A 68300-nucleotide genomic window follows, 5' to 3' on the forward strand; every position below is an offset into this window, starting at 1 on the left:
TAATACCCAAAATTTGGTGATGTTGGTTTCCTTTAAAAAAAGAAATTTTTTTAATTTTCATTGGGAAAATTTTTTTAAATAGCAGAAAATAACTAGCATAGCCCTTTAAATATTTTTATCACCGTATGGTTGATACTTACCTTTAAACCGGTTGTACACCATAAAATTTTAAGATGAAGACTTTTAAATAGAAAAAACTTTCTGTAGGGTTTTCCCCTTTTTAAAACGAAATATTTTAATTTATGTTTTAAACTTTTTAAAACAATCCCAAAAAAGGAAACCAGAAATGTTTTATAAAATATCACGTATAGGTTTATACTTACCGAAAAAAGGTTGATTCTGCCGTATAGGGGGGATTTGCCTTAAAACTCTAAATGAAACTTTAGTGGAAAATTTGCGCTTTTTGTCTTCAGTTTTAACTAAAATATCTTACTTATGTGGGAAAAAAGGTTTAAAAACCCATAGTAAAAAAAAAAAACAAAATACAGTTTTTATAGCAATTCCCGTATAGGTTGAAAACCTACCGTTTTGGGGTTAAATTTTCTTCCGTATAGGTTTGTACGCGTTTTAAACCTTCGGGGAAATTCCTTTTTAAAATAAAATTTGGCTGTTTGACATAAGTAAAAACTTAATATTTTATCTTATCAGAAAAAACAATTAATACTTGCCCCCAAAAAATATTTAGTCAGTATTCCCATCTGCCGTACGGGTTGTTTTACCTACCTTTAAGGGTTGAACGCCATAAAACTTTTCAAAATAAAAATTTTTTAGCTAAATTTGCCTCTTTGATTTTATTTAAAAATTTAAAATATAAAATTTTTTAGTCCCAAAAATGTTGGGGAACATGCCCAAAAAAAAACTAGTATGTCTCTGTAGAAATCTACCGTATGGTTGATAATCCCTTTAAAAGGGTTGTTAGCCCCAAAAAAACGTCAAGAAAACTTTAAATCCCCAAAATTTTTCCGTTTTGTTTGTTTTTTCTTTTCAACGGGAAATTTTTTAAACTTACGTTGAAAAACCCAATCTCGTAAAAGGCAGAAAAAAAAAATTAGTTTTTTATAGCATTTTTCCAGATGGGGTTGATCCCTTTCCGAAAAATTTGATATCGGGCCGATAGTTTGAAAAGCCAAAACCGTAAAGATAAAGACTTTATTTTTTAAAATTTTGGCGCTGTTATCTTCGTTTTAGGAAAATATCTTACTTTTTTAAACCAAAACTTTTTGTAAACATGTAAGAAAAAAAAAATGGGGTGGTTTTAATGGTAAAAAAAACCCGGATGGGTTTGGTTTCCCTACCGAAAGGGTTTTGTGTCTACCGTATGGGGATCACCCTAAACACGTCCGATGAAACTTCAGGGAAAAATTTTGCGCTTTTTTGCCTTTTTTTAAAAACTAAACCTATCTTTTTTCATTTGGGGAAAAGGGTTTTAAAAATAGTAGAAAAAATAAAAAAACGGGTCTTTTTTGGGGAAATCCCTACCTTTAAAAAGGTTGTATTTTCCGTAAAAGGTGATACGCGTTTTTACTCTAAGGATGCATTTTATGCGTTTTTTGCGCTGTTTGTGCCTTAATTAAAACTTAATTTTTTTTAAAATTAGCAGCAAAAAACTTAAACATTGCAAAAAAAAATAGAAATTTTTACGGTCATTTATTCCCCTATCCCGTACGGGTTTTGATACCTACCGATGGGTTTTGATCCCAAAAAAAGGGTTAGAAAAGATTTTATTATTTGAATTTGCGCACTTTATTTTTCATTTTTGGGATTTAAATATATAATTTATGTACCCAAACGTTGTGACTGAAAAAAAATTTAGTACGGGCCCTATCTACCGTATGGTTAAATACCTCCTTTATAGGTTGATAAGCCAAAACCGTCAAAAAAGATTTTAAAGTGGAAAATTTTTGCGCTGTTTGTCTTCTTTTAAGTGAAATATTTTACTTATGCACCTAAACTTTTGTAAACAGTAAAAAAATTACTATGGGGTTTTTAGGGGCATACCCCCCCGTATGGGTTTTGTGCCTACTGAAAAGGGTTTGGGAGTTTTCCCGTATGGGTTTTGAAAAGCCATAGCACGTCCGATGAAGAATTTGGGGAAAAAATTTGCGCTTTTTTGGCCCTTCAGTTTAACTAACAAATTTTATTTATTTAAAAAAAACTTTTTTTTTTTAAAAATAGCAAAAAAAAAATAACTAGTACCTTTATAAAAAGGGCAAAATCTACCGTTGGGTTTGAATCTTCCGTAAGGTTGATATGAAAATTTACGTTAGAGGATGTTTTTTATTGTAAAATTTGCGCTGGGTTTAAAGGGAATAACTTTTTTTTTTTTTAAATTAGCACCCAAAACATAGAAGAAAAAAAACCTAGGTGGTTTTTAGGGATATCTACCGTTTTAGGTTGATGCTCCCCTTTAAAGGGTTTTGATGTCTCCCGGGATGGCTGAAAACCCCGTAACCGTCCAGATGAAGATTTAGGGGAAAAAATTGCGCGGTTTGTTTACATTTTTGAACTGAAACGTCTTAATTTATGCGGGAAAACTTTTTTAAACATAGCAGAAAAAATAACAACCCCCGTTTTAAGCAAATCTACCGAAATAGGTTTTATCTTCGATAGGTTGAAAATGCGTTTCGTCTAGGGGTTTTATTTTAGGGTAAATTTTTTGGCGCTTTTTGGTCTTAAGAATAATTAAACTTTTTTAATTTTATGCAGAAAAAACATGGGCAGAAAAAAAAAATAGGTGGTCTTTAGGGGAATTCTCCCGTATGGGGTTGATCCCTTTCCGAAAAGGGTTTAAATGTCTCCCGTATGGGTTTGAAAAGCCTAAAAAGGGCCAGATGAAAAATTTAGGGGAAAAAATTTGGCTGTTTCTCTTCATTTTAAACTAAACTACCCTTTAATTCATGTATGAAAAGGGTTTTTAAACATAGCAAAAAAAAAACATCCCTTTAATAAAAGCGTTTTAAACCTTTATAGGTTGATATCCCCCCGTATAGGTTGTATCATTATCCCTTAGAGGACGTATTTTAGGGTAAAATTTTGGGCCTGTTTTCTTAAGAATAATTTTATTTTTTAAAACTTTGCGGAAAAACCACCGCAGAAGAAAAAAAACTAGTGTGGTTTTTTTGGGGCAATATTAACCGTATAGGTTGATGCCTCCCGAAAAGGGGTTAGGGCTACCGTAATATTTTGATAAGTAAACCCGCCCCCAAAAAAGTTTTTTAAATGAAACATTTGGGGCTGTTATTTTCCCATTTTTTTAACTGAACTATTTTAATTTCATGTAAAAAAACTTTTAAACATAGCAAAAAAAAATAACTAGTCCCCCGTTTTTAAAAAGCACATTTTAACCGTATGGTTGATATTTCCGTATGGGTTATACGCGATTTTGCGTCTAGAGGATGAAAATTTTTGGTAAAATTTCCCGCTTTTTGTTTTAAGAATAAATTTTTAATTTTTTTTTTTCAAAACTTTGCTGCAAAACATTTCCAAAAAAAAATAACTTTTGGGGGTCTTTATGGATATCAAACCGGGAAGGTTGTTTTTTTCCCTACGGAAAAGGTTGATGTCTACCGTATGGGGTGATAAGCCGTAACACGCCGATAAGGGAATTAGTGGAAAAATTTGCGCTGTTTTTCTTCAGTTTAACTAAAAACATCTTAATTCAGTGGGAAAACTTTTTAAAACCATAGCAAAAAAAAATTACTAGTACCGAAAATAATCGCAAAAAACCGTATGGGTTTTAAATATTTCCCGTATGGGTTTGTTTTCGTTTTAAAGGGAATCTAGGGGGAAGGTTTTTTATGGTAAAATTTTGCGCTTTTTTGCCCTTAAGAAAAACTTAATTTTTTAACTTATGCAGAAAAACATCGCAAAAAAAATAATAGTGGGTCTTTATGGCATATCAAACCCGTATAGGTTTTTTGCCTACCGAAAAGGTTGATGTCACCGTAAAGGTTGAACCAAATAACACTTTCCAGATAAAAGATTTTTGATAAAACTTTGCGCTTTTTTGTCTCAGTTTAACTGAACTATCTTAATTCATGAAAGGAAAAGTTTTAAACTAGCAGAAAAAAAAAATAGTACCGTATTATAAGCACACCCCCGTATAGGTTGAAAATCTTCCTTATGGGTTGTAGGCTTTATACGTCTGGGGGATCCCAATTTTAGGGTGGAATTTGCGTTTTTGTCTTAAAATAACTTAATTTTTTAACAACCGCAGAAAAACAGGGGCAGAAAAAAAACTAGTGTGTTTTTTTTTTGGATAATCTCCGTATGGGTTGAGCCTCCCAAAAAAGGTTTTAAATGTCTCCCGTGGGGGTTGATAACCCAAAACCGTCCAATGAAGACTTTAGGGGAAAATTTTTGGAGCTTTTTGTTTTTAAATTTAAAACCGAAATATCTTTTTTAAATTGTAGGAAAACGTTTTCAAACATGGAGAAAAAAAAATAAAACAGTTTTTATAGCCACATCTCCCGTATAGCTTGTACCGTTATCTCTGAGGATGCTTTTTTTAAGGGTTTCAAATTTGCGCTTTTTGTCTTAAGAATTATTTAATTCGTAAGTTAGGCAGAAAAACCAATTAAAACTTTTGGCAAAAAAAAAAAATATTACAGTAAGTTTTCCCTTTTCCCCCGGGAAGGGTTTGATATCACCGTTGGGTTTGGGAACCCCAAAAATTCCATATGAAGCTTGGAGGGTTAAAATTTGCGCTTTTTTGGTTTCAGCAAAACCAAAAACTGTTTTAAAAACCAGCAAAAAATTTAAAAATTAGGATAGCAAAAAAAATAACGAATTTGTCCAGCCTGGGGTTTTTTGTATGTCAAATTTAAAAACCCTTTTTTCTTAATTTAAAATGTTTTATGGTCTTCTCAAAATTAAAAAAATTTTGTTTTTTAAAAATGGGAAAAACCGTCTAATTCGAAATTTAAAGGGAAAAATTTGAAAAAATGCAAACCCACGATTTTTATTTTTAAATTTAAAATTTGAGGGCGTTAGTTTTGTGTCTTTTTGGAAAAGGTTTTTTTTAATTTTTATCCAATTAATTAAAATCCCCTTTTGAATGAGGTTGCGAAATTTTTTCCCCTTAAAATTTTTGGGTTTTCACCAAACAAATTTCTGCTGCATATATCATTCAGCCCGAGTTTCGTCATTCAAAAGAAAGGTTTGTTTATTTAATATAAAAAGTCAAAAAAAAAAATTTTGGGTCCCCAACCAAACCGGAGGTTAATGAACATTTTAAAAGGCAATTTACCACTTTACCCCTTTTAAAACAAAATTTTTTTTCCAAAATTTTTTCAAAATTAAAAATGAAAAAAAAAAATCGCACTCATGGGCCCAAAGAAAATTTTAAAATTTTAACCCAATGTGTTTAAAAATATTTCGGAAAATCGGGATTATTTGCACCAAAATGAAAAGCTTAGGGCCCGGGAAATTACCCCCCCAACCCCCCCCCCGCACACCACCCTCTCAACCCAACCCCCCCCAAAGAGACCTGTATTGTTTTATTTCCCAAAAAACCCAACTTTTTTGGGAAAAGGGAAAACAATTTTTTTTTCACAGTTTAGACCCAAAAATGCAGCAGGGGCCATTTTTTAATTAATGATTTAAAAAATGTCCTTTGGGGAACCCCCCCTGAAAACCCGGGAAAAAAGGGGGGCAGGGGCCCCTTTTTACTTTATTTCAAAAATGAAAAGGGGAAAAGACCCTGTGATTTCCTGTTATGATACATTTTTTTAAAAAAAACCCCGGTTACCTTTCTTACATTTTTCATATACTTTTTATAAAAGACCCGGGGCCCCTAGCCCTTTTAGTTGCAAACCCAAGGCTAATAAAATATTTTTTAAAAACCGGGTTCCTAATGATACATTCGTATTCTTAAAACGAAAAAACGGGACATCAAAAAATTTATTGTTTTTTTAAAATATAAACCTCTCCTAATGCAGGCGTTTTAAAGTGAAAAAAAAAATTTTTTGAATTGGCTGTTCGTTCGAATAAAATGAAAAAAGTTTCTAAAAGTTTTGCCCCTGGCTTGGGAAAAAACGGGAAAATTTATTGGATGTCTAAAAGGAATTTGTCGTTTTTTGTTTGCCCGTTTTCAGCGGGGGGCGCCCCAAAACAAATTTGTCGTTTTTATTTTTTTCGTTTTGGGCAGGGGCAAAAACGGGACAAAACAAAAAACTCGAAAAATAATGTTTTTTTGGCCCGTGTTAGGGGGGCCGCCGGGGGCAAAAAACCAAAAACACGAAAACTTACAAAATGAGCTTTTGTCTTTTTTTTTCTTTCGTTCGGCGGGCGAAACGGGGCCCAAATAAAGGGGGGGCCCGGACACGACAAATTTATACCCCCCAACACGAAAACTGGGCCCAGAAAAATTTATGTCCTGTGGCGCCCCTTTAAATTTAAAACTTTGGGATTTTTTCGCGAAAAAATTTTTTCGTTTTTTTCCGCCCGCCCGACAAGCCCAACCCAAAAATTGTCAAAAAATCACCCCCCATATTTTAAAGGGATAAGCGATCTTTTTTTGGGGGCTTTTGAGGACCCCTGTGTGCAACCGAGTTTTTTTAGTGACTTTAATATAAAACACAGCTATATTACAACAAACTCACGGGAAAAGGTTTTGCTTTCACACAGTTTTGTTTAAATTAAATTACATATATTTTTGTTGAATAAAACACCAGAAATCCCCAAAAGGGCCCCATTCTACTCGAAGGAATCAAAAAATTTACGGGGCCCTCACTCCCAAAATTCCCGGGATTGTCCCTATTCCCATGTTTTCCCGGGCAAGACCACCCCTTTATTCAGTTTTCAAAAGCTGTACATTCGCCGTCTGCCCTTTTCTGTCTGTCGCCCGGTCGTCTTTTCGCCCGCCCCGCTTTAAATTTTTGTCTGGCTTTCACAGCAAAGGCTGGCCTGGTTTTTGGGACGAACTTCACAGGGTGTTTTAGAAGCAAGAACGTGTGCAAACCCCGGGACTGATCTTTTCGCGGCCCCAAAAAATTTGGGCCGCAAGAGCTAAAGGTGAAAAAAATTTGGGCCTGGTTTCCCCAGGGTTAAAAATTGCTGCCAGGATTTCGACGAAACTTCACGGAGTGATCAGTCCCAAAACCCTTTTGTACATATCTTGGAACTTTTCCGCAGGGTTCCCCAAAAAATTCCCCCACCGAAACGAAAATAAAAAAAAATATAGGGAAACCCTTTTCCGGACAAACTTTGGGGAATTATAAAAAATAAAAGGATTCGTTCCCCATGAAACAAATACATAAAAAAAAATAAAAAAAAAAGAAGTTTTTGAAGTTTTGACCTTTTTTCGCAGACATAAAATGCATTACTGTTTAAAAAAAATGTTTTCACAGAGTATCTAACCCCAAAACTAAGGGGTCAAATTGGGCCCAAAAATTTTGACTTCACCCCGCTGTTTTTAGAAAACCATAATTAGGGTTTAATTTTTTATCCCCTTTTCCTTTGGGCGTAATGTGCAGCATATTAGAAATATTTTGGCATTGTAGCGTTATTAAAGTAAAATTTACGAAAAATTAAAGTTTTTAAAAATTTTTAAAAAACCAAACAATTGTTCATTGCCGAACATTGATTTTACTTTAAAATAGGGACTTTTCCAAGTTTTAAATTTAAATTTAAATTAAATTTAATTTTTTTATTTTTTTTTTGATTTTTAAATTCATCCCGACAGAATTTGGGAAAATTTCACGACTATTGCAATTTTAACTGGATGTAAAAGATCTGGGGTTTTGGTTAAATGGGAATATTGTTTAGGCAAAAGTGAAACCCAAAGGGTTAAACCAAAGTGATTGAGTCCTCTTGAAGAATTCTACACCCAAAATTGATTTTTTGGGAACCCCAACCCCGGTGAGCAAAACCCCATTGGAAACCCAAACCCCCAGGGGAACGAAAGGGTTTAATATCTAATATCTTTAATTTTATATCATTTTTTAAAATTAAACCAGAGGTTTTTCTGAATCCCTTCACAAAAATAGTAAAAATTTCCCAAATTAAGGGCCTTTATTTTTTTACTTCGCATTTTCTGTTTTTTTAATTTAGTTTTATGAGGGTGATTAGTTTATCTGTCCCGAAAAAAATTGTTTTAAAATTTGAAATAACTTTTTTTCAAAAAAAAATACGCTGTTTTTTGCGGGTGCTTCAACAAGCCTAAACTATTTGCACTTTTTCGTAATTGGGCCTTCTTTGAAAACATATGCCCGCCGTTGAAAATTCGTGGGTTTAAAACAATATGAAAAGACATATGTATCTAAATAAAAAACCCCCTGCAATAAGGGAAACGCATATTTTTTTGTCTTAAAAACGTCGGGCTGAATATTTTTATTTTTTATAGCACTTTTTTTATCTATAAAAAAAACCGTTAAAAAGCGCTGAGGGAGGGGTTTGGTTTTTCCAAGCAGGGGGTGGTATTCTATGTGTTATTACTTAATACAAAGGGAATATGCGCTAACCTATTGTAGCAAAAAAATTTTAAAGGGACTAATTATGAATTTTTTAAATCCATAACAGCATTAAAATTTCCCATAAATGCGCGTGATGCCCCGCGTTTTTTTATAACATGGACGTTTTTTTTCCCTTTTAATTTTTCCTTTTTGGGGGCCGTAATACTTTTTTGCTCACCCAAACGAATATCGCCACATAATAAAAGTTTTTTAACAGCAGGGGGGGGCCGAGTATCTTTCAACACAGGGTTTTTTTTTGTTTAAAAAATCCCCCCCAAACCCCCAAGAACGGCAGTTTAAATTGCTAGCTTTTACGCTTTACAAACTTAGACGTCACGCCCAACCCATAAGGGGGTCGTCAAAAATGAGTGTCACTTTATTTGTATACACAAAAAAGGCATGCGATTTTTTTAAAATTTAAAAAAACAATAAATTTAAATCTTAGGCACGCTTTAAAAACTTTCTAGACATTTTACATACCCATTCCAAAAATAATCCCCGGAACGTATTACTTACATTTTTAAACCGTTGTCAGAATGGGTTACACCCCTTGCGACACCCCGACTTAAAATTTGGGGCTGACATGGGGCATGAAATTTAGTGTTTACATAAAAAACCCCTTTGGGACTAGAAATTACATTTTTAGCAGAACCGGTTTTTCATAACCCCCAAACTTGAATTGGCCACAGGGCTGCGGGTATTTTTCCCAACTTCACATTTTTTTTTTTCCGCGGTGTATAACCTTCCGTATTTTTTCGAAAAATCCAAAAATTTTTCATTTTAAAATAAAACAAAAAAAACAGCTTATAGGGTTTTAAATGCATACCCAATCTTTGGCAAATTTACTATACTATTTTTTAGTTTTCCCGTTGTTAAAATTAAATTTTCCCAAATTTACAGGGGCCCCCCCTTTTCCCGTGAAAAGCATTTTCAAAGGCGCTTGCGAAATTCACCTTGTACTAGTACGGGAAAACAGTGGTTACCAGAGGACGACAGAGTGAGAAAAAGCCCCCAGAACAGAAAGGGACGAAGAGAGATCCAAAATCCCCGGCAAATTTGGGCCTAGTCTTTGCGAATAAAATTTTCTGGTTTTTTAAGTGCCCGGGGTATAAAACTGATACATGCAAAGGGTTTTTCCCGGGGAAAAAACCGTCCCGGGACATTTCCCTTAAATATGAAGAAAACAAAAAAGGACTTTAATTTTGTTATTTGCTGAAATAATAAAAAACTGATTTTCCCTAGGGCCCAGTACCCAGTAAAAAACTCCCGTTGGCCTACTTTTACTTGAACCCCCCTTAATTTTTTTGTAGTTTTATATTCCTATAAAACCTTTGTTTATTTTTCATTTTTATGTTCCTATTCCATTTCATTCTTTCCCCAAAAAATGAAAAAATTTTGCTGTATAAAAAATGGAATAAATTTTTTGAAATAACCGGCGCATGAAAAACAACAGCTGTTTTTAAACAAACCTACGGCTAAATTTTTCCCGAAGGGAACAAAAACCCTTTTAACTGATGAAAAACTGCTCCCAAACTGGGGTGAAGTTGGCAGACAGCAGTGAAAGCATTTAAATGCTGCTTTTTGCCACTTTTTACAGCAGAACTTTTCCCCTACCCCAGTAGTTACACCCGTTAACTGCTCCTCTGCCAGCATTTACAGCATTTAATAAGCTTTTTTACACTGTTTATGGTGTTGCTGCATCAGGTTTTTTGTGAAAAATAAAAACATTCTTTTTTTTTCTTTGAAATATACTCACATCAAAGAAAAACCCCTATATTAGTACTTTCAGTGGCATCTAAATTTTTCCCTTTTTTGTACTGTTATTTAAAAAAAACCAAAATTGAAAAAGGGGGGGTGCGCTCCTCCCCCCCCCCCCCCCCCCAATCCCACACAAAACACACACACACCCATTTCCCTTTTCCTCCGCCATGGAAAAGTAGTTTTAACAATTTTGATGAAATTAAATTTCCCCCTTGTTTGCTCGTTATAAAAAATGAAAGTAAAAAAACGCGCGCTTTTCTTGATTTACATGTATGTTAAATTAGGGTTTTTCGTTTTTGGCCCACGTTTTCTAAAAAAAAATAGTACGGGTTTTTTTAGGCATATTTATTCAAAGAGATATATTTAAGGTTATTTCCCTTTAAAATAGGGAAAAAATTTAAAAAAACCCGTTTCTTGCTGTGGAAACGAAAATTTTCCCGGGTCCGTAAGGCACTAAAATAGGTTTTTGGGGCGCCCTCATCGCCCCTATGTGTGGGGTGTGTGTGTGTTTTTGGTTTTAACTCCCCCTTTTTAACATTTTTCAGTATATAAAAGCCCGGGGGCTGTTTTTACAGTGAGCCCCCATGCCCGCCTCCCGGGGCACGTGGCCTGATATCCCACCCATTAAAATTTTACTGGGCACCCCCCTGACCAACCTAGCACTACCTTTAATGGAGGGGCAAAAGGGGGGAAATGCTAGTACCATTTTTTAAAAGTCTTTGGGTTTACCGGCCAGGGACGAACCCCACCCCACCTCCGCTCTGAGGGACTTTTCCCCAAGGGGGAAATACTATGCATAAAAGAGATTTGGTTTAAAAAGGGAAATTTGGGGGGCGCCCGCTCCGCCCCAGGCCTTTGGTTTTTTCATCGGACCGGGGGGGCCTTGTGAGAGGGTTGGGCCCCCCCAGGCAAAGGGGGGCCCCCTTTTTCCCGGGGGGAAATCCCTTTTTGGGAGAAACCCGGGTCAGGTGGGGGGGGGTTTCCAAGGGTTAAATCTTGTTTTTAGGAAACTCGGGGTGAATGCCGCTTTTAGTGGTTTTTTTTTTAGCAGTAACTACCAGGAAAAAAAATTCGAAAAAATGGGAAAAATCCTCTCGTTTGGGCCCTAACAGGGGCCTTGCTTTTTTCTGTCATAAACATTTTTTCTGCTAGCATAAAGGAGCCCTTTTAAAAAATTTTAACGCTGGAAGTTTCATGTAAAAAAACGGGGAAAAATGGTCTTAAAAAACCCTTTTACTGCGCCAGTAAAAACACAGGGAAAAATCTAAAACCCGCTTTTTAAATTTTCAAATTTTACCTGCGAAGTGAACCCTCCCCCTTCAAAAAAAGGGTCCCCTTTGGAAAAATCTTGACTTTTATTTAATCCTAAAAAAGCGATGTTAAAGATGGTACGTACGGAAAAAAAGCAAAGGTGAAATGGCGATTTTAATATCGGTTTTTAAACCCTCCCAAAAAATCGCGTTTTCACCATTTGTATCATCGTACCATCGCGTTTTCAAACCCTCGTATCATTTGTTCCCTCGCGTTTTTTAAACATTGTACAATTTTTTTTTTTTTTCGCCTCGTCCATAAACGTTTTAAACAAAACGACCTTTGCATTATCCCATCGTACCATCGCGTTTTCACCCTCGGGTCATGGGGTTTTTACCCCTCCTTTCCATGCCCTTTTCACCCTCGTACCATCGCCTTCCGGTGGGCATGCGCAGGGGACCTTTATGTGTCAGTAAATACCGGCTTGGGTCAATTTTTAAATTTTTACAAATTTCATATATACTTCTACATCCTAACAAGAATAAGCTGAGTTTTTAATAAATTCCCGTGATATTACACCCGCTTTTAATTTTCTTTTATGCATACTAAAAACCCAAGGGCGTGGCCTTGAGGTTTTACCCAGTTTTTTAAAGAAATGAGCACTGAACATTTTGTAAAAAATTTGGGAAAAAAAAGCAAATTAAAAGGTAAAATTTTTTCTCCCAAAAAAACCTTGAATACATTTTTATTATTTTTGACAAAATACAAAAAGGGGGGACGGGACTTTGCATTTCCCAAACCGGGGGGGCGATGGTACGATGGTTAAAAAAGCGATGGTACGATGGTGAAACCAGAGGTACGATGTTTTAAAAAGCGATGGCACAATGGTTTAAAACGTTATGGTACGATGATTTAAACCAACCCATGGTACGATGGGTGACAAAAGCGATGGCATGAAAAGGTGCGTGGTTTAAACGCGATGGTAGATGATGGAAAAAAAGCGATATTAATCGACATTTCACCCTCGTACCTCGCACCCTCCCCGATTTAAAACTCGTGCCCTTTGCGTTTTCATCATCGTACCATCGTGGGTTTTTTTCATCGTTCCATCGGGGCCATCGCGTTTTTTGTCATCCCTACAAAATTTTGGGGCATCGCGGGTTTTGAAATTTAAAAAAAAAGTTTACGACGGGGAGAAGGGGCTTTTTAAAACCCTTTAACTGCGTTTTTTTACATAGTTTATAAAGGGGAATTTAAGGGTAAAGGGGCAATTTCCCTTATAGGGGAAAAAAATTTTTCCCACGGGGAAAAATTTCTTTAAACTTTTATACTTTTCTGGAATCAAGTTTAGAACAAAAATTTTTTAAATCATAGGTATCCAGGCTTGATCCTGAATTTTTTTGCCCTTTAAAGTTTAGTTTCAAAGGGGAATAATTCATGTAGAAATAGATTTAAAAACGCTTCAATGACTTTAAACGGTCGGAAAAATGAAAGCGAGAAAGGGAGGTTTTTTCCGGGGCCCATTAAACATCAAGGGAAAATTTAAAAATGATTTTAAAAAACACAATTTAAAATTCTGGCAGTATTTTTGTAGAACACCTGACAAATAATTTTCCTTAAAAGCATTCTAATAAATTGGTTAAAAACCGCTTTTAACGGGTTTAAAATTTCTTTGGCATAGTAGCCGTTAACTGGTGTTGGAAAAACGATCAAAAAGCTGTAAAATAGTGGGGAGTTTAAATGCGAAAAAGGCAATAAACTGCGTAACCCGCTGCAGTACAGCCCTTAAAAATGTTGTAACTGGGTGGCAGTAGGAGGTTAACTGCTGGGAAATGGGGGGCAGTAGGAGCAGTTTTTTCTGCTGCTATGCCAAGGGGTTACAGCGTTTAAAAACTGATTCTGCGGGAATGCTTTTACTGGGAAAATTTACGCCGATCTATATTGTTAATCTTGAAATTTCCCAATTTATGGCCAAACTTTTAACTTATTATCGATATCAAATTTTTCCGGGAAAAAGCCATAAATGGACAAAAATTTTAGTTGACCAATTTTTTAAAAATCATGCCTAAAAAATCAAGAAAATTTTGTAAAAAATGTGGGCCAAAATCTCAAGCTGTATGCAAAACAGGTTTTTAAAAAATGGACTTGTACAAAAAAGGAAACCCATTTCCGAGCCAAAGAGGGCCAAAAAATTCAGCCAATCGGGTTTAAAAAGGGTTTTGCGTTTTTTGCATACATTCAAAACTAAAAAAACAAGGTTTAAAAGTTTCAAAGGGCCCCAGGGAAAAGGAAAAATTTGTCTTTTATGAAACCCCAAAATCAAAAATCCCAAAAATTTCCATAAATTTAGCTAAAAAATTTTTACAGCGATATTATTTTTGCAAAGGTTCCCAAGCTGTTGAAAAATAAATGTTTTCCCAAATTTGAAGTAAATTCTTATATTTTTACAACTTTCAATGAAACATATCTTATTACCAAATTTTTCTTTTTTCATGAAAAAACCTTTCCAAAAGCCCCCCGCCAGGGTGAGTATATAGCCCCATTTTGGTTTTGTCGAGTTTTAAAAACGGTTTTCTATGGTTCCCTATATTTTTTTTATCGTGTTTGGGGAAAATATTAGATTGACAGAATTTAATTTTTAAATGGGTCTGCCGAAACAAAAAAATGGACAAAAGTCCTGATTTTCTTAAAATTTTATTTTAAATTTTTTATCGTTTTTAAGGGCATTTTAAAATCTTTTATCCGACATTCGCATTTAAACTTTTTTTTGACGGAAATGCACTTTTGCCATTTAAAAGGGTTTACGTGGGGCGTACCACTTAGATTGGGTACGCGGGACTGTTTTAAAGTTACGCCTTTTTTTTTTGAAAGGTTTAAAAAAGTTTTGTGGGTTTAATTAAGTTTCAAGCGAATATTTTTGGATTTGTCCAAAAAAGGTTACATAAAGTTTTTTTGGGGGTATCCCAAACCTTTAAAAAAGAAGAAACTAAAAAGAGTTTGGGTATACTCGAATTTTTTTTGCTATTTTAAAAAAAGTTTTTTCCCGCATAAAAATTTTTGACTTTTAAATTTATAAAGATAAAAAAAGCGCAATTTTTAATAGGGAAAATCTTTGTCTGGAATTTTTTTGGTTAAACCCCCTATACGGTGGGATCCCAAACCCATACGGTAGATGGCTATAAAAAAATATAATAGCTACTTTTTTGTATGTATAAACGTTTTGCCAAAAAAATTAAGGGGCATTCCGTCAATTTAAACAAGGCCCATTTAGCCACTTAAATCTTATCCCGACGTGTTATGCATATCCAAAACCCATAGAGAGAAAATCCCCAAAGGTAGGTATCAACCTATATCAGATAGTTACAAAAAATTTACGGTTTTTTTACTAAAGTTTAAAAAGGGGGTTTCCTTTCAGATAAAGATATTTCGTTTAATCGGAAGCCAAAAAAGCATCAGGGTTTTTTATTAATTTTTTCATTTTTACGTTTTGGGGGTTTTCAATTGGGGTTTCAACTATACGGTTTGATATCAACCTTTACGGTAAAACTATCAAACCCTTTCGGTAGATATGCTTTTTAAAAGGGTATAATTGACTTTTTTCTTTTATTTAAAAAAAGTTTTGGGTACATAACTTTAAAAAATTTCAAAATTTAAAAAAACGGGAAAATCGGGAATTTTTGCTTAAAAGTCTTTATCTTTACTTTTTTTGGCGTATCCCAAACCCAACGGGAGGGATCAAACCCATACGGTAGATATTCTACGCAACCCTTCTAGTTTTTTCTTTTGGGGGAATTTACAACGTTTTGGTGGGAAAAAACAGGGTATAAATTTTACGGAAGGTTTAAACCCTTTCGGTAGAATTTGGGATAAAACTAAAATAGGTTTTTTTTTGCTATGTTTTTAAAATTTTACTACTAAATTTAAAATAAATTTTGTTTTAAAAAAAGGCAAACAGCGAAAAATTTGGGTATTTAAGTCTTCCTTTTTAAGTTTTTTATGGGTATCAAACCTAAAGCAGGTTTTCAAACCAAATGGTTTGATAAAGCCCTTAGAGATTTTTTTTCAATGTTTTACAACGTTTTGGGGGCATTAAAAATTTTTATATTTTTTTAAGGCCCTTTTTCCAAAAAAAATTCCTCTGAAGGCTTTATGGCGTATCAAACCCATCCCGGGAATTCAACCCGTTAAAGGAGATAGGGCCAAAAACTGACGTAAAATAAATTTTTTTTTCTTGGGAATGTTTTAAATTTTGGTTTCCGAATAGTTTAAGGGAAAATTTAAATTATTTTTAAGACAAAAAACGAAATTTTTACCTTAAAAACCCTTTCCCCAAAACATTTTAAACGGTATCAAAACCCATACGGGAATGTGTTTTTGATCGCGTATCAAACCCAACGGTAAAATTTGCTAGAATACTGTAATTGTTATTTTTCTGGGTATGTTTGAAACCCTATTCCTACCTGAATTTGATTTAAAATTAACTAAAACAAAAAAGCCCAAAATTTATTCCCCAAAATTCCATCGGGGGTGTTTATGGGTTATCACCCTATAAAAGGGAAATCAAATTTTTACGGACGGGAAACACCTATACGGTAGATATGCATAAAAAAATACACTTTTTTTTTTTTTTCTGCCCATTAAAATGTTTTGCAAAAAATTTAAAAAAAGATATTTCATTAAAAAGAAAGGGAAAAAAGTGAAAGGGTTTGGGGTGGTAGTTTCATCTAAAAGGGTTTTTGGCGTATCAACCTATACGGGGTATCCAAACCCGTACGGGGAGATAGGCAGGTTCCGGGGGAAAATATTTGTTTCTGCCCAAGGGTTTTTAAATTTTTTTGGGTGCAAAGGGTAAGATATTAACTTTAATTAAGGGCAAACAGCGCAAAATTTTACTAAGAAGGAAAACCTTAGACGATAATCGGTATCAACCTATACCCCCCAAAACCGCCGTCCTTTTGGGTTTAACCCCTAACCCGGGAATGTTAAAAACTGTATTGTTATTTTTTTTTTTACTATGTTTTAAAAAAGTTTTTCCTAATGAATTAAGGGTATTTCAGTTAAAAATGAAGACAAACAGCGCAAATTTTTTTCCCTAAAATTTTCCCTCTATCCCTTTTTTAAAAAGCGTACAACCTATTCACGATCTCAACCTTTACGGTACGTTTAACTATTCGGTAGATATCCTTTTACCAGACTAAACTATTTTCTTTTCTGTAGGTTTAAAAAAAGTTTTTGCTCCCTTAATCAGATATTTCTGTTAAACAAAAGGGTTTAGCGAAATTTTTTGCTACTTTAATCCCTTTATCTTGGGGTTTTATACCCCAAAATTTCCTATAAGGGAGGTATCCCCAACCCATACGGGAGATATGGGTACAAGGCTTAATAAATTTTTTTGTTTATGTTCACAACGCCTTGGGGGACATAAAATTTTTAATTTAAATTAAACTAAATCAAAGAGCCAAATTTTTCTAAAAAACCTTTTTAAATTGTTTATGGGTATCAACCCATAGGGGAGATATAAACCCGTGAGGCGTAGGCAATAAATGACCCGTAAATAACAATTTTTTTGTAATTTAATTGTTTTTGGGTTTTTTAATTTAAAAAAAAAAGTTATTTTTAAGACAAAAAGCGCAAAATTTGGCCAAAAAAGAATTTCCCCTTGACGTAAATCGATATCAAAACCTTAAAAACGGGAAAATACCCCCCCCATACGGTAGAAAGTGCATAAAAACGGAACTAGTTATTTTTCCCGATATTTTTTTAAACGTTTTTTCCACATGAATTTAAAAAAATTTTAGTTAAAATGAAGGGCAAAAGCGCAAAATTTTTTTTCCCCTAAAGTCTTCAAATTTGGGCGGGGTTTTTGGCTTTTTCCCAAAAAAAAATAAGGTGACACCAAACCTTTTCGGGAGGTTTCAAACCTTAAAACGGTGAATGCCCCTTAAAGACCAAATAGTTATTTTTTTTGCTTTCGTTTTTCTGCCTAAGTTTAAACAATTTAGTTTTTTAAGACAAAAACGCAAAATTTTACCATAAAATGCCGTCTAGAGCATAAAATTTAATCAAAACCCATACGGAAGATATCAAACCCATAAGGTAATGTGCTTTTAAAAAAAGGAAAAAATTATTTTTCTGATAGTTTTAAAGTTTTTTTAAAATTTAAAAATTTAAAATAGTTCAGTTAAACCCCGAAGAGAAACAGCGCAAATTTTTCAACTAAAAATCTTTAAACTGGAAGTTTTATGACTTTTCAAACCCCTTTCGGGAGACATCAAACCCTTTTCGGTAGCATCAAAACCCATAGGTTTTGAGATGTCATAAAGGGGCCACAAATAGGGTTTTTTTTTTCTGCTATGTTTTGCTGCAAAGTTAAAAATTAAGTTTTTCTTAAGACAAACAGCCAAAATTTTTTTCCATAAAAAAAGCATCCTCAAAACGTATTAAACGCAATTAAACCCATACGGAAGATATCAAATATAAGGTTTGATGTGTATAAAAAAGGAACTAGTTTTTTTTTGCTATGTTTTAAAAGTTTTCCTACACGATTTAAGATATTTTTTATTAAACTGAAGGAAAAACAGCGCAAATGTTTTCCCCAAAGTCTTTTTTCTGGACATGTTAAAGGTTATCAAAAACCCGTACGGTAGAATTTTAACCTTTGCGGGAGGCCAACCTATACGGTGGATTGCCCTAAAACCAAAAAACAAATAGTTATTTTTCTGCCCATTTTTTTGCTGCATAAGTTAAAAAAATTAAGGTTTTTCTTAAGACAAACCCGGGAAATTTTACCATAAAAAAGCTCCCCTAGACGTTTTAATCGCTACAAACCCCTTTCGGTAGATGTGCTATAATACGGAACTATTATTTTTTGCTAGTTTAAAAAGTTTTCCCACATGGGAAATTTAAGGGTATTTAAATTAAACTGAAGGGGCAAACACGCCCAAATTTTTCCCCTAAAGTCTTTAAAATTTGGGCGGGGGTTTGGCTTTCAAACCCAAACGGTAAACCCTCAAACCCTTTGGTAGGCATAACCTATACGGGGAGTATGCCATAAAACCAAACTAGTTATTTTTTTGTTTTTGTTTTGCGCAAAAAAGTTAAGAAATTTAAATTTTCTTAAAAACAAAAAAGCGCAAATTTGCCATAAAAGCATCCTCTAGACGTTTTAAAAAACGCATATCAACCCCAAGGAAGGAAACAACCTATACTTTTTGATTGGGGTATTAAAAAACGGAACTAGGTTTTTTTTTCTGAATGTTTTTTTTAAAAGTTTTCCCACAAAATTAAAATAGTTCAGTTAAACTTAAGACAAACACGCCAAATTTTTCCCCTAAACTTAAACGGGGGTGTTATGGTTTTAACCCCATCCGAACATCCAAACCTTTTCGGTTGGGATAAACCCATACGGTTTGAAAATGCCAACAGATCACACTAAATAATTTTTCTGCTACGTTTTTTTCTAAAATAATTTAAAAAAAATTTAAAAATTCAAACCAAAAAATCGTAAATTTTTACCATTAAAAGGTCCTCTAGCGAATAATAGTATACAAACCCAACCGGGAAAATTTTTCAAACCCTTTTCGGGGAAGGGGCTTTTAAATCGGGAAAAGTTTTTTTTTCTGCTATGTTTAAAAAAAGTTTTTCCATATTTTAAATTTAAAATAGTTTAAATTAAACTGAAGACAAAAAAAGCAATTTTTTCCACTAAAATCTTCATTTGGGGTGTTATGGCTTATCAACCTATACGGAGAAAATCCCAAATTTTCCCGGGAGGGGATTTAACCTATACGGTAGATTTTGCCATAAAAAACCACACTAGGTTTTTTTTTCTGCTTGTTTTTGCGCATAAGTTTTAAAAAATTAAATTTTTCTTGACAAACAGCGGGATTTTTTACCATTAAAAAGCATCCCCTAGACGTATAATCGCATATCAAAACCCATACGGAAAATATCAAACCCATAAGGTAGATTTTGCTATAAATACGGTTTCTAGTTATTTTTTCTGCTATGTTAAAACGTTTTCCACCCTGGGAAATTTAAAATAGTTTGTAAAAAAAAAGGGCCAAAAAGCGAAAAATTTTTTCCCTAAAGTCTTTTTTGGACGGTTTTTATGGCTTATCAAAACCCATACGGAGACTCAACCTTTAGGGAGGCAAAAACCATACGGTTTGGGAAAAACCCCAAATAGTTATTTATTTTTCAGTTTAAAAAACTTTTTGGGGGCATAAAATAAGATATTTTTACTTTAAATGGGGGAAAAAAAAAAAACAAACGCAAAAATTTGCCAAAAAAAGTCCCTTTTTCTTGACGTGTTTTGGGATCCCCAACCCGGGGATTCAAAATTTTACGGAAGGTATCCCAAACCCATACGGTTTGATATTTTAAAGACTACTCTGTTTATTTTTCTGCGGGGGGTAGGGTTTTTTTGGCCCAAAAAAAATTAAAATATTTCAGTTAACGAAAGGCAAAAAAAGAAAGTTTGGCAATGTTTGTCTTATCTTTAGGTTTTATGGCTTTTCAAAAAAATATGGCAGATATCAACTTTTCGGGCGGTAAAACAACCATACGGTTGGGTTGGTTTTAAAAACTACACTATTTTTTTTTCGCTATGTACGAAATGTTTTGCAACATAAATTAAGATATTTTAAATTAAAAGAAAGGAAACCCGCAAAAATTTGGCTTTTTGTTGTCTTCATCTTGAGGTTTTAAAAGGGTATCAACCTATAAGGGAAAGGGTTTAATCTATACGGGAGATATGCCCCGTACTAGATATTTTTTTATGTTTACAACTTTTGGTACAGAAAAATTTAAAATATTTAAGTTAAACTGAAATAAAGGCTCATGTTTTTCCCAATAAGTTTTTACGGGAAGTTTTTATGGGCCCACAAACCCATACGGGAGGAAACAAACCCTTTCCGGGTTGATTGCCACACAGTCTATAAATAGTGATTTTTTTTGAAAAGTTTAAAAAAGGGTTTTTGCATAAAAATTTTGATTTTTGTTTTAAATTTAAACAACAGCGCAGATTTTGGCCCAAAAAGGTCTTTTTATCTTGAGTTTTATTGGACACAAACCCATACGGTAGGTATCAACCTATACGGTTTAAAAATGCTAAAAAAGGGCTTTTTTTAAAAGTTGGGGACTTGACATGCTTAAAAAAGGGTTTTTCTCTATGGGTTTAAGGTTTTTTTGTGGGGAAATCCCGATTGGTTTTTAAAAAATGAAAAGAACTAAAACATTCTCCTTTGGAAAAACCCTAGTTTTAATGCCCAAAAATGATACTTGGGGCATTTTTAAAGGGGGATTTGCGACAAAAATTTTTAACGGTAAAAGTTTAAAATGTTTGAAACATTTTTGAAAATTTAAATTTCCTTTCCCGCTATTTTTTCAAGGGTTTTTTAGGGAAAAAACTTTACCATTTAAAACCCTAATATAAGATTTTTGGGGTCTTTTTAAACCTTTTAAGTCAAAATTTTTTATAAAAATTTTGAAAAATCTGGGGGTTTTTTGACATTTTAAATTATGCTTTAAAAATTTTTCATTGTCGAGTAGAACAGGACATTTTTTCCCCCACTTTTTAAAAAATAAAAAGGATGCATAGGGACGTTTCAACCCCTTTTAAAAAGATAAGGGGTGAACTGACGGGACAACCCCTTGGGATTTGATATTGAAGTCATGTCCTTTTCCAAGTAGTTTAATTTAATGTTTAAAAAAGGCTGATGAGCGAAAATGAAAACGTGAAATTTTTTAATATTACAGCTATTGGACCCTTTAAAGGGAAAATTTTTTTTCAAAAGGTTTTTATAAAAAATATGGTGTGGACATTTTTTTAAAAAATTTAATTCACGCCAAATTCGTTAAAAAAAACTTTTAAGGGAGGAATTGAAGAAATTAATTTTCAAGTTTTCCATTTTTGGGTTTTGCCGGGAAATTAATGAATTTTAAAAACCACCTTTCAGACAGATCCCCTACAAGGGGTCCAATATCTGAGTTTTTCAAATAGTTACTTTTAGTTAATAAATTTGACATTTACTTTAAATTGGATTGTTTTAGCAAAACTATAGGCAAAAAAAATTTTTCCTTTAAAAAACGTAAAAAAGGATCATTATGGGCATTTAAAAATTTTTAAAGGGAGATGCGCTCAACAAAAATTTTCAAGTAAGTTTTTAAAAAGAATAAAACTCAAAAATTAAAAATTTTCATTTTTCCCGTTTAAAAAAAGGCCCTCTGGGGAAAATTTTGAAAAAAGTACCCTACATTTTAAACGTTGTTTGAAAAACCAAAAAAATGGGGGCCCCATACACACCCGCACGAACCCCTTTTTAAATTTTTTATCATCCCCAAAGGGGAGGTCTGTCTCGGATTTTTAAACCCCTTTTGGGCTACTTGTAGTCAAAACATAATTTTTGCCTTTCCTTTCAAATCATTTTAGTCTTTTAAAGGGTGTGGGGTGAATTTGAAGAAAATTTTATTTGATGTTTCCAAAATTTTAGGGCAAAAGTATTTAACAAAAAATAAAAATTTCAATCCCCTACAGTTGCAAAAATTTTTTTTTCTATTATCAAATCCTTTATTAAACCATTAAAAAAATATGTTTTTATTTTTTTTAACAAAATACCCAGAATTTAAAAATGGGCCCAAAATAACCCCCGTCCTCATACGCTATAAGGCGGACTTAATGTTTCCCCCAAAGACATGATGCCCTTTCCAAATTGAAAACTGTTTTTCTTCCCTAAAAAGTTTAAAAAGCGATGAAGAGGCTAAGAAGTTTTCCCCCTTTAACAAATGGGTACAGGCTCCCCTAAGGAGATGGTTTTTTGACAAAAGGGGGGGAGTTACAAATAAAGGGGAAATAAAATACAAGTACCGGCTTTTTTTTGGGTTTTTTATTCGCTTTGTGAAATTTTTTGTAATGTTTAGGGCCTTTGGGTTTAAATGAAACGGTTTTGACAGAAAACCTTTTTTTGTTTTTATTTCATCACCTGTTTATTAGTCCAAATTTAAAAGGATTTTCGGGTTTGACTGCGCTGCCCTTAAAAGGGTGACAACTTAAAATATCCAAAGTAAAATTTAAATCTCCCGATAAGCCAAAATGAAATGGCTGCCCGTATTCATATGCCAAAAAATGAAAAAAAATAAATTTTCAGTGTTTCTCCCTTTCTATAAGGTTTTGAAACCAAAGTTATGCGCGGTCCTGCTTGTAAAAATTTTCTTATGATTATTTAAATTTTAAAGAAAAAGGGGTTAAAGATATGTTTTATTTTTGTACATTTTTGGGTAAAAAGGGGGATATTTTTTCTCCAAAAATTTTTTTTATTTTAAAATCTATGTCCTACCCCTGTCGGGGTTTTTCGTAAAAAAATTTAAATTTAATGAAACAAAATACGGATTCCAAAGAAATCGGAAGGGAAGGGGGGAAGATGTTTATTAAATTTGAAAAAAAAATGATTCTCCGCATTTTGTGGGTTTCAATACGAAACTATAATTGCACGCTCCCCGGCTGGTTAGTAATGGTGCTAAGTTTGTATAAATTTTATTTAAAGGAAACGGGCCGCGCTGATACGATGTCTTACAAACTTATCAGTATTTTTAAAGTTCGTAATTTAAAAAGCGGAGTGACCCACGGTAATATTTAGACCAACAAAATTCAGTGACTTTTGGAGTATGTGTTGTACACAGATATTTTACATCAAACTACTGATTGCTTTCTATATGTTTTCTGACTACAAAAACCTTCATGATTGAACTTCCTCCTTAACCCTTATACTGGACACGATTGATTCTGCGTTTGCGACCAGTGTAGATCATGGTCAGCCTGCACATCCGTGATCATCATGATCTGTACCGTTCGCTGTTCAGTCAGTAACTCAGTATCTTTTTGGTAAACACTCCTTTTAACAGTTAATGGTACTGTCCATTAGAAGGGTAAGGGTTGAATCAAAAATATAATAATTAAATCATGCAGAATTGATTTTCACATGCTCTTTTAATCAATATTCAGTGATGACACGGTGTCGACATGAAAACAGAATTGTTAGGGGGTACTTGTTAAATATTTTCTATTAATCTATACGTAATGATATAACAGCAATTATTGTAACATATGTATATTATTGTTGAAAATCTGACATCAATTAGATCATGGATAGCACCGCCGGGTTTTTCACCTACTGGAAATGGACATCTGTTGATATTACAGAAGATCACAGCGGGTCTTGCTTCCGGTCATACCACTGTCACATGACACTTTCTGTCTCAGCGGGGCACTCCAGATAACGCTGTTGAAGCAGCATACATGAAACACAGACTTTCATTAAATTGAATTAAGAATTATCTGTAAACCGCTAAATCCACCTTGTCCCTCGCCCAATTAATAGCATGTCAGCTTACTTAACATCTCACAATTAGCTTAAATCATGCACTAATTCCAGCAGCAAGCCAAAGGTTCATAATGTCTTTGTTTAAAATGTGGCAGCTACATTTTCCGTTTTGAAAACAAAATAGGTAAATTTCTTGTTAAATTCTTCTGGTACGTTTTCTCTTATATGTTTCAAAGGTTTGAACATTGATCAATAAAGTATAAAGTTTCATTGAATCTGTTGTTTTTGATTACCTCCCTTACTGTAGAAGTCCATGTGCGGTATTACAAGTAGCACAGTTCTAACCATGAAATAATGTATAGAATCTTTTTAGACAGCTAATTCATCTTTATGAAAGTTTAAAGCAATTAACTTTTTTTATTTCCAAAAATGTTATGGGGACTAATTTTTTTGGAGTAAATATCTCTTAGAAAATAACACACAGCATTTTAATATTGTTTTATATTATCTGATGCACTTAGCAATATATATCTGGAGTCTAAATGTTAAAAACTCCGATTTTAATTTTTTAGTTACAGTGTCTAAATTAAGTTATTAACTCCTTGCTTTAAACCATAAAATACACTTCGTCTCCCGCCCCATTAGCATGTCCTCATGCACTAAGCCCAGCATCAAGTTCCAGGACCATACAGTCACCTCACGAGCTTGTAAGAAATTTATTTTTTTGACAGAAACCACTAAGTGAACTTTGACATCTGACCTTCAAAATGAAAATGGCCTATCTAATGGCGATGACCTCTGCATTTGACCTTGAATAAACTGGTTCGAACTGTCTGGATATCATGCTTTACAGATATCACGCACGATTTCCAACTTGATCCCACCTATAAAGGATGAACTCGTAATACAAGTTCCTGGGGGTTCGAGTCCCCGCTCCTCCGACTAAAATTTCTAACATTCTAATATAACATTTAGGTTGGAGTCCCATGTATGTTTGCCCCATACCTGGCACGATTTAGAAACAGCGAAGCTGCTGTGTAGGAACGTCTTCTGTATCTTGCATTATTCTCCAACTAAATTACTAACACTGTTCTGGAAGAACCACCCATACTCATACCTACTGGTGTGAAGTATATATAAACACACACACATGCACACGCACTCATACATTATACGCTACTAAATTCATGCTTACTGGCCGAAACTCTCTGGAAATTGCAGAGTGGTAATCAATACCCCTACTTTAGAACCAAAAACTTACTTTAAGAACATGATAAGGCTTTCATAAGGGGCATGTTCGCGGTCTATACTCTACGTGGCATGTATATGCTTCATTGTGTCTGAAAGGGCGGATGGACCGTAATTAAACTTGAATAACTGAACTGAACACGCACTCATACATACTCAGTTTGAAAGGACACACACAGTATGCATTTGGGATCTTCCTTCACTATCAAAAACTGGGAAGTCACCATATGACGTATTATTACGTTGGTGTGACATTAAACCAGGCAATATTTTTATTTATATATATTTTTTGTGGGGTGGATGGTTAAAATCGCATCAACATAATTAAAAGCTGGAAAGTCATCATATGACGACATTACACCCAGTTATATTTCTATATATTGTCGATTTTAATGTGGCACCAACAATTAAAGGTACTATGGTGACTTTCCAGTTTTAGACAGGGAAGGAAGACCCCAGATACCCCTACGAGCATTATGAGTGGGCACATGGGTAGAACAAACCACCAACAAAACTATCTGCTTGCAACAAAGAGTGTATTACCGGTAATGTTGATGCGTAACAAATACTGGGCAACTGCGAAAACAGATTACTCATGCAAGGGATTACAAAAAGAAGAGAGAAAGCTCGTTTTTATGCTAGATATTGAAGACTGGAATATCTGAGGAAACTAGAGCTATCACTATAGTGATTAGTACCCCTGATGTGGTGATGAAGTAGGACAACAGTTCAAGCTAAGATTTAGTAATAACAGAGAATGGTAAGAGTGAAAGTCCATCAAACCTGGAACAACTATTTAAGTTTGAATTAAATCCATAAGTAAAAGCCATGAGAAATAAGCATTTAAGAAGTTTATCAGAAATTCATAGTAAAAAGGAGACATAATTCATGTGAGCTAGTGCTATGGACCTTGTGTCACATGAAATCGGTAATGATATAATACAACTATTTTTAAATCAAATCCAACTAGAGGTGCTTTTGAGAAAAGCGCTTGTCTCCCACAATTGCCTAATCATCTGAATAGTTGTATATGAGTCAACCATGCACCAAGACCTCAACTGCCTTATCAGATTTACAGTGCTTTAAATATCAAAAACAAGTTTAAAGGGCCATAATTCCGAAGTGCCTGGGCAGATTTGGCTAGATATCGAACTTGCCCGAGAACTTATTGGCAAACACATTTTGTTCAAGTTTGGTGAAGATCAGATGAGGTAAGAGTGCAGACAAGATTTGTGAAAGACGGACACACAGACAGGAGTAAATCAGTATGTCTCCCACACCACTGTGTAGTGGGAGACATAATTAGTAATAACAAAGATAGAGTGAAAATGCAACATTACTTTAACCTGGAAATCTAAGTAAAAAGGGGACATAATTAATACAATAATAGCACCAGAGTTATGGACCTTGTGTCCTATCATTTGGGTGATGATGAGGATCATCTATATTAAGTTTGAATCCATGATTGTAATAACAGAGGTAATATAAATAACAGAAGATAAAGTGCACAAAACTTTAACCAAGCTGTGGATATGAACGCCAAGGCGAGTAGGACAGCTCTCCATATATTTCATACAGTCGAGCTAAAATGAATACAAGTCTAATGAGCATTTTGTAGTTTTGTTTATTTTTTGCTGACAATATATTACATTTAAAAATAATTTAAAACAAATCAACATTCTTGTTAAGACTCATCTCAGCAAACGACCTAAAATTTGTTATCTAAAACTCAAAACCACACAGCATACTTGAAAAAGACTATAGGTGAAAGGAAAAGAATTGCTTGCTAAAATAAAAGATAAAACAGACTCTATATTTCTTTAGAAAAATAAAAAATGCTGATAATACTACGGAAAGTTAAATGTTAATGTACTAGTGACGTGTTAATTATTTCTGACTACTGATAAAATTCTAGGAAGGTAAATTAACATCTTATTTTAATGACAAGATTTCTTTACTGAATAAAGACTGAAAGTTTTGTGTTATTATGTAACAAGTCCCTGTTAGTACCTCGCAATTACTATTAGTCAAAAGAAACCTACACAACAGGCAAATATTTGAGGTTGTCACAGATGTACAAAATAAAATCGCTGTTTGTAGTTCAGATGCCTATCATTATATTACTTGGGTTTGGCCCGCCTGATATAATTCCTTCGCATCTAAACTCCAAACAACAATTTATTTGATGACAAATCTCTTTTTAAAATATATCATTTCTTAAATACCATATTTGCAGTAACTTAGGTGATAGAAAAAATGTACCTTGTCTCAAACAGGTTTCAGTTTGTTTCTAATGCATATGGCATTGTTATATTCAAGTTTTATTACAAGGTTTTATTCTTGGGCTAACCTGTGCAGGTTATATGTAATATCTGGTTATTTCCAACATAAATGATATTGGTATATGCAACAACTGATACAAAATAACAATAACTTTAAAAATGATGACTGCAAAATATCTGAACACATTGGTGATGTATTATTTGAACACACTGGCTTTGAACACATCAATATAAAATTTGAACACAAAGGTAAAGTATTTGAACACACACATTTTGTACAAATCTGTAATATTTCTGAATACATCTTTGTGTTTTTAAACACATAAGTTACAAAGATAAAAGTATATAAGTTTACCATTAATTTACATCACTATATTTCTAGTTATATCTTGAAGGCAACAAACTCTATGAAAACTGACTCCGTATTCATTCAATTTTTACTTGTTATACATAACAATTATTACATTTAAATTTCAAACATAGATCTTTCAAATGTTTTTTGTATGGACGCACTATTTTCTTATTTGATAGAACCAAAAATAAAGTCCATAACAGGTCCAAAACTCAAGACAAAATCAGACATGGAAGTACTGACATGTATACCAAATTTCATTTCAGTTGCATAAAAAACTGTAAGAGTTGAGAACACAATGTTCTGATGTAGTGGTTCAAGAACAGGCCATTACACTCGAGAAAAAATAATTGGAAATGAAAGTCCCAGTAAACATGAGCATGTCATCTCCATGATGATGTAAACCACTTTTATTTCAAATGAACAGAAACTATTCAGATTGTAGTATATAAGGTATAGGGGTAACTGTATAATTTCAAAGCCAAAAAAAAGGGCCATTACTTGAAAGAACAATTCAGGTATGAGAGATGGATGTCCACTTCATGATACCAAGCTTCATTTGAATTAGACAAACTGTTGGGGAGTCTACTACTAAAAGAAAATTTGTCGGTCTGACTGAATGATGGATGGACAGTCCTAACTCTATGCCTCCTTGGTCTTTGACATCAGGAATGTAAACACTTTGTCCTCCAAAAAAGTACTTAGATGCACATTCATTTGAATTTTAAGACTATAATGAAAATGGCATGTTTTTTTCTCTCTACAAAACCAAGAGCAACTTCTTCCATTCACTAAATACACCACTTGAGCAAATTCACTTTTCAATCATATTTTGTAAAAATCCAATTATTTCTAAATACATTTAACTTGAAAATCAGTGACCTTGTCAATTAATTTTCAATAATTCAATACATGGGAAATTATATTACATTCATTTTACCAGCCAACAGGCTTTCAAACAAGGCTTATTCATAAATGTTTAATCATTCATCATCATGAATTCATACAGATCCTCAATGTCTTAATATTAAATCAGTCAATTTCTAAATGACATTTAATTCATCAACGTTTCAACATTAAAATGACTGTACTTAAAAAGTTAAATAAAAAAATATTATTTACAAGAATATTTGTCACCAGTTTAACATAACAGCCAGTAGCTGAATCAATATACAAAAAATAATTTTTTAAATTTTTTTTTCATTTATTATATAGAAAAGCTAGGGAAAAAGATTATGAAACCTTTTAAAACTAATTATATAATTTATCTGCTACATCTGTCCATGTGCAGCAAAACTAAAGGGAAGTAACCATGAGAAATAACAAGAGCTGTCTGTAAGACAGCCAAGCTCGACTATTCGAAATATTGTCACAGAAGCAGGAAATTATTACCCAAAATGTTAAATATCAAAAGAGTTTTAAGTTCGAAAGGGGACATAATTTGACAAAACTACATATCAGAGTTATGGGACTTGATGCTATCAACTAGTTTTATAACCCCCAAGAAACATGTTAGGTTTCAATTCAATATCTGCATTAGTTTTGGAGATAGCAACTTGCATGTAAACTTTAACCAGAATTTTCTAAGTCCAAAAGGGGGCATAATTTGTTCAAAATACATGTTAAGAGTTATGGAACTTGACCTAGTGAGGCTGGTAATTGACCTAGAAAAGGAATAAATAAGATTCAAAGCTATATGCCTTTTGGTAATAGCTGTATGTACTTGCACGCAAAACTTTAACCAGAATTTTCTAAGTCCAAAAGGGGGCATAATTTGCCCAAAATACATGTCAGAGTTATGGGACTTGACCCAGTGAGGTAGGTAATTGATCTAGAAAAAGAAAAAATAAGTTTCAAATCTATATGCCTTTTAGTAATAGCTGTATGTACTTGCACGCAAAACTAACAAGAATTTTCTTAGTCCAAAAGGGGGCATAATTTGGCCAAAATGAAGGTCAGAGTTATGGGACTTTGTGCTATAAACTAGTTTTATAACTCCGAAGACACATGTAAAGTTTCAATTCAATATCTGCATTAGTTTTGGAGATAGTAACTTGCATGTAAAACTTTAACCAGGATTTTCTAAGTCCAAAAGAGGGCATAATTTGCCAAAAATACATGTCAGAGTTATGGGACTTGACCCAGTGAGGTAGGTAATTGATCTAGAAAAAGAAAAAATAAGTTTCAAATCTATATGCCTTTTAGTAATAGCTGTATGTACTTGCACGCAAAACTTTAACCAGAATTTTCCAAGTCCAAAAGGGGGCATAATTTGGCCAAAATGAAGGTCAGAGTTATGAGACTTGGTGCTATCAACGAGTTTTATAACCCCGAAGACACATGTGAAGTTTCAATTCAATATCTGCATTAGTTTTGGAGATAGTAACTTGCATGTAAAACTTTAACCAAAATTTTTTAAGTCCAAAAGGGGGCATAATTTGCTCAAAATACATGTTAGAGTTATGGAACTTGACCCAGTGAGGTTGGTAATTGACCTAGAAAAAGAATAAATAAGTTTCAAAGCTATATTCCTTTAAATGATAGCTGTATGTACTTACATGCAAAAACTTAACCAAGGTGTGACGCCGACGCCAGGGTAAGTAGAATAGCTAGACTATTCTTCGAATAGTCGAGCTAAAAACACATGTTAACACACCTTCTGAATAAATCAATTAACAAAATTTCTGACATGGTATTAAATATTCAAGACAACTATAAAAGAACACCTATTCAATTTGTCTGGCTCTAACAGTAAATACTGTTTCTCAAAGAATCCTTTTAATTATCATTTGTGCTCAACTGGGATAATGATCCAAAGTTGCATTTTACACTCTTTTTTTTTTTTTTCAAGCAAACATCACATTTTGAGATTTCCCATAAAAGTTCCGCAACAACTTTACCATTAGTACACAGCAGTATAAGTATTCTTGAATACAAAATGCGAGTTTACAGGATTTAAAGGAATATTTTACTCTGTCCTACTAGAGTTACAAAACCTTAGTTCAAACAATCATATCAAATCATATTTCTCCTTTGAATGTATTTGCAATTTTCTACATTAAGCAACTGAACTTCGGGTTAATTGTAACTTGTAAATTTCACAGTCCAGTGACAGTGGGATAAAATTCTGAGAACCATGGTGAAAACTAGCCCAATTCCGACTAATCTACACTTAACATTCACTCCTACAACAAAACAATCTACACTCGGTATATTCACGTTTTCAAAATAGAGTTCTCTGTAAGTGTTAACACTAATAGACTTTTATACATGTTCCATATTGCACAAAGTGAGGTTTAATTTAGACCACTAGGACATTTTAATCTATACATTGTTCCTACTACCCATATAGTGTAAAACACAACTTATCTATAATCACTCAACAAACGTCTCGGCCCATTTAGAAAATCAACTCATCTATCTATACAGTCACACAGCAATCATCTACCCTCACCATTTACAAACAAGAATAGTCAAACAATCAAGTCAGCACTGTAAAAACTCATTTGCTCGTGATCCAACGACATTTCTGAACACAATATGTAAAAGTTTCACCTGAACCAACTATAGTCAATACATTTTTAAATCATTCATTTGTGCAAGTACAATAATCTCCTTTTACATAAAGAAAAATTTGTTTTATATGGTATCAGTAAATTCCATGCATGTTAGAATAAAATTAATCAAAGCAAACGAGCAATCGTAAAGGCAGTAGCTTTCTGCATTATAAACCTGCCATACGTTGTTCTAGATACCTTTTACTGGTACACATTCAAGATCTTTTTTGTTTTGCTTGTTTCAATATGACATTATGTAAGAAAATGAACAATGAAATTCTTCAGAACTTGTCATTAAATCCATATCACATTTCGATGAACCATGCAATAAGAAATGTTCCTTTCACAGGTACAAACACAACATAAAAGTTATATAGGTATGCAAATAAATAACTGTTGCATTTAATTCAAAATAAATATGTCTATAATTGAAGATCATATTTACAACAAAAAATGTTACTAAAAAATAATTAAATCTATTTGAACACCTTAGGTGGCTGAGGCCATTTGGGGGCTAGAAAATTACATATTAAATAGAATTCAATAATACATTGTAAAAAAATAAAATATCAGGGCAGTAAAAGCATTAAATGCTCGTAATTTGGCTGTTGGAATACATTGCATAGTTGCATATGAACACAATTTTCACTGACATGCCTATAGTTGGACATCAATCATTAAGAATGTGAAGACTTGGTGATTTCAAACACTGAGACAAAGAAATTGAAAGCCCTTACAAAAGGACAAAATGCACCTTTGAACTGCCACACATATCATAACTGTGCACATAAATAAATAGTTCATAAATAAAACACACTTGTATCTTTGGCGTTCTCCAGTACCGGTACGCTGAACTACTAAACTAAACCGTGATCACAACTTCTAACAACAATATAATGCACTTCCAGTAATGTAGCTATAAAGCCGAACTAACAAATTCATTTTCAACAGTCAGAAGCCCTGAAGTCCATGTAAGCAAATCTGACATGGCATTCCATTCACCTCATAAAATCCTGTGTAAACATTTACTATCCCCTTTTTCAGTGAAGATTACTATGTAAGTAGATGTTCAATGCAAAAAGAAATAGCATCTAAAACATGATGCCACTTGGTCCCGCCTTAAACTGTTCACACATGTCATACCTCAAAAATAAAGTGGTACCACATAATACAAGTAACAGTGTTTCTAATACATGTATAGTAGTAACTGGTCTACTATAATCCCTGTACTCGCAATACTGTCAATAAATATTCATACTAACTTCGTGTACACACGGTCCCTTATAAAGGAACATAAGGCACTTCTGACTACTTGGTCCCATTTAACATCTCTTTAAAAAATAAGGCACTTGGAAAAAATCAGAAACTTTGTGCTGGTCCGATCATATACACGCACACCAAGGTACACTGTTATAGCATGTAATTATTATAACATCTTGTTACAATAACATTCATTGTAGGCACTTTGTAAATAAGGCACTGTCAAGGCAGATGCGGACGTGTCTGAACACTGCTCCGCTACTTTCTTGGTGAAGAGATTGTCCCAGTATAGATGAGGTGAGGACGAGTATATTAAAACATCTAAAACTAGAGCACTATCAGCTGCAAGACACAGGGTTTACAGAGGGTGTTTCTGGTGTGTTTGCTATATGATTTTTCTTGTCGCTCTGTGGTGGGGTTAACTGTGTGATAACTTGTGCCTGGTGGTCTGGTGGACTACCGTGATCCATATATACAACCTCGTCTCTACGCAACTGTGCTTTCTCCTGTTTCAATAAAAATCAATGTCTGATGTTGAAATATTTTAAGACTATATTACAGTAACTTTTGTAAACACTTAAACTGTTTTAAAACAAGTTTTCAATTCTATACTGTACACTATAAATGTAAATATTTACAATACAACTATTTGTAATATTTTACCATGAACCTTTTGCTTATGAGAACTACCCTGCACAACAACACTTGTGGAACAGAACTTAGTTTGACTAATAGCCTGCTCATGCATTGCAATTTTGCCTTTTTTTAAACCTAGATGTTGCATTTCATAATTTAACTTTCTGCAGTTGGCTAAATGTATAAAATGGACTGGTCCATCATTCATTTTGGGCAGTACCATTTATTAATCAAAGGGGCCTTAGGGTTTTTCAATGAAAATTTACTGACTAAATAGCGAGCAGTACAGACCATGATCAGCCTGCACGGACTGATCTTGGTCTGCACTCGTCGCAAAGGCAGAATCACTTGCCACCAGCAGGCTAAAGGTTACTGCATACACATATGTTCCTTCTCTACAGTAATGACGTACATGTAATGAGGCATTCAAAGATATTAGAACCTACCAATAAGTTAAGATCTATGACATGAGTTTGTATGGTATGTGAATCCTCTGACTGTATATTGGGGAAGAATTTCACAGCTATCTGGCCTAGTTCTCGTACAGTCACAGCAAAAGGTGCCATCCACTGAACACAGGGTAAAATATCTTTCCATTCGTAACCTGTAATGTCAAATTCATCATAGTCAGTTACATAAAGAAAAGCTGTCCAGTCCAAATTAAATTTGACTGAATGAAACTGTTAACTAATAAATAAAAAAAACTTGCCTAAAGTCATTCATAATTTTTTAAATCACACTGCACAAATCAAAATACTATATAACTGGCAAATGCTCCTGTCAGAACATCATATACAGGACATGGTATATAAGGTTTGTTATCAACAATTCATTGGAATTTATTTCAACAAAGGCACAATGGTACAATGGACACTTAGTATCATACGATTTGATATCAGTATAACAATACAGGGTGTGTAATTTACAACACTGTGATAATCAAGTCTCGAAAGATTTCCCAAGTTCAAAAATTCTTGTCGAGATGGTTTATACCAGGCTACAATGTTAATTTTTGATATAACCTCAAGTTTGGAAACCATTCATCAATTGCTGCCTTGTCATTGGTCAATTTTAAAGTTGTGATCAGAAACAACCACTCAGATGGCAGGGTTTCAAGACTGGTCTCCAAAACACAATTTTGTTACCTCTTCCAAGCTCATAAGAAGGGTGTTGTAGCAACCAACAAGAGCAAATAATAAAGTGAGAGAACAAACACAACAAAGACCAGAAAATTATCAGTTGCAAACCTGAGACAGAGAGTACCAGCTCCCGTGACGACATATGATACAAAGCTGCTGCAGCTAATACACTGTACTGGAACTGTAAACTTTCTATGTCTAGTATACACAGGTCTAGTAACTGGAATATAAAGATACAAGGGGTTAAAGTTGATGAATAGTGAAAATTTAAAGTATACCAAATGCTGCATTTTGTGAGAATTCTTTGAAACTATCAATCATATACAGCAGACTTGCATATCATTAAATCAAAGATCAAAACTCTAAAATTATAGGCAGTTGTCTGGACGAACACCAACTCTTGTAACATAAAGTTAAAATAACTAGAAAATGCTTTTGTAAAAAAGCGCATGTCTCCCCCAATGCAAAGTCCTATAGGCAAGAAGTTAATAGGGGTCAGGAGCGAAAGTCAAAGAGACACTGATGGTTGGCTGCAATAGGGATCATCTACTTGGCATGTCCAGTCATCACGCTAAATTTCAACACTCGTGGCCTAGTGGTTCTCAAGTCACTGTTCAGGCTCCTTTGACCTTGACCTTTGATCAAGTGACCTCAAAATAAATAGGGGTCATCTACTCTGCATGTCCAATCATCCTATTAAGTTTCAACATTGTAGGTCAAGTGGTTCTCAAGTTATTTCCAAAAAAATGATTTTACATGAACAGGCCACTGTGACCTTGACCTTTAATAGACTGACCCCAAAATCAATAGGGGTCATCTACTCTGCATGTTCAATCATCCTACGAAGTTTCATCATTCTGGGTCAAGTGGTTCTTAAGTTACTGACCGGAAATGGTTTTCAATGTTCGGGCCCCTGTGACTTTGACCTTTCACAGAGTGACCCCAAAATCGTTAGGGGTCATCTACTTTTTATGACCAATCATCCTATTAAGTTTCAACATTCTGGGTCAAGTGGTTCTCAAGTTACTGACCGGAAATGGTTTTCAATGTTCAGGCCCCTGTGACCTTGACCTTTAATGGAGTGACCCCAAAATCGATAGGGGTCATCTACTTTGCATGTACAATCATCCTATGAAGTTTCAACATTCTGGGTCAAGTGGTTCTCTAGTTATTGATTAGAAATGGTTTTCAATGTTCAGGCCCCTGTGACCTTGACCTTTGATGGAGTGATCCCATAATCAATAAGGGTCATCTATTCTTTATGACCAATCATCCTATCAAGTTTCAACATTCTGGGTCAGGTGGTTCTCTAGTTATTGATTGGAAATGGTTTTCAATGTTCAGGCCCCTGTGACCTTGACCTTTGACGGAGTGACCCCAAAATCAATAGGGGTCATCTACTCTTCATGACCAATCATCCTATGAAGTTTCAACATTCTGGGTCAAGTGGTTCTCTAGTTATTGATCGGAAATGGTTTTCAATGTTCAGGCCCCTGTGACCTTGACCTTTGACGGAGTGACCCCAAAATCAATAGGGGTCATCTACTCTTCATGACCAATCATCCTATGAAGTTTCAACATTCTCGGTCATGTGGTTTTCTAGTTATTGATCGGAAATGGTTTTCAATGTTCAGGCCCATGTGACCTTGACCTTTGACGGAGTGACGCCAAAATCAATAGGGGTCATTTACTCTGCATGAACAATCATCCTATGAAGTTTCAACATTCTGGGTCGAGAGGTTCTCAAGTTATTGATTGGAAATTGTTTTCCATGTTCAGGCCCCTGTGGCCTTGACCTTTAACAGAGTGACCCTAAAATCGTTAGGGTTCATCTACTCTGCATGACCAATCATCCTACGAAGTTTCATCATTCTGGGTCAAGTGGTTCTTAAGTTACTGACCGGAAATGGTTTTCAATGTTCGGGCCCCTGTGACTTTGACCTTTCACAGAGTGACCCCAAAATCGTTAGGGGTCATCTACTTTTTATGACCAATCATCCTATTATGTTTCAACATTCTGGGTCAAGTGGTTCTCAAGTTACTTACCGGAAATGGTTTTCAATGTTCAGGCCCCTGTGACCTTGACCTTCAATGGAGTGACCCCAAAATCGATAGGGGTCATCTACTTTGCATGTACAATCATCCTATGAAGTTTCAACATTCTGGGTCAAGTGGTTCTCTAGTTATTGATTAGAAATGGTTTTCAATGTTCAGGCCCCTGTGACCTTGACCTTTGATGGAGTGATCCCATAATCAATAAGGGTCATCTATTCTTGATGACCAATCATCCTATCAAGTTTCAACATTCTGGGTCAGGCGGTTCTCTAGTTATTGATTGGAAATGGTTTTCAATGTTCAGGCCCCTGTGACCTTGACCTTTGACGAAGTGACCCCAAAATCAATAGGGGTCATCTACTCTTCATGACCAATCATCCTATGAAGTTTCAACATTCTGGGTCAAGTGGTTCTCTAGTTATTGATCGGAAATGGTTACTAATCCAGAAACATCATTGAAAACCTACAAACAAGTCGGATGTAATTTTTACAAACGTAACACTGTTTCTATACTAAACTTGTACCTAATAAAACATTTACAAGTCATAAATGGAATATGCTGTTACATATGAAATCATCGTAAGTGTAAGAAGAACAGAATTATGAGATAAGGTGGACCTTACCCGTGCTATTTGTACAAATACATGTGAAGAGTACTGAGGAAAGACGAAGCCGTGTTCACCGCCATGTATATGTTCTACATTTGAAACCTGGAGGTAGATGTTCAACCAACCGTTTGCCGTCACTGGAGAAAGATCCCAGTTAATAGCCTGGAAAAACAGAAAACAGAATATTCAATACTTTGTTCCTACAAAACATTCCATCAAGATCTCTCTTCTCTCCATTCACAAACATTATTCATAGAGACATGAAAAAAGTACTTTTTTAATGACTTTTCATGAATTTGCAAAAACAACTTATTCTCAAAACTTCATCTTGAAATCACAACCACTTTGACGCCTTATTCGACCATGGTACCCATTGCAATGAGATTATGACAGAAGCCAGCCTCCAGCTTAATGCTAAGCAACCAACAAAGGAGCTTCTAGTATCATTTTTCATGTCACTGACATGCACACCCTTGACAACCAACACAGGAAGCATGTGATCTACCACCAGGCTAGAAGTCTACAGATGTGTATAGGTTGCTATATATGTTTAAACATGACCTATATATATATATATATAATTATGATTTGACAAAATGTATGTAAAGTCCATACAGAACTATTTACTTACCTTCAATATAACAAGTTCCTGGTCTAAAATCTCATCTTCTGTGCAGGCACCATCAGTTACGTAAGCAAACTCTGCCAACTTAGGTGGATATATTTCCTACAAGAGAAGAAATATAAATAACACCTGAAAAGCATCTTTAAATATCATTGATTACACATACGAATTTACAAGTATATCCTCTGGTTATGCCCAATCAAACTTCAAAGTACATTCTAGGGTACAATTTATTACAAAATAAAACTAAACTAGAAAATGCTTTTGTCTCCCCCAATGCAAAGTCCTATAGGCAAGAAGTCAATAGGGGTCAGGAGCGAAAGTCAAAGAGACACTGATGGTTGGCTGCAATAGGGATCATCTACTTGGCATGTCCAGTCATCATGCTAAATTTCAACACTCTTGGCCTAGTGGTTCTCAAGTCACTGTTCAGGCTCCTGTGACCTTGACCTTTGATCAAGTGACCTCAAAATAAATAGGGGTCATCTACTCTGCATGTCCAATCATCCTATGAAGTTTCAACATTGTAGGTCAAGTGGTTCTCAAGTTACTGATCGGAAATGGTTTTACATGAATAGGCTACTGTGACCTTGACCTTTAATAGACTGACCCCAAAATCAATAGGGGTCATCTACTCTGCATGTTCAATCATTATTATGAAGTTTCAACATTCTGGGTCAAGTGGTTCTCAAGTTATTGATCGGAACTGGTTATCAATGTTCAGGCCCCTTTGACCTTGACCTTTAATGGAGTGACCCCAAAAACAATAGGGGCCATTTACTCTGCATGAACAATCATCCTATGAAGTTTCAACATTCTGGGTCGAGAGGTTCTCAAGTTATTGATTGGAAATGGTTTTCCATGTTCAGGCCCCTGTGACCTTGACCTTTAATGGAGTGACCCCAAAATCGATAGGGGTCATCTACTCTGCATGACCAATCATCCTATGAAGTTTCATCATTCTGGGTCAAGTGGTTCTCTAGTTATTGATCGGAAATAGTTTTCAATGTTCGGGCACCTGTGACCTTGACCTTTCACAGAGTGACCCCAAAATCTATAGGGGTCATCTACTCTTCATGACCAATCATCCTATGAAGTTTCAACATTCTGGGTCAAGTGGTTCTCTAGTTATTGATCGGAAATGGTTTTCAATGTTCAGGCCCCTGTGACCTTGACCTTTGACAGACTGACCCCAAAATCAATAGGGGTCATCTACTCTTCATGACCAATCATCCTATGAAGTTTCAACATTCTGGGTCAAGTGGTTCTCTAGTTATTGATCGGAAATGGTTTTCAATGTTCAGGCCCCTGTGACCTTGACCTTTGACGGAGTGACCCCAAAAACAATAGGGGTCGATCTACTCCAGCAGCCCGACAACCCTATGAAGTTTGAAGGTTCTAGGTCAAATGGTTCTCCAGTTATTGCTCGGAAATAAAGTGTGACGTACGGACGGACGGAAGGACAGGGCAAAAACAATATGTCTCCTCGGGGAGACATAAATAGCAATACTGTATAACCTCATGATTTTTAGATTCTTCAAAACTAGCATGGGAACATGAATCCAAAAATTTCAAAATTTAAATATAACATTGAGAAATTATATTATGTTCAGACATAGACATAATTTCCTGAATTTCATACCTCTAATTTGGCTGCAATAAATAAACAAGAAATTCCTATAAGCTGTAACTGGTGTTTTTGCAAGTTGCTCTGTTTTGATAAAAATCTGTCGAGAAAGTCCACAGCTAAATAGAAAGATTCTCTGTGTAACCGATACACCTCACAAACCTGCAAACAAAATAAAATATAATAAATTCACCCTTCCTAGTATTTAGAACAGTATTGCATTTTCTCTTTTTTCCCCAAGAAAATAAAAATAAAAGCTTAATGTTAAGAGTACAGTTAATATTTCTTTCTATAATATTATAACTATTGCAGAGATATAGTTATATCGGGAAATTAATAACTATTGCAGAGATACAGTTATAATAACTTATATCGGGAAATTCGGCAATCAAAAGCCTGAAATCTGAATCAGTTCTGAAAAATTTGACTTGTGTATAAAATATATCTAAAATGTAGAAGACAAACTGTTCAGTACTTCTTCAGTGTATAAAATTGTATAAGTTTTTCTCCATCAAAGTTGCTGACAATTTATACTTCCTTATCATGAGGAAAGTATCCATATCAGATTGAAAATAATTTCTTGTTAATGCTTCTACATGTATCACAGTATAACTTGCAATTGTAAACCAGACAAAACATTATCTGGGAAATAAAAGCTATGTAATCAGATCCAGGTATAGCGCTTCACATGCTGAAAATAGAAATATACTTGTATTTTGCCAAATTGTAATAACTGAACTGTGCAAGTTATTAAACAGCACTAAACAAGTTTGCATACAGTATTTTTAAAGTGTACATTTGGCAGCTTTGTAAACATTTTCAAAATATATGTTCCTTTTTCATTTTTGTACAATTCTTTAAAAATAATAAAACTTACTTCTATTAACCAATCTAGTAATATAGCCCTCATTCGTGCATGCAAGGCAGGATGCTTGTCAAACATATTCTGGTCTCGTACATAGTTCAGTTCTTTCCGCAGCATTGTGTGCCACACTTCCTGTGAGTCTGCCCAATCTAACTGAGGTAGTGGTGACTTTCGCACTTCAACTGGGGTTGTGAAATAGTTCTGGAATCGGAACTTTGAGCCTAACATAAGATCCGAACTCATGTGCGAGTGTGTGGGGGATGACTCGGGACTTGGTACTATTGAACATGTTGTAATAGCTGTAGTTTCTGATATTGGGACCCACTGATTCTGAAAGAAGAATAACAGAATATGAATAAATGGATACATTCTGACACTTGAAAATGAAAGTAAAATAAATGTTGGAAACACACACTGGATATGCCAGGAATTGACATACCTGTGTCATAGGTTACTTGACCACACAGGATTGCCTTATTTTATTTCAAATTTTATGGAGAAAGTGTCATAAAAAAGTTAATACAGCTATAGATCAAACCTCTTACGAATGAATTTTAAGAGATGTTGCCTAAACTATCTCTAAAATAAAGTCTGACAGGAAACTTTTTTTAGATGAAAAGAATTGTATTGGGGCTAAAATTTATTGTTGATCACGTAATCTTAAACACAGTCAAGCCTTATCAATAAATATTTTTTTTTTTACTTTTTTTTTCTCTAATCCCTTATTTCATACGTTGTAATTCAGCCACCTTTACTTACTGAAATCATCTCAAAGCCATAGATTAATAATCCAAAATCCTACTTTGTTTTTACACTAAATCCCTTCTTATCTGCCACCTTAAGATGCTGATAGTGTAATAATTTAAGTTTTTGTAGAGTTAAATACAGAAGATTAACCTAAAGCTGGGTATAAGAGGCTAAACAAACATCAGCTTGGCAAGGTGAAAGCTGTCTGCAGTGTAAAGTGTGATAGTGAAAAGTCTCTAACAGATTTGTTACACTGAAGACCCAAAGATATCAATCAGTATTATACCAAACTGTGAACAACATATTACTTAACACTACACAAACATCAACTCTTGCCTATATCACTGTCAGAAGAAATTGTGAGAAATAAATACAAGGTGTTTGACAAGGCAAGCCAAGCCATAGGGGGTCATGCAGTCTGACACCCTTCACAAATCTGATGATAGCATGGCAGTTCCCTTGTTGATTGTTTACTCTTACAGTGGTCAAAGTTCACTAAGAAGGGAAACAGTTTAAAAGTACTCCTGTTTTGAATTTACAGGCTTAAAGCATTCATTACATTTTTTAAGTTTTGACATAATATATGTAAAAATTTGAAGCTTTGATAGAAAATGAACAGGCAATAAAATTATTTGAAATAACAATAGTTCAAAAGACAAGATAATGACCAGTTTTTTTATTTAAATAAAGCCTGAAGGTAAAAGCTGTCAATTTATAGAGTCAACACAAAAGTTAACTGGGGACCATACAGATTTCAATTTTTGTCACCAACATAAAAAAATGCTCTAGGCAAATGTTCATTCATCAATAAAACCTTCATGCATGTTTATCAAACATGTTTTGGCTCTTTTTCGCTTTATGTTTTTTTTTACTCAATCAACGTTATTATATGTTTCCCAATATCCAATCCTTCAGCATTCTTTTTTTTTCACTTTGTGTAATTTGATCTAAATTTGGCATAAACTTTTTCCTTATATAAGTGGTACCTAATATCAGACCTATCCACAACTGCAAACGGTCTTTCTCAATTTTCAAATTGGGTTCACTGGACTCATACACAATTGGTGTGAAAATCTCTAAAAATAGCAGAAAAGCATAAAGTAGATACCCATGGGCAACATGCCGAGCCTGCCCTTTGACCCCTAACTGTGACCTTGACCTTTGAGATAAATCCGTCTCATTGATTTAAACATTCATGCCAAATATAAACAAGATTCCTCAATGCATGTCAGTTATGGGCTGAATAAGCTCTAAAATGACCTTTGACCTCAACCTTTGAGATATGAACCTGAGGTTTGCGCAGGCCATTCTGTCTCACTGAGATTAACATTCACGCCAAATATAAACAAGATTCCTCAATGCATGTCAGAGTTATTGGCTGGACAAGCTCTGAAATGACCTTTGACCAGTCTTGTTTATATTTGGCATGAATGTTAACCTCAGTGGACTGAGTGTCGTGCACAAACCAAAGGTTCCTATCTCAAAAGTCAAGGTCACAGTTCGAGGTCAAAGGTCATTTCAGAGCTTGTCCGGCCAATAATTCTGACATGCATTGAGGAATCTTGTTTATATTGTCCATGCATGTCAAAGTTATGGTCCGAACAAACAAATCCAGAAGCATGCACGCATATACACCAAACCAACTTTTGGACAACTATGTCTTCGCATAAATGAGCGGGCTTGACAAAAAGCATTGAAAAACTTTAAAGAAGTTTGTTTTCGACTTTTGCATCACAGTTTTTTTTCCTTCTAAATAGGGGCCGTTAATAGGCCCCTTCCCCTCAGATTTCTTTTAAATCAAGCAGTTTTCCCCCAAAATTGACTTTACATCAGGTTTTTATTCCCCTTTGCCAAAAAAACAAGCTATTTTTTCCCCAAATCACAGGCCTGGGCCCCTTCCCCTCCTAGTAAAAAATAACTCTGTGCAGCAAGGAAACGTGTCTGACTGATCAAGATTTGTCACGTTCGTCATCCAACATTATCTACCCTTGAATGTTAATACAGTTTGTTTGGGTGCAAAACGTTTATTCATCATGCGTTTAGGTACAAATTATTTAAATCATTTAACATTTTGATTCACAAAATATTCACGATGTTGAGAAAAACACCAATTTTCTTGTACTGGACCCATTCACAATGTTTTAAAAAAAAATCACTGGCAACATGTGAAGCTAATATCTATGATTTCCACCCAATTTTGCCACCCCGGCACCCGCTGAAATTTAAGCCAAATCTTTTAATAAATAACTGAAACAGAAGACGAGACAATTTAACTGATCAAACCTCAGGCTATAACAATTTTTTTATTTTTAGTCACAATGAAACTGTTGCAGAGACTTTTCTGCTTTTATTGTGAACAAAGAACTTTTCTGAAGCCTTAGGACATTTCTTACTTCAGGCACAAGGTGGTACATGAGAAGAACCACAAACCAGGTGTGCTGTTTGTGTTTGATGTGGGTCTACATCATTTTAAAGTGTACTTAATGCCATGTAACAAGTCAGTTGTACAACCAAACCTCTGTTCCTGAATATTAAAATTCCATCATTGTTTTTACCTGTTTTGCCAAGTACTTTCGGTTTACTTAAATTAACTGCAATACCTTTACTCGGTAAGCTCTTGTATTTGTATGGAGTGAGAGCTGAGTGAACTTTGAAGGAACACTCCCAATATTCATCAAAGGTACTGAGATATCAGCTTACATACAAAAACTTAACCAAAAATTGCAATGTGGAAAAAGGGACATAATTTTGTAAAAAAAGCAATTTATAGAGTTACATAATCAGTGCAATGCATTGTGTAAGCCAGTGTATCACAGTCAATGAAGTGTGTGAAGATTCAATCCATTCTCATATGTGGTAACTGAGATACTAGCTCACAATACAAAAAAGCTTAACCAATTCGGGACTGTGACGCCAATGCATGGACAAGTCTTCTTTGAACAGACAAGCTAAAAATTGTTACATTGAAAATACAAAACTGCGTCATCGAACCTTTGCTGCATGTTGGATCACCACAATAAACGTTTCAGTCTGACTCCCAGCAGTCAGTACTGGGATACCAACTTGCACATAGAAAATTAACAATGTCACAACAATGGATATGTGGGTGCAATAGCTCTACAGAGTCTCGAATAGTTAAGCTAATGAGCTGTTCGCCTGTTATTCTGCAGCTGTCACAAAAAGTATTAAAGAATGAGAATACTCATGATTTAGAGAAGGAAATCCTACCCTGGATTTCAGATATATGTTCAAAACCTTGTTAGACTGAACATGTCTCAACTTCAAGTAAGATTTCCTTATCCACACTTCTGATCAAAGGCAGGAAATCAGAAGAGTAGGTGGGGGGCAAATTACATCCGCCAACCCCTTTCCCATTCTCAAACAAATTCTTCCAAACTAAAAGCACAGTTCCCAAAAATTCAACCGTAAACCATGTCTTTTATTCCCCTTTGACCAATTACCAAGCTATTTATTCCAAAAACTTGCAAGATTTTCTCCCAAAATATGATGTCCCGTTTCTTTCAATATATACCAAAAATATACCAAAATGAATGAACATTGAAAGAAAAATAAAATAAAATATAACAGATCAGTTTTGTTCGAGGAAGTTACTTTAATTGTCACAGGCATCATTTATCTTTTCAAGTTCCCTTTAACTAACGTTAAATATTCCAAAATATTCCTCTGTTAACTATTTCTTTCGATGGCCCATATTTATCATCAAAAGTAGGTCATGGCGCCAAACTGTTTATAAAAGAACGATCATAAAATAATCATAATGCACGTTGCAAAAAGGTAGCATTTACCTCAATCCTATATTGTTGCCTTCTCTTTACACATGCCATTGCTTCTTCTGGGTCCTGAAAGTAAAATTATGCGTTAAATTTGTTTAGAAACTTAAAATATTTTTTCATACCCCACCCACTCGTTTTAAAGAACAAAGGATCAGACATTAGCATGACCGATATAATTGAAAGCAAATTCTTACCTCTTCTGCTTTTCTTTTACGACTGATTTTTGTGCATATTGAAACTTGGTCTGTGCTCTTTGATCTGGTATTCATTCGGGAACTGCAAACAAACAGAATGTGGATGAATCTTTTGAAAAATATGAGGGTGTACCGGCTAAATCCAAAATGGCGGTAAATATCACATTGCAAAGATTACCAAGATTCCTATTTACCTTTTTCTAGACATCTTGTTCCGCACTCCACACATCTGACGAGTGCTACAATGTAAAAAATGACGGATGTATTTATTAAAAACATTTAATCCAATTCATTTTGGCGCAAATTTGCAGATTTCACTATTCCTTTCTCGTCCGCGTTTGCATGTGGTTTGACAATGATTTACTTCCACACCTAGCCTTGAAACAAAAATTTACGGGTAGATTAATCTCACGAATTCTCATATGCATGCTGGAAATATTTTATCAAGTAGGCTAGCTCTAAGTTTTATTTAATAAAATTAGAGACTTTTCTGCTAAAAAAATATTCCACCACTTTCAAATATTGAACATATATTTTAATTAAAGTGACACAGAATCTACAATATTCCTACATTTTCAACAATTTTCGAAGATTATTCCATTCATTCTTTCGTTTCAGTCCCAACTTATGATAAACTAACACTCTGACAACCCGCCGTATACTGATTGTGGCTTCCTTTGTGGGATCAGCAATAATCAGGGGCCACTCACCGAGGCTCCCGCCAATAGAAACGAAACGCCACGGACACAGACGAACTTCGGCGTTTCAAAGAAACTTTTTGTATTTAATATTTTTAGAAAAATGAATGTTTAAAATACAATTACTGATTAATAATTTTGCTTACGATTAAATATTTTCAGTAAACAACATAGGCTTATCAAAGCTCAAAATTTTATTATTTTTGACGTAAACACCCGGGAAAATATTCCGACATTTTAGAGATGAATAATGGGCATTGTGAAAACAAACATATTTGTTCTGTGTGTATAAAGACATTTGCATTGATGTTTTAATTAACATTGTCAAAATCATTTGCATTTTACATCTAATAGCTTTTTTGTAAGTTGTGGCTCTATTACTGTTATTCCGATATTCTTCGAAATTTAGTAACAATAATCTTTACTTTATTTCATCAAATATAAATGGATCAGACAAGTGTTATATATCACCAGAAACTTCAAAGTCTTATCTAGAAGAACGTATTGGAAATTTTCAAGTGCGGTATTCGAACAAGAAAGATATTAGCCAAAACAAAAGGTATATGTTTTCTTAAGTCTGTCAATTTTTGTAAACATTCTATGTATGTCACGCATGCGCATGTGTTTTCAAACTTTCAACCCGAAATGCCCCCAAAATCGGAACCGGCGATTGGTTTACCACGGAGCGGGAGACACACCCACTTCAAAATGTAAACAAGGTTGAAAATGGAGGCTATCTATACATCATGGTTGAGAATTTTTAGCAGATCGAAGGGAAATATTGTTGGAATGATACATTTATCTGCAAGTCCTGGTTGGCAAAACTTTTTGTTGGTTCACCTTGAATATAATTTGAAATGTATAATGGCATGACACTCCAGAAATAGCGCTAGCAAATTAGTCTGAATCTTAAAAATGTATGAAAGTTAGATAGGAAATATATTCGGATAATAACGGTAGAGGCGTATTTGGTTAAAGATTCTTCGGGAGGCATATTCAGTTTTAGAATAAGTATACTGTAGTGTTTCTAGTACTGGATTATAAGATTAACTATATGAATTTTGTTGAACATTCGCAGCAAAAATAAGATGCATGAAGAATGCCTGTCTTTGGAAAATTAGTGGTTTATATATATACTGTTGTTAATATTTATACTCATTGAAATCACCAAAATAAGGTCACAAGTACATTCCATTATAAATGCCATATTATTATACTATCAGTTTATTGCATGATTTCGGCCGCCAGACCATATCAACATTGTTGTAATACATACATTTATGTACAACACGTCAACAGTGTGTGGTGTAACAATTCAGTTTAACAAGAGCTGTCCATAAGACAGCCAAGCTAGACTTTTCAAAATATTGTCCCAGATCTAAGAAGGAAAATATTACCCAAAATGTAAAAATATCAAGAGTTTTAAGTTCAAAAGGGGACATAATTTGACCAAAATGCATATCAGAGTTATGGGACTTGATGCTATCAACTAGTTTCATAACCCCGAAGGCACATGTGAAGTTTCAGTTCAATATCTGCATTAGTTTTGGAGATAGTAACTTGCATGTCAAACTTTAACCAGAATTTTCTAAGTCCAAAAGGGGGCATTGTTTGCTCAAAACACATGTCAGAGTTATGGGACTTGACCCAGTGAGGTTGGTAATTGATCTAGAAAAAGAAAAAATAAGTTTTAAATCTATATGCCTTTTAGTAATAGCTGTATGTACTTGCACGCAAAACTTTAAACAGGATTTTCTAAGTCCAAAATGGGGCATAATTTGACTAAAATGTAGGTCACAGTTATGGGACTTGATGCTATCAACTAGTTTTATTACCCTGAAGACACATATGAAGTTTCAATTCAATATCTGCATTAGTTTTGGAGACAGTAACTTGCATGTAAAACTTTAACCAGGATTTTCTAAGTCCAAAAGGGGCATAATTTGCTCAAAATACATGTCAGAGTTATGGAACTTGACCCAGTGAGGTTGGTAATTGACCTAGAAAAATAAGTTTCAAAGCTATATGCCTTTAAGTGATAGCTGTATGTACTTGCATGCAAAACTTTAACCAAGGTGTGACGCCGACACTAGGGTGAGTAGAATAGCTAGACTATTCTTCAAATAGTCAAGCTAAAAAGACCATACTATACTACAATAAACAGTAGCCTTACTCATTTGGCTTATCAGGATGGATTATTGAATCATCTGATATTTATATATAGTTCTCATACTGCTGGAAGACAGCAACCAGTTAAAACTTATAACACTATCCAAAATGCCCTAATAATCGTTTGCAAAAAATACGCTAAAATGTAAAGAAAGGCCTCTAAAATGGAGGAGAAATAGTTTTGTTGTCGATGGACTTTTTGGCTAAAAAAGGAGAAAACATAATTTAGGAGGAGAATACTGTCTATATTAGGCCCTAAAACACTCAAATAAGTACTCGAAAGTCTTCATTATCCTTGATAATAGGGTGCTCTAAATTTATATGTCTTGATATAAGTATTTTAAAAGAATATCATGATTAAGAAATGATATATAGCAGAGACATGTTTTAACATATCAAAACAATATGATGAGGTAATATGTTTGTGGAATAATTTCACAAGGACTTACACCAAGTGAATAATACATGCGGCATATAACCGATTCGTATTGTTAAAGTTCTAATATATTATTTTGATTCTGTTGTGTCTTTTATATAAATAAGTAGATGAAATAGGGAAGTATTCAATTCAATATCTGCATTAGTTTTGGAGATAATATCTTGCATGTAAAACTTTAACCGGGATTTTTTTAGTCCAAAAGGGGACATAATTTGGAGTTATGGAACTTGACCCAGTGAGGTTGTAAATAGACCTAGGAAAAGAAAAAAAAGTCTCAAAGCTATATGCCTTTAAGTAATAGCAATATGTACCTGCACGCAACTAGTTTTATAACCCCGAAGACACATATGAAGTTTCAATTCAATATCTGCATTAGTTTTGGAGATAGTAATTTGCATGTCAAACTTTAACCATGATTTTCTAAGTCCAAAAGGGGTCATCATTTGGCCAAAATGCATGTCAGAGTTATGGGGCTTGATTCTTTCACCTAGTTTCATAACCCCAAAGACACATGTGAAGTTTCAATTCAATATCTGCATAAGTTTTGGAAATAGTAACTTGCATGTAAAACTTTAACCAGAATTTATAAGTCCAAAAGTGGGCATAATTTGGGGAAATACATGTCAGAGTTACGGGACTTGACCTAGTGGGGTTGGTAATTGACATAGCAAAAGAAAAATAAGTTTCTAAGCTATACGCCTTTAAATGATAGCCATATGTACTTGCACACAAAACTTTAACCAAGGTGTGACGCCAACGCCAGGGTGAGTACAATAGCTAGACTATTCTTCAAATAGTCAAGCTAAAAATTATGTCAAAATGCATAAAAGTAAGCAAATAAATTTGTTTCAAGAAAAACTGATAAAGAAAACTTTTAATAATACCTGCTGAAGCGAATATTGCACAGTTTATCCTGAGTTACCATTCTGCCTGATAGATCTAGTACAAACAGCCGTTGGTCTGCTCTGAGAGTAAACCTGTTTTAAGTCCTAATACAAGTAAGAAAGTGATATATGTTTTTACTGGCACTTGAGTATATGCCACTGTATAGAACAGGAGTGATAACTGTAGATTATGTTATGGAAGTCATATAGATCAGTTGAACTTCTCACCATAATCTTGCCACAAAGCTGCTTGAGTAATTAGTGATACAATGTGTTTACAATGGACACATTATCACCTTGCCAAGCTGTGAAATGTTTACCTTGATATTGCTTGCCAGATAATTACTCTGCTGAATGGTGTCTTTAAACTAGTAATTATTATCTCAAACAACACCTATTGTAGAGATAGACCCAAAAATTTTCAACAATAGAAATACATTAAATAACGTCTACAAATTGAATTTTAAGTCCTTGAAATAATCAAAAAGAGCTGTCCATAAGACAGCATGCTTGACTTTTCTCAGTGCTTTACTCTGAATTAGAAATTCAGAGAGACACATCTTGGGTTAGGAAAATGTTTGGAAAGTTTAGCTACATTCCAGAAAAGTATAAAATTTACATGTAACTCAGTGTGCTGTTGTTGATGTCACAATATTTTTAACGCAATATATTTGCATTTTTTTTTTTCAGGAACGCCAAGATATCAAGGATCTGTGAGGAAGATTGTGGAAAAGGCCGAGTATGAAGCTAAACTGTACAAGGAAGCTGGTGTGGTTAGTCTAAAGTCTTTAACTTTTATAATCTTGTGAAATTAGTGTATGCACTTGCAGCAGTAAGAAGTGGGATTTTTGGTTGCAGACTGTCTTGCTTTATGTTCACCCAAACAGTCTGAGTTTGATGCCAAGTTTCAGCAAGGCTCAACATTAAGTTAACAATTGCCTAAAGCAGGTAAAGGTTGAGTTTAAGCAGGTTAACAAAATCTGTAAGAAGATTCTTTGAAAGCATGTAACACAACCAAGTAGAATCATAGCAAACTTGGTATGATTGAGTCTGTTACAAGAGGAAATAAAATGCATACCCCCCCTCCAGCACACCAACAAACTTCTGGCACTGCTTTAAGGAGAATTCTGTTATCCAGAAGCACTGAATAGACTCCATAATCCCAAAGGACCAGAAAATATATCAACACTGAATCCAAGTACAGAGATACAGAGATACTTTTTATGGCCAGCAAACAGCACTTAAAGACTGCAGTTGTGATAGTAAAACCTGTAAAAAGATCCTTTTGAAGCCTGGAAAGCAACAAAGCTTACAGTGATCTGCTCATGTACTATAATAAAACATTAAACTGGTCATTTTATAATTTCAGTAAATTTGTATATTTTCCCTATCCTACCTGTTTTGAAAATTGACCTATTTCAGTGCACAAGTTATCACTTGATAATAACTATAATGGAACAGACGCTGCACATTTTTACAAAAACAAGGATAAGGTAAAGTAGTGGTGTAAATTATCAAAGATTACCAGCGATTTGGCCGAAGGCAAGTGCTTAACCCTTAGCCTGCTGCAGGCGAATTTAACAGCCTTTGCAAACAGCTTGGAACCAGATCAGACGCCGATTAAATCGGCGTCTGATCAGGTTCCAAGCTGTTTGCTACTCTGACAATATTTCTTCCAATTTTGGAGCAAATTGAATGAACTTTACAATTTTAGCAGACGGCATTTCCAGCAGACGACAATTTATCTAGCATGCTAAAGCTTAAAAAAGCTATTGCCAATGTTATATCAGACATTATTAAATGAAGAAGAATGTAAAAAAATAATGATAATTAATTAAAGGAAAAAACCCAGAAAGTTGAAGGTAATGTATCTGCTGATAAGAAATACAGTAATGTGAGTTTTATTTTTAGGACAGTGTGTTAGTAGAGAACATGTATGATATCCCATACCTGCACACACAAGATGTTGGTCCGGAAGTTGTCTCGGTTATGACTAGGGCCTGTACCAGGGTCAGACACATGTTTGATACCGGTCCAGTAGGAGTACAAACACTGGCAGGGGCAAACAAACAAGGTTTAGCTGTTGCTTTGGCTGCAGGTAGGTATGCTGGATTTAAACACTGTAAGATACTTTTGTTTTGTACAGTCCTAAACAATGACATAACAATTTATGGCAACTTGGCCTCTTAGACCACAGGGTCCTGTTTCACACAAATTCAAGTAAGTTTTACAAAAGGAGGTTTCATGACTTTGAGGCCCCACTTGCCAAGCTAAAAATTACTAACATTGAGATAAAGAGTCCCATGTTTGTGTGCACCTGGCATGCTAAAGAACCAGGGAAGCTTCTGGTATAGGAGGGTCTTGTCTCATACTTTACAATTTTTAATAGCCTTCTTGAGGAGTCGCCCATAATGGGTTACTGGTGTTGACTATAAGTCAGCTTACACACAGACTTAAATGAGTTAGCATTTTAAATACTATAGCTTTTTGTACAGATTTTTATTACTTTTGTATTATAAGTTCAAACTAAGTGCTAAGGATTTGTAACTTTGATAGCATCCTTATTTCATATTTTATATTGTTGTACTTTCAGAGTTGGATTATATGCGAGCTGAAGGGTTTGTTTTCAGTCATGTAGCAGATGAGGGTTTAATGAATGCCTGTGCTGGTTCCCTTCTGAGGTATCGGAAAATGATTGGGGCAGAACATATACAGATCTTTACTGATATCAAAAAGAAACACAGGTAATTTTAGCATTGCATAGGAACATAGACTTCTTTTATCAAATTACAGTTACTGGTCCCCTACAGGTCCTAATACCAGTTTCAGGTACCATGGGATTGTGCTTGTCTTCCTGTCAGTCATTAACAAGACAATGTGTCATGCACAATTTACAGATCCCAAGCTCAAAGGTCAAGCTCCCACTTGAAGGTTAAAATGTTAACATGGTATTAATAAGGTTTGTTTCATCTCTTTCCCATTACTCTTTCATCCAACAAGGTATTTCAAATGTACTTGGCTCAAATATTTGCCAAAATGAGGCAATATCTTGTGCACAACACGGGGACCAGCAGCTCAAAGGTCAAGGTCTCAATTAAAGGTCAAAGAGTTTAGGTCATTTTTCTTGTCCGGTCATTAACTTTGCCATGAAGAGATTGATATTCCAATAAATTTGCACAACCTTTACCATGACAAAAAGATTTGTCATGCGCAAACCTTAATCCCTAGCTTTAAAATCAAGGTTACATTTGGAGGTCAAAGGTTAACAGCCTCTGTTTTTTGTCCACTCGATAACTGTGCCATACATCAATTAATATTACTTGGCAAATGTGTCACGTACAACTGTGAGACCCATAGTTCAAAGGTCAGTGTCACTCTTAGAGGTCAAAGGTTAAATGGATTGGTTTCATGTCTGCTCAGCAACTTCACCATTATTCAATGGATTTTAATACTACTTTCCATAATGAGTTGCCATGTCATGGACAACACCTAGCTCAAAGGTCAAGTTCACACTTGGAGGTCAGAAGTTAACGGGATCTGTTATGTGCTGTCTCTGATAACTCTTCTATCCATCAATGGATTTTAAGATTACTTGGAACAAATACTGTCCATAACAAGACAATGTGCCGCAAACAAAAACCCCATCACCTAAATCAGAGGTTTTGGTCACATGTAGAAGTAAAAGATTTTAGGTAATTAGCTTGAATAGGTAGAGCCATAATCCCAATTTTTTAAGTTTTTGTATGTAAGCTGGCATCTCAGCAACCACTTTTGGAAATAGATTGAAACTTCACTCTCTGTGATCAACTTACTTACATTGCACAAATTACATAACTCTATTTTGTTATATGTTAAATATGTTTAATGCAAAAGGTTTGAGTCTGAAATTAAAATATATAGCATATCCTTGATGGGTATCAGATCATTGGATTATGCTACAGCTGACATAATTACTCCCCTTCCTGTAGGGGACTCTGTATTGCATGGTAATACTTCATTTACTTGTTAGTCCCCTTCCTTTATGAGACTATGTCAAGCATGGCAATGCTTCATTCACTTGTTAGCCCCCTTCCTTTAGGAGACTATTTTAAGCATGGCCATGCTTCGTTCACTTGTTAGTCCCCTTCCTTTAGGAGACTATGTAAAGCATGGCAATGCTTCGTTCACTTGTTAGCTCCCTTCCTTTAGGAGACTATTTTAACCATGGCAATGCTTCGTTCACTTGTTAGCCCCCTTCCTTTATGAGACTATGTCAAGCATGCAAATGCTTCGTTCACTTGTTAGCCCCCTTCCTTTAGGAGACTATTTTAAGCATGGCCATGCTTCGTTCGCTTGTTAGCCCCCTTCCTTTATGAGACTATGTCAAGCATGGCCATGCTTCGTTCACTTGTTAGCCCCCTTCCTTTATGAGACTATGTCAAGCATGGCCATGCTTCGTTCACTTGTTAGCCCCCTTCCTTTATGAGACTATGTCAAGCATGGCCATGCTTCGTTCACTTGTTAGCCCCCTTCCTTTAGGAGACTATTTTAAGCATGGCCATGCTTCGTTCACTTGTTAGCCCCCTTCCTTTAGGAGACTATGTAAAGCATGGCAATGCTTCGTTCACTTGTAAGCCCCCTTCCTTTAGGAGACTATGTAAAGCATGGCAATGCTTCGTTCACTTGTAAGCCCCCTTCCTTTAGGAGACTATGTAAAGGATGGCAATGCTTCGTTCACTTGTTAGCCCCCTTCCTTTAGGAGACTATGTAAAGGATGGCAATGCTTCGTTCACTTGTTAGCCCCCTTCCTTTAGGAGACTATGTAAAGCATGGCAATGCTTCGTTCACTTGTTAGCCCCCTTCCTTTAGGAGACTATGTAAAGCATGGCAATGCTTCGTTCACTTGTTAGCCCCCTTCCTTTAGGAGACTATGTAAAGCATGGCAATACTTCATTCACTTGTTAGCCCCCTTCCTTTAGGAGACTATGTAAAGCATGGCAATACTTCATTCACTTGTTACCCCCCTGCCTTTAGGTGACTATGTATAGCATGGCAATACTTGGTTCACTTGTTAGTCGCCTTCCTTTAGGGGACTGTATTGCATGGCAATGATTCATTCACTTGTTAGTCGTCTTCCTTTAGGTGACTATGTAAAGCATGGCAATGCTTTGTTCACTTGTTAGTCCTCTTCCTTTAGGTGACTATAATGGCAATGCTTCATTCATTTGTTAGTCCTCTTCCTTTAGGTGACTATGTATAGAATGGCAATGCTTCATTCACTTGTTAGTCCTCTTCCTTTAGGTGACTATGTGTAGAATGGCAATGCTTCATTCACTTGTTGGGGCCTCCATGGCTGAGTGGTTAAGGTCTCTGACTTCAAATCACTTGCCCCTCATTGATGGGGGTCGAGCCTCGCTCGGGGTGTTGAACTCTCCATGTGAGGAAGCCATCCAGCTTGCTTACAGAAGGTCAGTGGTTCTACCCAGGTGCCTGCTCGTGATGAAATAATGCATTGAGGGGCACCTTGGGTCTTCCTCTACCATCAAAGCTGGAAAGTTGCCATATGACCTATAATTGTGTCGATGCGATGTTAAACCCAACAAATTAAATTCATTCACTTGTTAGTCCCCTTCCTTTAGTAGACTATGTCAAGCATGGCAATGCTTCATTCACTTGTTAGTCCCCTTCCTTTAGGAGACTATGTAAAGCATGGCAATGCTTCATTCACTTGTTAGTCCCCTTCCTTTAGGTGACTATGTATAGCATGGCAATACTTGGTTCACTTGTTAGTCGCCTTCCTTTAGGGGACTGTATTGCATGGCAATACTTCATTCACTTGTTAGTCGTCTTCCTTTAGGTGACTTTGTGAAGCATGCCAATGCTTTGTTCACTTGTTAGTCCTCTTCCAGTAGGTGACTATGTATTGCATGGCAATGCGTCGTTCACTTGTTAGTCCCCTTCCTGTAGGTGACTATGTATAGTATGGCAATACTTCATTCATTTGTTAGTCCCCTTCCTTTAGGGGACTCTGTATTGCATGGCAATACTTCATTCACTTGTTAGCCCCCTTCCTGTAGGAGACTATGGAAAGCATAGTAATGCTTCATTCACTTGTTAGCCCCCTTCCTTTAGGAGATTATGTAAAGCATGGCAATACTTCATTCACTTGTTAGTCCCTTTCCTTTAGGTGACTATGTAAAGCATGGCAATGCTTCATTCACTTGTTAGTCGTCTTCCTTTAGGTGACTTTGTGAAGCATGGCAATGCTTTGTTCACTTGTTAGTCCTCTTCCAGTAGGTGACTATGTATTGCATGGCAATGCGTCATTCACTTGTTAGTCCCCTTCCTGTAGGTGACTATGTATAGTATGGCAATACTTCATTCATTTGTTAGTCCCCTTCCTTTAGGGGACTCTGTATTGCATGGCAATACTTCATTCACTTGTTAGCCCCCTTCCTGTAGGAGACTATGGAAAGCATGGTAATGCTTCATTCACTTGTTAGCCCCCTTCCTTTAGGAGATTATGTAAAGCATGGCAATACTTCATTCACTTGTTAGTCCCTTTCCTTTAGGTGACTATGTAAAGCATGGCAATGCTTCATTCACTTGTTAGTCTTCTTCCTTTAGGTGACTATGTCAAGCATGGCAATGCTTCATTCACTTGTTAGCCCCCTTCCTTTAGGAGACTATGTAAAGCATGGCAATGCTTTGTTCACTTGTTAGCCCCCTTCCTTTAGGTGACTATGTAATACATGGCTATGCTTCATTCATTTGTTAGTCCTCTTCCTTTAGTAGACTATGTCAAGCATGGCAATGCTTCATTCACTTGTTAGTCCCCTTCCTTTAGGTGACTATGTAATGCATGGCAATGCTTCATTCACTTGTTAGTCCTCTTCCTTTTGGTGACAATGTAATGCATGGCAATGCTTCATTCACTTCTAAGTCCCCTTCCTTTAGGGGACTCTGTAGTTCATGACAATACTTCATTCTCTTGTTAGTCCCCTTCCTTTTGGTGACTATGTAAAGCATGGCAATGATTCATTCACTTGTTAGTCCCCTTCCTTTAGGTGACTATATAATCCATGGCTATGCTTCATTCACCTGTTACTCCCCTTCCTGTAGAGGACTCTGTATTGCATGGCAATACTTCATTCACTTGTTACTCCCCTTCCTTTGGGGGGCTCTGTATTGCATGGCAATACTCCATTCAGTTGTTAGTCCCCTTCCTTTAGGTGACTATGTAAAGTATGGCAACACTTCATTCACTTGTTAGTCCCCTTCCTGTAGGGGAGTCTGTATTGCATGGCAATGCTTCATTCACTTGTTAGTCCCCTTGTTGTAGTGGGCTCTGTATTGCATTGCAATACTCCATTCACTTATTAGTCCCCTTCCAGTAGGGGCTGTTGTTTTGCATGCCAGTACTTCATTCACTTCTTAGTCACCTTCCTGTAGGGGACTCTGTATTGCATGGCAATACTTCATTCACTTCTTAGTCACCTTCCTGTAGGGGACTCGGTATTGCATGGCAATACTTCATTCATTTGTTAGTCTGTAGATCTAAATAATATTTGACTTTTGATAAAAGAAAGATGCTGAAAATTTCAAAATAATTTTGTTTCCTTATGAATACTTCCCGTCAATAAGTATTGAAGTCCGTTACATGTAGGACACTCTCTGGCTACCCCCAGGACACTTTGGGTGATGGATTTGAACTCCAAGAGCACTGGGTGACAGATATGTACCCCCAGGACTTTCCTTTGGTGACAGATTTCCAACAGTATCTTCCAGGTCCTTTTCCGTTCTACTCCTGTGCGAGGTTTTTGAACATCCTCCACAGAGAATGTGCTTGAAAGACTCTCATTAAAACCTCCATAGGGAAGAGTTATATATGCTACAGACACACCTTGCAGCACTAAACTGGCTGCTTCATCTTCTTGTATTCAAAAACTTCTTTGCAGAAAAATTCCCCATAATATTTATGTCCAAACCAAACACTACACTCTGAAGAGGATAACATTATAACATATGTTTTATTTTGCTGATAACAGAAAGGGAATGTGTGGTTAAGGGAGAATATGCCTTCAAACAGTAGAGATGTATTACACATTTCTCTCCCTTTCATTACAATGCAGATTATATACACTGTTTCATCTTTTGTGTCTAGTTGTCAGCCTTTTACATTGCAGATGTACCTAGGAAACCTCTATATTTTAAAGCCTCTGCTATTATTATTATTATTTTATTATTATACCAGATTTATATAGCGCCCTTTTCATGATAAACACGTTTAAAGGCACTTTACATAGCACAAACGCAGCCACACAGGGCGCGAAATTCATCCCCTACTAGTAGCGAGCTCGAAGAGCAGGCCCAAAGGGCCTGCTCGAGAATCGAGCTTTACGGTAACGCAAGTATACTTCCTCACTTGGTGATGGATTTGAAAAGTTTCGTCGGAAGTTCTTAAAAAGCGCACCCTAACGGATAGATGCTCACAGGAAGTACTTCTTTCCGGAGTGAATACAGAACTTCATTCAATTGCTAAAAAATATTCATCACCTAACAATAATGAAAGAATGCTTTCCAGTTGTTTGAAAAAAATATTATTTTCATTTAAAAGATCAAGCATCGGCCAGAAAATGGTAAAAATGTCATTAATAAGCAGAAAGAAACGGGAACGCGGTAATGACGTCACCGTGACACCGGCTTCCCATAATTTTTGCAACGTATGATATTCACTATTACAGGTATGGTGACACTAAATGTAGACTTTATCAAGTGAATGGGTTCTCCTGAATTCTTGTGAGTAGGGAATAGTTTCTGTGTGACAAATAAATGATGCATAATATTTTTAGCTAAATCCGATTTCTTTGAGCTCGCTTTGAGGCTTTGCCTTATTTCATATTACAGACACAGAGCGATCTTACCAGAGGGACAGAGTGAGATAAAGCCCCCGAAGAGATAGAGAGAAATTCTTTTTAGATACAGGCTATCTAGCTATCTATGGTACTAAACAATAAATATTTAGATATTTTAAAACATCTTTTGGGCAGTATATATAAACCCTCTTTTTTCCAGTGCTCACAGTATAACAGAGGATGTTAGTGTACAGGAGACAGCCCAGGCGGCAGAATTCTTTCTCAGTGATGGTGTTATTTTGACAGGAAGTTCTACTGGACAACCAGTCAATCAACAGGAAGTGGAAGGTATATCTAGGGTACCCTTCATTTTAAGATCATTCTTAATTTTGTGTTGAGCAGTTTGAACATGCATGTGAGCTGGGCAGTCTGGTTGAATGTTGGATACAGTGTAACCTCTGTAAATGGCACTTCTGAGAATGAAGATTTGTCAATACAAAGAGAGAGCATTTGTTACTCATTAAACAAATTTTCTTAGAGAGTTAACATGTTCAAAGCAAGAACCTCTTTACTATAAACTGATTCAGGTGTTTTTTGTCTCTTCAGTGTTGTAATAATGAAGGAATCAGCTTCAGGCATTGTTGTCACTGGCATACTAATTAGTGCATACTGATAGATTCTTGAAATTTTCATCAATACATTAATTAATTAGACTGGAGTCTGCAAGAAGAGGCAGACCAGACTGTTCCAAACTTTGAATTTTGCAGATAAGAATACAGAATATAACCTAATAAATTATTGATACAATGATTTGTTAAAATATTTTAGAAAGAAGAGATAGCCTGTTTTATTTTAATGTTTTTATTTTATTTTCACAGCTGTTCAGAAATCAGTGAATATACCTGTGTTGATTGGTTCAGGGGTGACAGCTGACAATTACCCAGTTTACAAGTCGGCACAAGCACTTATAATAGGTTCATACTTCAAGAAAGGACATCACTGGGATGGTGATATAGATGAAAATGTTCTAACTGACTTTATGGATTTGGTTAGGAAAGAAAGATCTTCAGTACCATGAAATAAATGATTCTTCATATTATAATAGTTAGTGGTGCTAGTCAGTGTGTTAATTATCTGTGATTATATTTACATTCCTCCTAGCTTCTTATCATTACCTCAGATGTGAATACAGCTTTATGTATAGATTTAATTTAAAATTTATTGAATAAAGAGAGTGCAAATTTATGGATCATTGGGTCATGAGTTTGATTCCAGTATTCGGAGCATGTTCTTGATGATAGTTTGATAACAGACATTCTGTCTGAAATCATTTTTCCACCATCTCGGTTCATGCAGACAAGTTGACAGTTACTATGTAGAACAAAGGCCATGGACACTGGTTAGGTTAACTGTCCATTGTTATATAACTGAAGTACTTAACCCAAAAGAAACAAAGTTCCCTTGTATAAAGCCCAAGCTTGGGACTGTCATACATGTCTTTCTTAGGTTCTGTATGTGGATCGAAAAAAAAAATTTTGAGGGTAACCTTTCAGGTGGTCCAAGGGCTTGGCCAAAACCCGAGAGTCTGATATTCCAGTCTGCAGTTAAACCAGTATTACATTCTTTTTATAGCATGCTTGTTTTCTATAAATGATAGAATGAATAAATAAATAAAACAGATGACTTTTTTATAGCACTTTTGTCTTACGGTGATGTATTTTAATAAAGGATTGGAAATTTTTGTTTTATAAAGAGAAATGATGTCATTCTGTTTCAAAGATGCATGGTGTAACAGGAAGTTTCTCGAGAAAAGTCCCTTCCCCTTCACACACACACCCACCCAAGAAAAACATACTTCCTAGATGCTGATTTTCTATAAAATCCACTTTTTTGTTGAGTCTGCTTGCAATGAGCTTGATTTAGTCCTCAAAATGGCTTTTTGATGAATGCAAATACTTGTGTAAATTGTTGTAATAGTGCTTGCATACATACCGGTATGTTTGATCTTGTCCATCCTGTAACTTTAAGATGCGTTGAATTTTCTTTTTTGGCAGAAATAGACAGTGTGTCACACACAAAACCCAGCGTCTTATGTCAAAGGTCAAGGTCAAAGGTATCAATGTCATGCTATGTGGGATGGGGAATATTTCCTATTACAAAGGTTTAGTTTTAATATCTGCAGGGTAATGTTTTGTATTTTTAGCTTGAACGAAGTATATGAAGAGCAATCCTGTTCACCCAGGCATAGGCATCTGCACTTTTGTTAAAGCTTTCACTTTCCCTTTATTATATTATTATTATCCCCCAACGAAAGTCGGAGGGATATAGTTTTGGCGTTGTCCGTCAGTCTTTCCGTCCGTCCTTCCATCTGTCCATCTGTCTGTCCGTCCGGAGCCATATAAAGGAAATGGTTGGGAATATTTATATAAAACTTCATGTACATGTTCACCACTATGAGTTCTTGCGGCCCATCAAGTTTCAGTCAGATTGCCCTATTAACACCAGAGTTATGGCCCTTAGAAGTTTCTAGTGTTATCTATATAGGGTACTATAAATATGACAATTTCTGCATCATAACTTGATATATTTGACCTAGAACTATTAAACTTAAACATAATTTAGATCACCATAATGTGGTTGTGTACACACAATTTCGTTCGGATTTATGTGTAAATTAAGAGTTATTGCCCTTTAATTGTATAAAAATCCACATATTTGTACATAACAAACTTACCATTTGGTAGAATTTCATTAAATTTCTTTCATTCTTTTCCATGAACATTTATTGTAAACATGTGAAGTTATGTACCTACACCTGGTCACCCCCTTACCTTGATCACACCCCTCCCCCTCCCTCCCCCACCCCCTAAAAAAAAATCATTCCTTATTTTAGATTTTTTTCAAACAAACTTCATATACATGTTGACCACTATGAGTTATGGGGCCCATCAAGTTTCAGTCAGATTGCCCAATTAACACCAGAGTTATGGCCCATAGAACTTTCTAGTGTTAACTATATAGGGTACTATAGATATGGCAATTTCTGCATCATAACTTTTGATATATTTGACCTTGAACTTTGAATTTTGAACAGAATTTAGAGCACTATAATGTGGTTGTGCACACACAATTTCATACGGATTTCTTTTGTAACTTCAGAGTTATTGCCCTTTAATTGTATAAAAATCCACATATTTGTACATAAAAAAACTTACCATTTGGCAGAATTTCATTAAATTTCTTTCATTCTTTTCTATGAACATTTATTATAAACATGTGAAGTTGCGCACCCACACCTGGTCACCCACTTGCCTTGGTCACACACCCTTCCCCACCCCCCCGCCCACACACACAAAAAAAATAAAATTCATTCCTTATTTTAGATTTTTTTCAAACGTTCCATGAATATTTATCAACATGCAAGTTGTACCATTCCCCTACCTTGCTCCTCCACCCAGTCATCCCCACCACTGATCATGCATCCTCTGCCCCCACCCCACTTCACCCATTTTTTTTTTTTTCTCATTTTCAATTTTCCATCAATATTTATAATCAACATACGAAATTTTGTTTCCTCACCCGTTCCCCCGCAGCCCCACCCAACCCCCTAAACAAATAAATATATATATGTATATATATATATATATATATACATATATATATTTCCATTCCTTTTCTTTTTTAAAAAAATGTTCAAACCTTCAACATGTTAAGTTGTGACTGCACAAATCTTGCCCTTAGCCATGTTCAAGATGTCTAACTTGATTGTGTTCTCTTAAGGACATCTCAAAGACAATATTTCATTCCAGTTAAACTTCAAGCTCACATTTCAGTTAACTGCATTTAATTTTAAAAGCTAAGCTTATTACAGTAAGCAGTAAGTAACCCTGGACCTCTGGATTGACAGTCAAGCGTGTTACCACTAGACCACTGGCCCACCTACTCTGTTATTATTTGATGGATTTGCATCAGACTTAAAACAGTTATTCCACATCATCATCAACATTCTGTGACACAAGGTCCATAACTCTGGCACCTATATTTTATGAATAATGCCCCTTTTTACTGAGAATTTCAGGTTTATTGATATGCTTTTCTACTGTATCTCCGATATTAATTAATGGATTAGATTCAAACTTGAAGTACTTACCTCATATGACTCAAAGTTCAAAACTCTGGCACTAATATTTCTAAATTTATGCCCCCTTTTAATGAGAATTTCAGGTTAGTTTAGATGCTCTTCCACTACATCTCTGTTGCTAATAAATGAATTTGATCCAAACTTAAAATAGCTGTTCCACATCATCACCCACATCATATGAAATAAGATGCATTACTCTTGCAGACATATGAGAGTTGTTCAATAAATACATAGACTTATGTCATAACTTCAAAACTAGCAAATAAAAATGTCTCCAGTTTGTATCATTTTGAAACATAGTATCTCTGCTACGTATATACCAAATCTGATATTGTTATCATGCAGTATGTTTGTGCTATGATTATTTTTTTAAGTAAGGCGAATGCTGTGCGGCCCAGGTCAACGCCGTCTTCATAACTTCACCTGTGTTTACAAAATTTTTCATAATTAATTTAATTATATTTTTAAATTTATTAAACTTTACCAAACAGCTTCTGTGATTAGAATTCAATGTATCATATGACAAATAAGAATATTAATTTTCAACAAGATATCACTCTTGGTTAATGTATTTATAACATACATTTAACTGAAGCATGTAGATACTGGATTTCTTTTACCATTCATTTCACTAGAAATCATAAAACACTCTACTTGTAGATGTATTGTTCCTTATCAAATTAGTAAAATAAATGCTTTATGTATTATTGAGCTATTTTTCAAGATAGGTCAACTAAAACTTTCGTTTTCTATAGTTATTCAAGTCAGTATTGGTGTTTTCCAAGTTCTTGTACTATTTAATGTTTTACTCAGAATTCTAAAAAAAATTTACGATGTCATTTTTATGTAAGACCACGTATGACTGCCATAGACAAAAGATTGTTTATTTCAAACTTGACATGAATACAGAGACATCACTTAAATGTTGCAAAAATATATTCACAATATTTATGTAAAAAAATTTTGAAAAAAAAAATGTAATTCTATTTCCAGTTGTTTTTTTTTACATTTTAGACATCAAAACGTCACCTGGTCTGCTGGCGCGTTGCTATGCTTATTACATAACCTCTAGGTTTTGTACACATGAAATGTTTTGTTTCCTTTGACATATCTATATTGCCCGGTTATTAATCAGTCCTGTGATAGCTCTAATCTCCTAAAATTTGTCCTGTTTTACTATCAAGCACTGGAATAGTTGAGCGTCTGTCTCCTCAGAGTGACAGCTCTTGTTTCATAATTTTCACCAGTTTGGCTTTATGTCTGTTTCAGCATCAGAGGTGCCACATGCAGCATCAAATGGTAGCTATGATTGTATTTGAAAAAGTTAGATAATTCTATTATGACATTTATAGATTTCTGTAACATTTTGATATGAAGAGGCTTACATTTGTATGTTCCTGTAAGAATACACATCTTAGTCTTTATTGAAGTACATTTTATACAAGAATTTCTGTGTATTGTCCTGGCGAAAGATAGAGTGATATAGGTTTAGCACTATCCATCCATCTGTCCTGAGTCATATCTAAAACATGGTTTTGAGTGTACAATGTATTAGAATTGACTGTAACATGGTAAAAATGTTGACTTCCTACCCAGCAAGTTTCAGTGAACACAAGAGTTGGTATTTATATAGTGATTCTATATAGAATATTACTTTGCAATCCACATAGATCGGTTTCTGCTCAATAGCATCAGTTAGGACCAAGGTATTGTTATCAGACTTGCTGTATAGGTAGCTTTGCAGGGAGACCAACAATTAGTTTTATTTGGTTTCAAGTCAAGTTCATCAATAAGGAAATAGAAAAAAGTTGTTTGCTCAATAGCTTCTGTTCGGAATGAGACTTGGTGCACAGTTAGCTTGTATAGACCAAGTTTTAACTGCATTTTTGGTTGCTTTGGTCAAGGTCAATGTCATTGTTACTAAAATGGAAAGAGGTACTTTTTTGCTCAATAATTTGAAATGAGGTAATTTTACTAAAAATAAGTAAACTGCAACAAAATTGACATCAATTTAGAAAAAAAATCACTTATTTGACGTACAATATGCTTTTTAGCTTGTCATAACAATTTTTCTATTCGCGAGTATAGGCTTACGTAGATACTTTGATTACAATTTTCAGCAAGCTCATCTCTGTTGTTATACTGTCATTTAGGTAGTATATGACAATATCAAACAGATTTTTAATGAAAAAAAATGGCTAGGTCCAAAAAGGGGCATAATGTCATCAAAATGATGGCCAGAGATATGGAACCTATATTGTTCATTTGATATTATCATAGAAAAAGCAAACAACTTTTTATGCCCCCGAAGGGAGGCATATTAGTTTTCAACTGTCCATCCGTTAGTTCGTTCGTTCGTTCGTCACAACGTTAACTTTTTGCAAGAAGTCACTTTACTCGCGAACCACTGCACCCAGGACCTTCAAACTGCACGTACTGATAGTACTTATTGAGTACACGGCCCCTATTGACTTTTGGGTTACAAGGTCAAAGGTCAAGGTCACAGGGGCTAATGTTAACTTTTTGCATGAAGGCACTTTACTCGCGAACCACTGCACCCAGGACCTTCAAACTTCACGTGTTGATAGTACTGATTGAGTACACGAACCCTGCTGACTTTGGGGTCACCAGGTCAAGGTCACAGGGGCCAATGTTAACTTTTTGCATGAAGGCACTTTACTCGCGAACCACTGCACCCAGGACCTTCAAACTTCACATGCTGATAGTACTTATTGAGTACACGGCCCCTATTGACTTTAGGGTCACCAGGTCAAAGGTCAAGGTCACAGGGGCCAGTGTTAACTTTTTGCATGAAGGCACTTTACTCGTGAACCACTGCACCCAGGACCTTCAAACTTCACATGCTGATAGTACTTATTGAGTACACGACCCCTACTGACTTTGGGGTCACCAGGTCAAAGGTCAAGGTCACAGGGTCCAATGTTAACTTTTTGCATGAAGGCACTTTACTCGCGAACCACTGCACCCATGACCTTCAAACTTCACATGCTGATAGTACTTATTGAGCACACGGCCCCTATTGACTTTAGGGTCACCAGGTCAAAGGTCAAGGTCACCAGGTCAAAGGTCAAGGCGCTGCGGGGGCATTTGTCACCATTAGTGACAGCTCTTGTTTTCAGAAGTGTCTTTCCTTGCCAGTGAAAATGTATCTGACATTTTCACTGTGACAATACAAGAAATACATTTCACTGTTTTAAATATCAATAATCAACTGAAGTATAATCCATCTGTATGTTAGTATAGATATCATGTACCAATACCATAATCGTGTGTATTAGTAATTAAAACTTTCTCTTTTATGATAATCAAGCCATTTTTGAAAACGTTAGTTACTGTCTTAAAATGATTATCATAAATTTCTTTATATACAGTAGTAGAACCTCTACTGCTCCTCCATAGGGCAAACATCTCTCTTTGCAGAGAAGATAAGACTGTTGAACTTACCTCTTGGAATTCACAACCACTTTACAGCATATTTCAGTCTTTCCAGTGGTGTTTACTATAGAAAGGTTGCACTGTAGTAAATATTTCACCAGATGTTGTAAAGTATCTTGATTAATCTAGAAAAGTCCCTGCATTGTAAAAATCCATCTTGTTTAGATAAGCTGGTAAAGATATGATGGAAAACAATGGTGAATTTCACTTCCCTGCATATTGAGAAAAAGCTAGTTTATGATGACAGCTCAGATACAAGTGTACTTGCATATAAAGTTACCAAACAAGGAAATATTGCCTTGTCTATAATAATTCTGAGTTTATACCACTTTAAGGACGCTCGCTACAGTTTCGTAATTTTTATGCCCCCGAAGGGAGGCATATAGCTTTTGAACCGTCTGTCGGTCCGTCGGTCTGTCTGTCAGTCTGTCCACAATCTTGTGTCCGGTCCATATCTTTGTCATCGATGGATGGATTTTCAAATAACTTGGCACGAATGTGTACCACAGTAAAACGACGTGTCGCGCGCAAGACCCAGGTCCGTAGCTCAAAGGTCAAGGTCACACTTAGACATTAAAGGATAGTGCATTGATGGGCGTCTCCGGTCCATATCTTTGTCATCGATGGATGGATTTTCAAATAACTTGGCATGAATGTGTACCACAGTAAGACGACGTGTCGCGCGCAAGACTCAGCTCCGTAGCTCAAAGGTCAAGGTCACACTAAGACGTTAAACGATAGTGCATTGATGGGCATGTCCGGTCCATATCTTTGTCATAGATGGATGGATTTTCAAATTACTTGGCATGAATGTGTACCACAGTAAGACGACGTGTCGCGCGCAAGACCCAGGTCCGTAGCTCAAAGGTCAAGGTCACACTTAGACATTAAAGGTCATTTTTCATGATAGTGCATTGATGGGCGTGTCCGGTCCATATCATTGTCATTCATGTATGGATTTTAAAATAACTACGCATGAATGTGTGACACAGTAAGACGACGTGTCGCGCGCAAGACCCAGCTCCGTAGGTCAAAGGTCCTAAACTCTAACATCGGCCATAACTATTCATTCAAAGTGCCATCGGGGGCATGTGTCATCCTATGGAGACAGCTCTTCTTTTCTAAATAATAGATTTTGAGGAAATGTTTTGTATTAAAAGATCAGGTTATGATGTATTGAAAAATGAAATAAAAATACTAGGTCACCAGCTTTGTTATCCCCCGGCGAAAGTCGGAGGGATATAGTTTTGGCGTTGTCTGTCCTTCCGTCTGTCTTTCCGTCCGTCTTTCTGTCCGTCTGTCCGGAGCCATATCTAGGAAATGGTTGGGAATATTTATTTAAAATTTTATATACATGTTCACCACTATGAGTTCTTGCGGCCCGTCAAGTTTCAGTCAGATTGCCCGAGTAACACCAGAGTTATGGCCCTTAGAAGTTTCTAGTGTTAACTATATAGGGTACTATAAATATGGCAATTTCTGCATCATAACTTTTGATATATTTGACCTAGAACTATGAAACTTAAACAGAATTTAGATCACCATAATGTGGTTGTGTACACACAATTTCATTCGGATTTATGTGTAAATTAAGAGTTATTGCCCTTTAATTGTATAAAAATCTACATATTTTTACATAACAAACTTACCATTTGGTAGAATTTCATTAAGTTTCTTTCATTCTTTTCCATGAACATTTATTGTAAACATGTGAAGTTGTGTACCCACACCTGGTCACCCCCTTACCTTGATCACACCCCTCCCCCCGTATCCCCTGACCACCCCCCCCCCCACCCCCCCACTCCCAAAAAAAAAAAAAATATCATTCCTTATTTTAGATTTTTTTCAAACAAACTTCATATACATGTTCACCACTATGAGGTTATGGGGCCCATCAAGTTTCAGACAGATTGCCCAAGTAACAACAGAGTTATGGCCCTTAGAAGTTTCTAGTGTTAACTATATAGGGTACTATAGATCTATAGATATGGCAATTTCTGCATCATAACTTTTGAAATATTTGACGTAGAACTATGAAACTTTAACAGAATAATGTGGTTGTGCACAGACAATTTTGTACAAATTTCTTTTGTAACTTTAGAGTTATTGCCCTTTAATTTTCTAAAAATCCACATATTTGTACATAACAAACTTACCATTTGGCAGAATTTCATTAAATTTCTTTCATTCTTTTCTGTGAACATTTATTATAAACGTGTGAAGTTGCGCATCCACACCTGGTCACCCACTTGCCTTGGTCACACACCATCCCCCTTCCAACCCCACTCCCCCTCAGCCCCCAAAAATATATATATTTTTTTTTCATTTATTTTAGATTTTCTTCAAACCTTCCAAGTTGTACCATTCCTCCACCTAACTTCTCCACCCAGTCATGCCCACCACTGATCATGCATCCTCTGCCCCCCCCCCCCACCCCCCCACCCTTTTACCCTTTTTTTTTTTTTTAATTTTTAATTTTCAATCAATATTTATAATCAACATGTGAAATTTTGTTTCCTCTCCCATTCCCCTGCACCCCCACCCGTTAAAAAAATAAATATATACATATATCTATATATAGATATATATATTTCCATTCCTTTTTTTTTTTTAAATGTTCAAACCTTCAACAGTCATGTTAAGTTGTGACTGCACAAACCTTGCCCTCAGCCATGTTCAAGATATCTTACCTGTGTTCTCTTAAGGACATCTGTTCTTTTAAGTTCAAATGTACATGTTAAACAGCAACACCTGGTGCCAAACCACTCAAAGACAATATTTCGTTCCAGGTAAACTTCAAGCTCACATTTCAATTAACCGCATTTAATTTTAAAAGCTAGGCTTATTACAGTAAGCATATCCCATTCAAAATAAATTCTTTAGTCAGGATCAAAGTATCATACAT

At 35.3% G+C, this 68300-nt stretch overlaps 2 protein-coding genes across 3 annotated transcripts; one reads left to right on the forward strand and one right to left on the reverse strand.

The window, feature by feature from the left end:
• Positions 1-26639: 26639 nt before the first annotated feature.
• Positions 26640-45928, reverse strand: LOC123549095 (G1/S-specific cyclin-E-like). Of its 2 annotated transcripts, XM_045336901.2 has the most exons (11): positions 45346-45928; positions 44969-45013; positions 44775-44856; positions 44593-44646; positions 40052-40369; positions 39190-39336; positions 37554-37649; positions 36938-37084; positions 34368-34479; positions 33567-33724; positions 26640-32990 (listed from the first exon to the last, which is right to left on the reverse strand). In XM_045336901.2, exons 2-11 carry the CDS (start codon positions 45001-45003, stop codon positions 32823-32825), a joined length of 1317 nt encoding a protein of 438 aa, XP_045192836.1. In that variant the 5' UTR covers positions 45004-45013; positions 45346-45928; the 3' UTR covers positions 26640-32822. The 2 variants fall into 2 exon arrangements, with proteins under 2 accessions (XP_045192836.1, XP_053401618.1); XM_053545643.1 differs by lacking the exon at positions 45346-45928 and having other exon boundaries at positions 44969-45146.
• A 214-nt stretch (positions 45929-46142) lies between these two features.
• Positions 46143-59043, forward strand: LOC123550530 (uncharacterized protein F13E9.13, mitochondrial-like). Its single transcript, XM_053545644.1, has 6 exons — positions 46143-46286; positions 49655-49737; positions 50876-51062; positions 51558-51708; positions 58019-58146; positions 58677-59043. The coding sequence occupies exons 1-6, from the start codon at positions 46199-46201 to the stop codon at positions 58874-58876; spliced, it is 837 nt and encodes a 278-aa protein (XP_053401619.1). The 5' UTR covers positions 46143-46198; the 3' UTR covers positions 58877-59043.
• The last annotated feature ends 9257 nt before the right edge of the window (positions 59044-68300 follow it).

Source organism: Mercenaria mercenaria, chromosome 6 (assembly GCF_021730395.1).
Source record: "Mercenaria mercenaria strain notata chromosome 6, MADL_Memer_1, whole genome shotgun sequence".
Classification (NCBI taxonomy): Eukaryota; Metazoa; Mollusca; class Bivalvia; order Venerida; family Veneridae; genus Mercenaria; species Mercenaria mercenaria.

Coding starts and splice junctions, on each gene's coding strand:
- LOC123549095 (XM_045336901.2), bottom strand. CDS start 45,003: ATGTGTGGAGTGCGGAACAAGATGTCTAGAAAAAG. Junction 34,480..36,937: donor TATTTGTACAAATAGCACGG/GTAAGGTCCACC, acceptor TTTATATTCCAG/TTACTAGACCTGTGTATACT. Junction 32,991..33,566: donor TCATAGATCTTAACTTATTG/GTAGGTTCTAAT, acceptor TTATTGAAACAG/GAGAAAGCACAGTTGCGTAG.
- LOC123550530 (XM_053545644.1), top strand. CDS start 46,199: ATGGAGGCTATCTATACATCATGGTTGAGAATTTTTAGCAGATCGAAG. Junction 49,738..50,875: donor TGTACAAGGAAGCTGGTGTG/GTTAGTCTAAAG, acceptor TTTTATTTTTAG/GACAGTGTGTTAGTAGAGAA. Junction 58,147..58,676: donor CAATCAACAGGAAGTGGAAG/GTATATCTAGGG, acceptor TTATTTTCACAG/CTGTTCAGAAATCAGTGAAT.